Below are 72,089 nucleotides of genomic sequence, written 5' to 3'. Positions count from 1 at the left end.
GCGGTTGGGGTTGCGGCAGGCTCATATTCATCTCATTCCTTCCGGATTGGCGCAGCAACGGAAGCAGGGCGCTGGGGGTTGGATGATGAGGGGGTGAGGCGTATTGGTCGTTGGGAGTCAAAAAGGTTTAAGTCCTATGTCCGCCCCCATATGTTGTAATTTTGTTGTTTATGCTTGCAAATGTTATATGGTGGTGCCTAACTGTGTTTTCCGTTTCAGATTCGCCTCCTTGTCTGGTGTGGTTGATGGGTCATTCGTACGTGCACTGGGGGGCTTTGAGGGCGGACGTCCGCCCGGATGGTCGCCAGTTGCGCATTCCGCGACAGGATGCGGTTGTGCATTGGCTGGGGTTTAGAGGTATGTCGTGGAACAGGGTGTTGGCGGAATTCCAGACATATGTGCGGCTTGATAGGGTTCCGGAGGTTTTAGTGTTGCACGTGGGTGGGAATGACTTAGGAGTCCGCCCTTTTCGTGAGTTGGTGCGGGATATCAAACATGATTTGTTGTGTTTGTGGGTATCTTATCCCAAGTTGGTGGTAGTGTGGTCGGACATAGTCCCAAGGAAGCATTGGCGGTTAGCTAGATCGGTGGAGAGAGTCAATGAGGCTCGGATAAAAGTTAACCGGGCGGTGTCCCGTTTTGTGGCAAAGAACGGGGGCATTTGCGTGAGGCATAGGGATTTGGAGTCAGGATTGGGGAATTTCTGGAGGAGTGACGGGGTTCATCTGACCGAGGTTGGCATTGATATTTGGAGCTTGGCTATAGCAGAAGGCATAGAAAGGGCGGTGGTGGTGTGGAGGAACTCACAGGCTTAAGGTGGTCAAGGCCTGTTTCGCGGTGGCGGGGGGAGTCCTTGAGGCCAGTCAGTACAAAATGGTGGGGGGGTCGCATCGGGGGTATGCGTCCCCCAAAAAAGGTACATGGTTGAAGACTTCATCGGGTGTTATCCCTTTGAAGTGGTCTTCTGGTAGAAGGTATGTCACTTGAAGGCTTCATCGGGTGTTATCCCTTTGAAGTGGACTTCTAGTGGTCGGTATATCACTTGAGGGCTTCAACGGGTGTTATCCCCTTGAAGTGGACTTCTAGTGGTTGGAGCCATCTGCAGAGGTGAACGGTGCTTCCGAGCTGGTTTACGGCTGGAGGTAATTAGTGGTTTGCAGATGGCTAATTCGGTGTGTTCTTGAAAGGAACATCTGAAGGGGCTTCAAGGACTTCCTCTGCTCGGGTTAATGTTAACGTTTAATTGTTATTTATGATTCTGACCCATGTTGGGTCATGTGAATTATTAGGAGGAATTCTCTGGTGGATTCCTAACTAGTTATCCGAATGTTTCGGATTTAAATTGTTTTTATAAAACTGTGAAATTAATAAACGGCTGCTGTGGCCATTTCACATCCAACCTCGGTGTCATGTGTCGTTACTAAATGGGGGTGGGGGATAGTATGGTTTAAGGTTAACACACGACTCTACCTAGGCAGGTCAAGAAGAGGCTGGACGCAGCTGCAGGCTTGAGGGAAGCCGACATGACCGTCCTGGTAGGGAAAGGGTTAATGTTAAGAGGTGAGGGAAAGGTGAAGGAGCTGAAGGAGGGACGGGGAGGAGCTAGGGGGGACGGGGGGGCCGTTACTGCGCTTCCCGCTGTTTCTCGGCATTGAGCCGGAAGCAGCGGGAGGAGTAATACACAAGAAGCAAAGCTCCCACCCTCCCACCCTTGTTTTGTTACTCCTTAGGTCTTCTGTACGTCCGTATATGAGCGTTGTGTTTTATTTTGTGTGTTTATTTAACATGTTTTTCTTTTTTCCGGAGTAGGTTCTGTTGTCATGGCAGCTGGCGGGGGGAGTCCTTGAGGCCAGTCAGTACAAAATGGTGGGGGGGTCGCATCGGGGGTATGCGTCCCCCAAAAAAGGTACATGGTTGAAGACTTCATCGGGTGTTATCCCTTTGAAGTGGTCTTCTGGTAGAAGGTATGTCACTTGAAGGCTTCATCGGGTGTTATCCCTTTGAAGTGGACTTCTAGTGGTCGGTATATCACTTGAGGGCTTCAACGGGTGTTATCCCCTTGAAGTGGACTTCTAGTGGTTGGAGCCATCTGCAGAGGTGAACGGTGCTTCCGAGCTGGTTTACGGCTGGAGGTAATTAGTGGTTTGCAGATGGCTAATTCGGTGTGTTCTTGAAAGGAACATCTGAAGGGGCTTCAAGGACTTCCTCTGCTCGGGTTAATGTTAACGTTTAATTGTTATTTATGATTCTGACCCATGTTGGGTCATGTGAATTATTAGGAGGAATTCTCTGGTGGATTCCTAACTAGTTATCCGAATGTTTCGGATTTAAATTGTTTTTATAAAACTGTGAAATTAATAAACGGCTGCTGTGGCCATTTCACATCCAACCTCGGTGTCATGTGTCGTTACTAAATGGGGGTGGGGGATAGTATGGTTTAAGGTTAACACACGACTCTACCTAGGCAGGTCAAGAAAAAATATATATTTCTGGTTTCACAGAAAATAAGTATAAACCAAAGTGATACCTGTGCTCAATGAGGCAGTGCAGCACTATGCTCAGTTTAAGTAGTGGGAACTGGAGCAAAATAGAGGCGAAAATTCGTCTACTGCACCTCCAAACCTAGTTCCAAAACAGAAAATATTTACAAAAATAGGATGCAGTAATAAAACAAAAAAAGAAGCTTCCTCTTCATACAAATACAAATTTTCTCAGGAAAACTCCTATCTGTCAAACGCTGAAAACGCAGGGCGCCTCCGCCCCAACACGTGGAATGTCCTAAGGGACGCTGACTGGGACTGCCTGAAGGGAGGAAAAGGTTAATGTGCATTAGTGCAAGCTAGAACATTCAATAGCAGGCTGCAAGCAGATTATATAGGGTTAAGAAACACCATTTGTACACTTCAATCTAGGAAGTGCAGCATAACAAACTAAAATAGAAACATTGCAAAGCAAACAAGCAGAGCAAAACATCCGTCCAAGTCTACACAGGACAGAAAAAAAAACACAAGATGGGTGGGGCTAGATGTCCTTCTGAAAGGGACAGAATGTTTAATGTTTAATTTGATTAAATAAAAAATTCCATCTGTTCTACTAGTACACAGGGGCAGAAATACCCCATTATTGTGTTGCTGGTAGGACTTAGGCTACATTCACACAACAGTGAAAAAAAATGTCCATTAAAAACTGATCAACAGTCAGTTTTTCATGGGCGTTTTGCATCAGTGTGTCTCTAAATTTTCACCCATTTCCAGGCAATTTGACATCCGTTTTGCATCCGTTTTTCATGACCATTAAAAAAACTGATGAATTTCATTGGTCAGGCTTTTTTTGTTCCAACCCCCTGAAAACACCCAAAAGAAGGTCACATGTTCACCTAGACACTATTTACAGCCTCCCTGTATATGATGCCACACACCTCCCTGTATATGATGCCATACAGCCCCCCTGTATATGGTGCCACACAGCCTCCCTGTATATGATGACACGCACCTCCCTGTATATGATGCCATACACATCCCTGTATATGATGCCACACAGCCCCCTGTATATGATGCCCCACAGCCCACCCTGTATATGATGCCACACAACCCTCCTGTATATGATGCCACACAACTCCCTGTATATGATGCCACACACCTCCCTGTATATGATGCCACACACCTCCCTGTATATCATGCCACATATCCTATTTTTTGACGGCCATTATTACACGCATAAAACACCATTGTTCTGAAAACGGCCGTGCGGCGGCCGTGTGACTGGGCAATTTTAAACTTTTGACCAAGTGGGCATTGTAAAGAGAAGTATATGACGCTAACCAATCAGCGTCATACACTTCTCTCCATTCATGTCCATTTGTACTCGGCACAGCGTGATCTCGCAAGATCATGCTGTGCTGTCACATACACCCATATTAACTTTACTGAAGTGTCTTGAGAGTGAATAGACATTGCCTCCAGCCAGGACACGATGTCTATTCACACTCCCAACACTTCGGTAAAGTTTGTGTGGGACTTAATCACAGCACAGCGTGATCTTGCGAGATCACTCTGTTCTGTGTGAGTAAGTCCAACAAAAACTTTACTGAAGTGTCGGGAGTGTGAATAGACATCGCGTCCTGGCTGGAGGCAATGTCTATTCACTCTCAAGACACTTCAGTAAACTAATTAGCATAAATCTAAAATTGCTCATAACGTGCTCAAAAATGATCGTTTTTCAAAATAAAAACCACTGCTGTTATCTACATTACAGCGCCGATCAGACTATGTAGGAGACTGGGCACTTATAATGTGGTGACAGAGGCTCTTTAAGGGCTCTGACTAACCATATTCAGCAGACTATGTTCAGTGACATGATCAACTGTTCAGCTGCTAAATCCTGTATTCTAAAGGCGGAACCCTTAAAGGGATTGTCCAGATTTTTTTAATTTTTGTATTTATTTATAGAATAGGAAATCATACAGATTTTCTTTATGCATGTATTAGAAATTTTGCTCACATACCTTTTTTTATAGTGCATAAGGCCCCTGTCACAGTAGAATGGTATAGCTCACAGATTAGTATTTTGTAATGCTTCCACAGGCTAACTGTATGACTAAACATGTTGTCAGTCATGTGACCGCCACACACAAACACATCATGTCACCCCTAACATTTAGTTAGTAATAGGGTTACATGGCATATATATGTTGGGGCAGCATAGAGGAAACATCCATGGGCAAAGTGAATAGGAATAATGGTGGAATAATGATGAACAGCTACTTCACTGCTCATGTGTTTAGGAGACAGGAGACAGGTAGAAGAATGTAAGAGAGACACTGACAGACATGATGCTGAGATGTTGCTGTAGGTAGAAATACTTTATATTGTCTGCACCTCAATAACCTATTATTCAATTATTATATACCTGGACATTGTTACCTTAATGCCAGGTGTCATATGATGTGGGGGCGGTGGGTGATATGATTGAAGTCTATTCAGTCATTATATGGATGCATTACTATAGACAAATCTTCGGGCTATATAATTTTTGTTTTACACAGAGACAACTGCACTGATATAAGAAATGTGAGCATAATTTTTATTACATGTTTGTACATGTATTAGAAATCTGTATGATTTCTATTTTTATAAATAAATTAGTAAATAAAAAATAGTGGACAACCTCTTTAATAAATATTCAAATTAATGGCAGCTGTAGTGTAAGTTACTGAAAGAAAATCAGTCACATAGTACAGAGCATATTTATCAAATAATTCCAAAATGATTGCTCCAAAAACAAAGAAAAACAGCATTTTGGTGACAGAAATTCTATAATATTGTCAATAATTAAGTACCAACTCCAGACTTGATCCAGACACTGAAAGCTTGAAGACTGTACGAGTTCATGGATTGCCCCTGGCACTAGCGGGATTACTTCATGTTTGACACTTTTCAATAAAGCCTTTTAATTTGAAGAGGATAAAAGCATTCCAAGCATGGTCTGTAAAATGTATTTTCAGCTAAAAAGTTTGAATACATTATCATCAAAGTAGTGAGAGGAAGAATTGCAAAAAATGTCAGTTCTGCATACTGTCGAGAGCAAGAAGAGGGGTCTGGTATATAGAGGCATTTGGTGTGGAGTATGAACAACTGTAGGGGTCTGGAGTCTGAGTAAATATAGGGTTCTGGAGTCTGAGTAAATGTAGGGGTCTGGTCTGAGGTGTGAATTTATTTAGAGGTCTCGTCTGGAGTCTGAATGTATTTAGGGGTCTAGTCTGGGTTCTGAATTCATTAAGGGGGTCTGGTCTGGGGTTCAAATAATGTAGGGGTCTGGTCTGGGGTCTGAATAAATTTAGGGGTCTATTCTGCTGTTAGAAATTAGTTAGGGGTTTGGGGTCTGAATTAATCAAGGGTTAGGGTCTGAATTAAATTATGGGGTCTAAATTATTTTAGGGGTCTGATATGGGGTTTGAATTTATTTAGGATTCTGGTTTGGGGTCTGAATGTATCTAGGGCTATGGTCTGTAGTTAGAATTAAGTTAGGAGTTTGGGGTCTAAATTAATTTACAGGGTTTGGTCTGGGGTCAAAATTAATTTAGGGGTGTCATCTAGGGACTGAATTATTTGGTTTAATTCTGGTTTGAGGTATGAATCTATCTAGGGTTCCGGTCTAGGAGTCTAAATTAATTTAGAGGGTCTGGTCTGGAGTTTGAATTAGTGTAGGGGTCTGCTCTGAGGTCTTAATTTATTTAGCAGTCTGCTCTGGGGTCTGATTTAAGTTAGGGGTTTTGGGTATGAATTAATTTAGGCCTGTTGTCTAGAATTTGAATAAAATTTGAAGGGTCTGGCATGGGGTTTAAATTAATTAAGGTGTGTAGTTTGGGGTCTAAATTGATTTAGCGTCTGGTCTGGTTCTTGTCTGGGGTCTGAATTTGTGGTGCTATAGACGGCAGGGATGAAGCAAGGGCCAAAGATGTCTGGGCACAAAATTTTGCAATTGTCAGGAGAAGTCATCATAGCGGTCTGGGCCTGATGGAGAAGAAAAGGAAAATGAACGACTCCAATCAGAGACGACATCACCTGTGAGTCATTGGATTTTTTTGTTCTTTATTCGGCCTGTGTCAGATCCGTACTGTATTCTCTTGAATATAGTCTTCAGCAAAATGATACTCTGCAGACCACCTACTGTAAGTAGTTCTGGTGTTTGACCATTAAATACTGTAGTCAGTGTATGGCGTTTTTGTGGGTTATATTGGTCTTTGCATAGTGCAGGCTAACTGAAAGAGTGAGTTTATGCCTGCCCCTGAGTCTGTGATTAGGTGTTTCTGTGTTGCACATTTACATTCCTTTTTGTATTGACGGTGTGGCTTTCATATTTAAAGATGTAGCGAGAAGCATAAAGAAACAAAGCAAAATGTGTTAAGCATTAATATATAACTATGGTTCCTGCAAATTTTGTTAGGGGTACCCCAAAAGACAGCAGAAGCAGGAGCTTTCACATTTTAACAGTAGTCACACTACCCAGCCAGATTATACTGTAAATGCTTAGCATGGGTATGTTAAGGTGCTGGTGGCGCTCAAGAACGCACCACTAGACAATCGCTATCACATAGGTGAAGCACGCATCAACACTGACAGAAAACAGAAGGCACAAGCAACTCTCCATACGACGAGCGCAACCAAACACCGAAGGTAGTAGAAGATGGAGACGATGCATAAATGGAGTGAAAGGCAGATGAATAGAATGCAAGCAATTAACAGATGAATATCCAGTGGACAAGAATTAACAGCACTCACTGAATACTATCCCATAGCAGGGTAAGACAACAGCTGGGCAGCAGACCAAACGTTCAGGAAAGGCAAATAAAGCAGTGTAACTATTAATCCCAGAATACACATAAAACCACTATACAAAGCCTAGATCTCTCAGAGGACCAACAGGTCCCAAAATACAAAGAAACACAGGACAAAAACAAAGTCACCAACTAGAATCTGGAAAGAGTTTAGCACATGCCGGAAACAGTATAACCAGCACATGAGTAATCCAGGCCTGAAGTATATATAGGTCCTAGAAAAGTACTCCACTCTAATAAACCTGGCAAAGCTAAATGATGACCAAATCCAGACTCAGACCAAAGGCATTGCCTAGCAACGACCAAACACAGAGATAACAGAAATCATCCGGCTGCTAATCGTAACAGGGTAGTTGTAGGTGGGAAGTGTGGATTAGTACACCACCCTACAATCTCCTGTATGCTATGTTTGTCTGTCTATCCCCTGTCTGATATTTTCTGCCCCTCTTTGTGTGTTTATTCAGTGATTACAGTGGGGTGACGTTTCTCTTCTGAATAGGTGAGAAGGGTCATGGTGCCCTAAAAATATTGTTTGGAGTGTCAGGTTTAATACATAGCCCCTACTTCAGAAGTCTTGTGAGTTTGGCTCCTAGGTCCCCCTCCTGCTGATGGGCAGAGGTCAGAAAGTATCAAGGGGTATCCTAATGAGGGCAAGCTGAACCAATACATTTGGATACTGTATTGTTGCTATTAAGCTTACACTATGTTCCTGTTGAGACCCTTGTTGTGATATACTAGGTGGGTCTGATTTAAAGTGACGGTACAAGGTAATAAACTATGTTGCATACTTTGCAAGTGAGACTGTTGTTCAGCAGTAAAAATATTGCACCCATAGTACCATATGCTGTATAGTACCACAGGGTTCCCAGACATTATGTGTACACCCACTGAGGTCACGACTAGAGGTTCATAGGCATATCTCCCACCTCTGGATAGGCTCTGGGTAGTGGTTGGCTACCACCATGACCCATAGAGGAGCCTGTCCGTTAACAATTTTCCGACTGATAGCTAACTTCTGCAACAGTTCGACTCAGCCAGAACATTAAGAATCAAACATTCTAAGAAAAATAAAGCTTTGAGTAAAACACCCACTGAGTTTGCGCTTACTTGCCTACTTACAGTGGGCTGGCATCATCCCAGTTTGAATCAATCATGGCTATGTATTGAGGAAATGTATTCTCAGAATGTTCTTTGGTTGGTGTAATTGCTTTGATTATTGACACTTATTTTATACATTGCTATCCTTTTACATCCATGTGTACTTAGGTCCTCAATCATGCATACTTATCAAATATCCCTAGGGACACTTTACAATCTGGGTTTGTTTCATCTATTCCCTTGTCTGCTGTTTGCACCATGCACTTTATTTAGCATCCATTTTCCCACATTGCGGTTTACTTATATTCCATATGTTCATTGAAGCGATGATGTCCATTGTGTGACATTTTTGATCTGCCCTATATGCAAAAAACAAATAAAGCTTTTGACAATTTGTTATTTATGGCAGTGTTTGGTCTCATGTTGTTTTTATAGGTGTGTGTATATATATATATATATATATATATATATATATATATATATATATATACAGGCAAAGCAGTCAACAAGCCTCAGCCAAAATATAAATGATATAATGCTTTACACTCCTCTACACCAGACTTCCCTGACGTAAGAATGGGAGTAGAGGTTCCCTGGGAGTAAAAGCATTTTTCAGGTGTTTCCACATGGTAATACGGCTGGGAATCACTGTTATTCATTATATGTCTTGTCACAATTTTCTATTTAGTAATTAGCTTTTTTTTGCAATTCCCTCTTCTTGTTCAGTACCTATACCAGACATGTGGTGGCGCTGTTACTACTGCTAAGAAGTTTTCCTTTTCCCATATAAAATAGTAAAAAGTCATTTTATGAACAGTACTGATTTTCCTTGCAAAGATTCAGCTGATAGGGCGTCCTCAAGGCAATGTTCCCAGGGAAAAAGGTATGCAAAATAGCTCTATCTTTAACCCCTTACCAACATCATAGTAAATCATAGTGTGTAGAAGGGATGTATGGCTTGCTCCATATTCAGCGGGTGTCGCATGTATGTTATAGCTGACACTTCCCTGCAACAACCGGGATCAAAAATAACTCAGATCCCACCTGTTTAACCACTTAGATGCTGCGTTTAACAGCAACCCTGGCATCTAAACCATTAGAAAGAGCGGGAGCCCCCTCTGTCACTCAATAGGCACCCATGTGACGCTATCGTGGAAAATATTATGGAATAGAATGTGATCAAAAAGTAAGAAATGGCACCAATTAAAACTGTAGTTTGCCCCGCAAAAAACAAGCCCTCACTCTATTTATGGAAAAATAAAAAAGTTATGGCTCTCAGAATACGGCAGGACATAGTTACATACAGGGGCGTAGCTAAAGGCTCATGGGCCCGGGTGCAAGAATTCAGCTTGGGCCCCCTACCCCTCTCCAACACCACCATCATCATCAGACCCCTGTGCGCGCCTATGCCCAGACGCCTTGCCCAACAGCCCCCATAGTATAATGCCCCCACACAGTATAATGCTCCCATAGCTGCCCCCACACAGTATAATGCCCCATAACGTATAATGCCCCCCCATAACAGCCCCATACCGTATAATGCTCCCCATATCAGCCCCCCATACAGTATAATTTCCCCCCCCCCCCGCAATATCAGCTCCCCATACAGTATAATGCCCCCATATGTGCATAATATAAAAATAGCATAATTACTTACCTATCCCAGTTCCTTCGCCTCCTCCGGTCTGTGCTATGAGTGACTCGATTATGTCGCTACATCCCGCCTGCCTGCGTCGAGCCGCTCAGGGCTCAGTGAATGCTGGATCAAGGAGATGTCAGCTCCTTGCTCCAGCATTGATTAGAACCGGGACCTCGGTGAGTGACTCACGAACCACCAGGGGGACGCGACCCACAGTGTAGGGATGTCACGATACCAAAATTTGGACTTCAATACCGATACTTAGTTTACTTTGCCAACAGTAACAAAACAAAAAAAAAGTTCTTTCGTTTTCTAATGTGAGGCACGAGGTGTGATGATGAATTTTGAATGTGCCTCACATTAATAGTAATTAACCAGATCATGTTTCTCAGTCATAATGGGCTAATATGTAAGGTACATGATGGGGTTAATTACTATTAATGTGAGGCACATGGAGGTTAAATTCATCATCGCACCTCGCGCCTCACAATTAGGCCCCATGCACACGACCGTGAATAACCTCCATTTTTGCGGACCGCAGTTGCGGTGCGCAAAAATTGACCCATTCACTTTCATTGAGCGCGGACACATTTCCGTAGCGCTACGGATGGGTGTCCGTGCCGTAGAAATGTTCTGAAAATGATGGAACATGTCCGTTCTTTTGCATTTTGCGGGCCGTGCTCCCATACTTTGTATGAGAGCACGGCCCGAAAATGCGGGTGGCAATCGCGGGCACGGTTGTGTGAATGGGGCCTAAGTGATAGAAAGCAATTTTTATTTTATTTTTTTACAGAGTACACATCATAAATGATGCCAAAAAATAGTTGTGCAGGTTATTACGGCCGCGCCAATACTGATTATGTGTATGTTTTATGCATTGAGACTTATTTTAATGTTTATTTTAAAAAAGGTGTATGTGTATTTTTTTTAATTTAACATTATTTTGTTTTTACTTTATTTTTAAACTTCAATGTACTGGCCTATATCTATATGCCAGTACACTAGCCTGTGTACTGATAGTATACAGGCAGTTGTTGGGACATACCTCAGTATGCCCTAACAACAGGAAATATGGTAGGACAGCCCTGGGGTCCTTCAATGGACCCTGGGCTGTCTGCCCGTATATAGTATGTCCCTCAATCGTGTCACAGGGAATTCCCTGTGATGCGATCCAGGGGCATCCCCCTTCTCATTTTCCCCTGAATGCTGCAGTCCGCTGTGATCGCAGCATTCAGGAGAATAGCGGCGGAGATAAGAGGTTTCTCTGATCTCCGCCATTATAGAGCGGGGCTGCGGCTGTGTAATACAGCCATTGCCCCGCTCCTGACAGGAAGTGCGGGCGCGGTCAGCATGAGGTGATGCAGCCGGCGCTGCAGTAATGAGCGGCGGTTCAGCACTGAGGACAGAACATGGGGGTGTTTTGTAGCGTGCCCGCCATGTTCTGTCTTCAGTGCCGCAGATCATTAGTGCAGCGCCGGCCACATCGGATCATCCTGATGGCGCGCACATGTCAGGACTCAGGAGCGGGGCAGTGACTGTATTACACAGCCGCAGCCCCGCTCTCATAGTCATGTGTACTACAGTATACTGTATTGTGTTGTATTGTGCAGTTTGCGGTGGAGGAGGGGGGGCTGTGATTTAACGCCCCCCCTCTCCACCGCAAACAACACAATACAACACAATACATTACAAGGCATCACAACACAATACATTACATTACAACACAATAAATTACATTACACTGCAGCTTACCTGGAGTCCTCTGCACCGACTCTTCTGCTCTGTCTGGAAGACGTGCCACATGACAACACGGTCACATGGTACACTAAGTGTACCATGTGACCGTAACCAGGAACAGAAGATTTAGTTAGGAAACATGCTGTATGGCAACGGGGGCCCGTGGGCCCCCCAGGCTTAGGGGCCCGGTCGCAACTGCGACCGCTGCGACCCCTATAGCTACGCCACTGGTTACATAGTTACATAGTTAGTATGGTTGATAAAAGACACATGTCCATCAAGTTCAACCAAGGGATGGGAAAGGGAAGGGAAACATTTCTACACATAGGAGCTGTAATGTCCGTGGCTGCGGGCTGTCAGCTCCAGCCTCCCACTGATAGCCGTAGCCACGAGTCGGCGAGCAATTGGCCCCAGTCTCCTCCTCAGGAGACTCCAGCGCTCGCGTCCACTCACCTCTACCGGATCCTGTAGGGTGCGCGCGCACGCTCGTGCCCGCTCTTAAAGGGGCAGCATGCGTACCGGACCTCATGGATGAACTTTGACCCGTGAGTACCCTGGACTATAAGGGGGGTCCAGCCCCCTAGTTCTATGCCTGAGCGTTGTTGTGTTCCCTATAGTTTGTCTATGTGATGGCCTCCTAGTGTGTTTCCTGTTCCAGTCCCTGTACCTATATTTGTTTCCAGTTCCTGTTCCTAGCAATCCATACCTTCCTGGTCTAGCACGGAGTCGTGCCATGCTGCATCCACGTCTGGCCTGCTTCACGTCGCCTGACGTCCGCCTGCTACCAAAGTCCCAGCCGAGCCTGCCCTGCTGCTGTCTGAGTTGCCACAGGTATCTATAGAACTATAGACATTCACCTACTCCCTATTGGCCAGCTGCCTTACCGCCAAAGCGGTATGGCCCAGTGGGTCCATAGACCATTCGTGACAGTACGCTCAGGCGATGGATCCCGCTGGTCGATCCAAGATTATGACGACGTCACAGGAGATGCAAGCGGATATGCTGGACCTCCGGTCTCGACAGGACCAACTCCTCCAGGCGTTGAACATTGTTGCACGTCGGCAGGAGGCACAAGCTGCCGTTCCTCCTACTACACCTCCTGGCAATGTGGATCCTCAGTCTACACCTCTTAGCAGTATTGACCCACGTGATTCTTTGCCACTTCCTGACCGCTATGATGGAGAAGCAAGTACCTGTCGTGGTTTTCTTAATCAATGCCAGATCCATTTCAGCCTGTATGCTAGGACTTTTTTATCTGATGGTGCCAGGGTCGCTTTCATCATTTCTCTCCTCACCGGCAAGGCTCTTGCATGGGAGAACCCTATCTGGGAGAAACAAAGACCAGAGACCTGTGACTTCCCTGCCTTCCTCTGGACTTTTTGCATGGTGTTTGAGGAGCCTGGACGGGTCTCATCTGTAGCTTTGATTAACCTGCGCCAAGGAGACACCTCCGTGAGTACGCCATCCACTTCCGCACCCTGGCGGGAGAGCTCTTATGGAACAATGAGGCTCTGGTGGCTGCATTCTGGCATGGACTATCTTCCAGAATTAAAGACGAACTTGCCGCCCGGGATCTACCGTCTACCCTAGATGACCTCATGCTTCTGTCTGCCCGGATTGATATAGGGATCCGTGAACGCCTCCAAGAGGTTCAACGGGAGAGAGCCCTTCCTAGTCTGGTTCCTACTTTGCAGCAACCCCTGTTGTCCCCCGATGTCGATCCTCATAAGAAGTCGGTAATAACGGACCAGTGTAAATTATCTACTCAAGAGAGATAACGCAGACGCACATCTGGACTCTGTCTTTATTGCAGTCTCAATGGCCATCTTGTGCGCCTGTGCCCCCAAAGATCCCAAAACCTAGGGTTGCTTGGAGTGACCACCTTGGGTAAAGATGGACTTCCGTCTAAATTGTCCATACCTGTGACCATAGTGTCCGGCGAGAGGACGCATCAGGTCTCTCTGCGTATCTGGACTCTGGATCAGCTGCTAATTTCATCTGCAGAGATCTGGTGGATCTTCTGCAATTGCCTGCCACCCCTCTGGAGAGCCCGTTGACAGTTGCTTCAGTAAATGGACTACATCTGCCAGACCCAGTTATAGCCGTGACCAAGTCGCTGAGGCTCCAAGTGGGAGCCCTTCACTCCGAACTTCTGTCGTTCTATGTCCTGCTCAAAGCTGTTAACCCTGTGTTGCTGGGCCTGCCTTGGCTCTGACTGCATGCCCCAGTTCTGGACCGGAGTTGTGGAGAGGTTCTCCAGTGGGGCTCTGAGCGTCAAGGTCGATGCCTGGTGCGGATTCGTTCGGTGCAGCCTTCTCTGCCTCGGACATTGGCAGGATTGCCGGGTCATTATGCTGCCTTTTCGGACGTCTTCAGCAAGAGGGAGGTGGAGACATTGCCCCCACATCGGGCGTATGACTGCCCTATTGAACTGATCCCTGGTGCATCCCTTCCCCGTGGGAGGGTGTATCCTCTCTCATTGCCAGAGACTCTATCCATGTCCTCCTATGTGAAAGAGAATTTAGAAAGGGGCTTCATATGAAAGTCTTCCTCCACAGCAGGAGCCGGGTTCTTCTTCATCAAAAAGAAGGATGGCTCTCTTCGTCCTTGCATCGACTACCGTGGTCTCAACCAGATCACGGTGAAGAATAAGTATCCATTGCCACAGATCTCCGAACTGTTTGATCGCATACGTGGTGCAATTTTTTTTTCTAAATTAGACCTGCGTGGGGCTTACAACCTAGTCCGGATTCACCAGGGTGATGAATAGAAGACTGCATTTAACACCTGTGATGGACACTATGAGTATCTAGTAATGCCCTTCGGCCTGTGTAATGCCCCCGCGGTCTTCCAGGAGTTTGTGAATGACATTTTCCGTGACCTCCTCTATGTTTGTGTTGTACCTTTATGTTTATGCTCTACCCTTCCTGGGCTATATCGTCTTGAATCGTGGTCTCGAGATGGACCCTGAGAAGGTAAAGTCTGTCCTGGAGTGGCCACGGCCTCAAGGCTTGAGGGCCATACAGCGCTTTTTGGGATTTGCTAATTTTTACAAGCAGTTTATTCCGAACTTCTCCTCACTGACTTCTCCCATCTCTAACCTTACTAAGAAGGGTATGAACGCCAAGGTTTGGACTCCTGAGTCTGCATTCAATAGCCTGAAGAGTGCCTTCACGTCAGCCTCTATCCAGCATCATCCGGATGTCTCTCTGCAGTTCTCGTTACAGGTGGACGCATCCTCTGTCGGTGCTGGTGCACTCCTGTTCCAGAGTGGTCCCGAGGGCAAGTCAAGGGTATGTGGATGCTTTTCCAAGCTCTTCTCTTCCGCAGAGCGCAACTACTCGATTGGGGATCGGGAGTTACTGGCAATCAAATTGGCTCTGGAGGAGTGGAGACATCTACTAGAGGGCGCAGCTCATCCGATCTTGATTTTTACGGACCACAAGAATCTGACCAACCTCCAGACGGCCCAACGGCTGAACCCTCGTCAGGCCAGGTGGTCACTGTTCTTTGCAAGGTTCCAGTTTGAGCTTCATTATCGCTCGGCCGACAAGAATGTGAGGGCCAATGCCTTGTCCAGGTCTTTCGAGACAGAAGACACCATTGAGAGTCCACAGAACATTATCGATCCATCTTGCATTGTCTTGGTCAATCATCTGCAAATTGGGGACATTCCTCCAGGGAGGACTTTTGTGCGCCTGGCTGATCGTGGAAGAATCCTCTGCTGGGGTAACTCCTCTAGACTGGCAGGTCACGCGGGGTTACGTAAGACCCGGGATTTGATTGCTCGTCATTTCTGGTGGCCCACTCTGCCCAAGGATATTGTGGACTTAGTTTCTTCCTGTGCTGTACGTGCAGCCAACAAGGCCTCCCACTCCAGACCTGCTGGTCTGCTCCAGCCATTGTCTGTGCCCAATGCTCCCTGGCAGCATATAGCGATGGACTTTATCACGGACCTACCTCTCTCTGCTGGATGCAGTGCTGTCTGGGTGGTGGTGGAATGATTTTCAAAGATGGCCCCTTCGTTCCTCTGACCGGTCTTCCTTCTGCTCCTCAGTTGGCCAAGTTATTTATGCAACACATCTTCCGCCTGCACGGCTTGCTGCAGCATATTGTGTCTGACCGGGGGGTTCAGTTCACCTCGATGTTCTGGAGAGCCCTCTGCGGACTTCTTGGCGTTAAGTTGGACTTTTCTTCTGCCTACCATCTTCAATCTAATGATCAGGTCGAGAGGATCAACCACATTTTGGAGAACTACCTACGCCACTTCATCTCCAAGCAGCATGATGACTGGGTGCAGCTGCTCTTACAATAATCACACCAGCGAGTCTACTAGGAATACACCGTTCTGCATTGTCTATGGCCAGCACCCACAAATTCCTCTCCTGGTGCCTGATACTTCCCAGGTACCTGCAGCTGACTTCACGTTTAGAGACTTTTTGAAGATCTGGCAGCAGACTCGATCCTCCATCCTAATGGCAGTGGACTGCATGAAACGGAAGGCTGACACAAGGAAGAGAGCTTCCTCGGTTTCTTCCTGGCACTAAGGTCTGACTGTCGTCCAGGAATATCCGACTGAGGGTGCCGTCATGTAAATTTGCCCCAGGTTCCTCGGACCATTCGAGGTTCTGCAGCAGATCAATCCTGTCGCCTACAAGCTTCAGCTGCCTCCTGCCCTCAGGATTCCCAACTCCTTCCATGTCTTCCTCCTGAAACCTGTAATCCTGAACCGCTATTCCAAGACTCCAAGCCTTGCGGTTGCCTCCAGCAGCCCCTCGGACATCTTCGAGGTCAAGGAGATCTTGGACACCAAGAGAGTGAGAGGAAAGAATTTTTATTTGGTGGATTGGAGGGGGTTTGGTCCTGAAGAGAGGTCCTGGGAGCAAGAGGAGAGCCTCAATGCCCCTACTCTTTCTCTGGTCCCAAGAAGAGGGGGTGTAAGGGGGGGGGATACTGTAATGTCTGTGGCTGCAGGCTGTCAGCTCCAACCTCCCACTGACAGCCGCAGCCACGAGTCGGCAAGCGCTGGCCCCAGCCTCCTCCTCAGGAGACGCCAGCGCCCGCGTCCACTACCTCTGCAGGATCCCGTAGGGTTTGCGCGCATGCTCGTGCCCGCTCTTAAAGGGGCAGCGCGCGTACATGACCTCATGGACAAACTTTGACCCATGAGTACCCTGGACTATAATAGGGGTCCAGCCTCCTAGTTCTATGCCTGAGCATTGTTGTGTTCCCTATAGTTTGTCTATGTGATGGCCTCCTAGTGTGTTTCCTGTTTCAGTCCCTGTTCCAGTCCCTGTCCCTGTACCTATACTTGTTTCCAGTTCCTGTTCCTAGCAATACATACCTTCCTGGTCTAGCACGGAGCTGTGCCAAAGTCGTGCCATGCTGCATCCACGTCTGACCTGCTTCACCTCGCCTGACGTCCGCCTGCTACCTAAGTCCCAGCCGAGCCTGCCCTGCTGCTTTCTGAACTGCCACAGTTACCTATAGAACTATAGAAATTCACCTGCTCCCTGTTGGCCAGCTACCTTACCGCCACAGATCCTTCGTGACAGGAGCTAATATTTTTTTTGTTCTAGGAAATTATCTAAGCCTTTTTTAAAGCCATCTACTGTAGCTACTGTGACCAGCTCCTGCCTCTTTTAATACACGACAAAACCTTGCTGGCCTTTGAAGCAGCTGATTGACATTGCATGCTGTTATTTAGTTTGTGATCTACAAGTACACCCAGATCCTTCTCAACAAGTGACTCCCCCAGTATAGCTCCCCCTAGGACATATGATGCATGCAGGTTGTTGGTACCCAGTTGTATAACTTTAGATTTATCTATATTAAACCTCATTTGCCAAGTGGACGCCCAAACACTTAGTGTGTTCAAATCAGCTTACTATTTACGAACATCTTCCATAGACTGAACAACACTACATAGCTTGGTGTCATCTGTAATTACGGACAAGAATTGGACGTGTTTCATATTTTGAGGATCATTTCTACGGCCCTGACGCACATCCGTAAATATACGGAAGCTTGTCCGTGGCCAATAGAAATGAATGGGGCCGCAATTTCATCCTTAATTACCTGATCGTGTGCATGAGGTCTAAGATTGTATATTTTAATAATAAAATAATAGAAGCTCTCTATCAAGTAGCCGTGTTTAAACGTTCACTAACTTTTACTTTAGGTCTTCAAAGAGGATAAGGTTTCCTCGAGACAGATTTCTAGGGGTTTTCGAGTATTTTCTCCAATACAAAATCTTTCTGCTGAACTTCCTGATCTGCCAAATTCCAGCTCACACGTCTGTCAATCCAAAAGGCTTTCGCTTTGTCATACATCACCTGTTTCGTAAACTTGCCACCCTTCTACATTTTAAAATGATTCAGTCACTATCAATTTAATAAAAAATGTTTTTAAAAAAAGTGGTATTTTTTTTATATTTATTAAGGGCAAAATTGTGGCCTATTTTGAACCTTATCTCTGTTACTCACCTCGCCCTGTTCCAGTTTCGCATTCCGGAAAGCGGCTTCGGCCACGCCTGGTTGCCATGCCTCCTTTACTGCTGCTCTAGCACCTGTCTTATGCCACGGCTGTTCTGCTCTGGATGCTCAGTGCATTCAGCAATTATTATTTTTTGTTGTTTTTGCATGAGGGTATGTTCACACGTAGTCAACAAAAACGTCTGAAAATCCAGAGCTGTTTTCAAGGGAAACAGACCCTGCTTTTCAGACGTTTTTTTACCAACTCGCATTTTTCGCGGCGTTTTCCCGCCGTTTTCGCTGCGTTTTTTACGTCCGTTTTTGGAGCTGTTTTCATTGGAGTCTATGAGAAAACAGCTCCAAAAACGTCCAAAGAAGTGTCCTGCACTTCTTTTGACGAGGCTGTATTTTTACGCGTCGTCTTTTGACAGCTGTCAAACGACGACGCGTAAATAACAGGTCGTCTGCACAGTACGTCGGCAAACCCATTCAAATGAATGGGCAGATGTTTGCCGACGTATTGGAGCCGTATTTTCAGACGTAAAACGAGGCATAATACGCCTCGTATACGTCTGAAATTTGGCCGTGTGAACATACCCAAAGGCCCCATGCACACGACCGTGTTCGGTCCGTGATATACGGTCCGCATGTCGGCTGCATGTCCCGGACCGAACACAGTGCAGGGAGTCGGGCTCCTAGCATCACACTTATCTATGACGATAGGGGTCACTGCCTGTCCGCGGAACTACTGTCCCGTACTGTAATCATGTTTTAGTGTGTGACAGTAGTTACGTGGATAGGCAGTGACACCTAGCGTCATAGATAAGTATGATGCTAGGAGCCCGGCTCCCTGTACTTTGTACGGTCCGGGACAAGCGGCCGACATGCGGACCGTATATCACGGACCGAACACGGTCGTGTGCATCAGGCCTAACTGTAATTCAAAAGCCATAACTTTGTCTATTTTTCTGTATAGAAAGTCTATGTATAAAGACTTGTTTTTTGTGACTAGCTTTATTTTTGGGGTACATTTATTGATTAGCTTTTAAATCTTTTGAAATCTTTTTTAAAATCTATTTTAAATCTTTAAATTATTTATCCAAATAAATAATTTGGTGGGAAAAGGTTTTGTTGTTTTTTGTTTTTTTCTTACTTTGCTCACTTCTTTTTCTTTTTTTTTTTTTAAAAAACAGAACTTTATTTCACAAGCTGCAATCTCTGTTTAGCATTCCAAAGAACTATTGCCTATTGTATTATACAAACAGGCAATCTATTAAGCCATGCTAAATAAGCATATACTAACTGCTGGCCTAGGGGCCTTTTGTTAGGCTTCTGGGCCCGCACCATCACATTGCCGTACATATACTGCACTGTGTGGATACCCATGGCCGGCCTTAGCTATGTGCGACACGTGCGGTCGCACAGGGCGCCGGCTGCCATGCTGCAAGGGGGGCGTCAGTGAGTACGAGCAGAAGAGAGGAGAAATGTTCCTCCCTCTGCACTGCTGGTGAAGTGAGCGCTGATTGGAGGAGCAGCAGGTGCTTCTGTCTGCTCCACCAATCGGCACAGCCTGTACTGCAGTGTCACACACACTCAGCACCTCACGCAGCTCCTTCCTGGTGTGCTTCTGCCCCAGTGAAGACTCCTCCACAGAGCTCCAGAGTCAGGTAAGAAGAGCAGCAGCTTTATCTATGTCTATTTATAGTGTGAGGGAGGGGGAGAGAGGGGGCTTTTAGTGATGTGTAACAGGCTGTTTTTTTTTTTTTTAAAAGATCGATTTTGTGGGGGAGGGGAGACTAGGTTATAGGTACTTTGAGTGTGTATTTTTTACAGATCGATTTTGTGGGGGAGGGGACATTGCCCTAAATGCTATAGGAGTGTGGGGGGATTCTTTATAAATGTATTTTGTGAGGAGGGGGACTTCTGTATAGTTTATTTTGTGGTGTAGGAGCTTATTATGAATCATGAGGGAGGGGAACTTAGCGTTATGTATGGGGAGAAAGGATTCTTTAGGGTACGGCCACACGGAGCGGCCCTATGTAGGAGCAGCTGTCCAATACCTTGTTAAGGGGTACTCCAGTTACATTCGCACGCGCACTGCCACTCCATTCATTCTCTATGGGAGCGCCGGAGATAGCCGAGTGCAGTGTTCTACTTTTTCCTGCACTCCCATAGAGAATGAATAGGAGGTAAGTTGTTGTAATTTGCAAAATCATGCGGCCATAAAGGGTGTATTAATTCATGGCCGCACGTTAACGCGGGTAAACCGTCCCTTTATCTGCAAAATCATGCGGCCATGAATTAATATACCCTTTATGGACGCACGATTTTGCAAATTACAACAACTTACCTCCTATCCATTCTCTATGGGAGCGCCGGAAAAAGCAGAACACTGCACTCGGCTATCTCCGGCGCTCCCATAGAGAATGAATGGAGCGGCAGTGCGCATGTAACCGGAATACGTGCGGCCACTAAGAGGCTGTTTGACAGCCGCACTGAACATGGTGACGGCGTGGTTGTTAGCTGCGTTGCAACCGTGTCAGGGCCGCTCCGTGTGGCCTTACGCTTAGGCTGGATTCACACGAGCGTGTGCCTTTTGCGCACGCAAAAAACACGGCGTTTTGTCTGCGCAAAATGCATTTGACAGCTCCGTGCGGCAGCAGCATATGATGCGCGGCTGCGTGATTTTCGTGCAGCCGCCATGATTATGACACTCCATTTGGATGTTTGTAAACAAAAAAGTACGTGGTGCTTTTCTGTTTTCATTCATCCTTTTGACAGCTGTTGCGCGAATCACGCTGGTCGCACGGAAGTGCTTCCGTGTGGCATGCGTGGTTTTCACGCACCCATTGACTTCAATGGGTGCGTGATGCGCAAAAAACGCTCAAAGAATGGACATTTCATGACTTTTACGCAGCGGACTCACGCTGCATTAAAATCACGCACACGTCTGCACGGCCCCATAGACTAATATAGGTCCGTGCAACGCGTATGAAAATCACGCGCGTTGCACGGACATATATCCAGTTCGTCTGAATAAGCCATTAGAGATAATATTTGTGGGGGAGAGCAACTTGATTATAAGGGTAGGAACACACAGGGCGGATACGTAAAACTACACAGTGTATACGTCCTGAGAACCGCAGGGAATTTCACCTGAAAAACAGCACCAAATTTTGGTGCAGTTTTTTTGGGCGGAAAGACTGCAGAAATAAATTTTAAAAAAAGCTAATACTCCCAGCCGTAGTCCCTCTCTCTCTCTCTGAGTGTAGCCCGGCCTCCTGCGATGACGCTGTCGTCCATGTGACCGCTGCAGCCTTTGATTGGCTGCAGCTGTCACATGGGATGAATCGTCATCCCTGGAGGCCGGGCTACGCTCAGAACAGAATACGCATCGCTATGACTACGGCCGGGTGTATTACCTTTTTTTTTTCTCATTAGAGATTAACGATAAGCAACGTTTTTATCATTGATCTTCCTCTTTGTTAACACTGACCAAATATCATTATAATTGGTCAGAAACTGGCGAATCATGATGATAATTGGCTAAACTAAATAGGCCTTTAATGGGGTATATTCAGGCTTAGTGCCTATTGCAGCGTGAGTTGTAAATACGGCTCTGCTAAAGACGCAGATACTATTCAACACTATAGCAGAGCGGGGAGGTATCTCCCTGCTCTGTGATCTACTAAGACTGGTGGTTCCCAACATGAGGTTCCCATGAGAATCCTCCAGGGGTGCCGCGACACTCCTCTGGACAACTGCCACGGACGTGCTTTCTCTCGTCCTCCTCCTCCTCATAGCGCGAAGTGGATGTGAGGAGGAGGAGGAGATTTTTTTGCAGAACCGCTGTAGATGGCACCCCCGACTAAATGGACAGAGACGTCAGGGGCTTCTCCTGGAGTGGAATCCCCGGTCACAGCGTCTGCAACGCTGAGGACAGGGATTCCGCTTCAGGAGTTAGTTGCCCGATGTCACTGTTCATATATGGACAAAGACATCAAGCACTCCGTCAAGGAGCGGAATCCCCAGCCACAGGGAGATACAGTGGCGCTATCTACAGGAAGGGAGTGCTACCTACAAGGGTGTGTGTGGCACTACCTACAAGGGGGCTGTGCGGCAAGGGGGGGATTTGTGGCACTACTTACTAGGGATGCACAATGCATCGAAACTTCGATACTGTGCATCCCCAAATGGTTCGAGCCACACCGGTAAGTATAGTAATACATGATGAATGAGAGCGGGGCTGCGGCTGTGTAATACAGTCACTGCCCTGCTCCTGAGTCCTGACAAGTGCAAGCTGTCAGGATGATGCGATGCGGCCAGTGCTGCACTAATGAGCGGCGGCACTGAAAACAGAACATGGCGGCAGCACTGCAAAACACCCCAATGTTCTGTCTTCGGTGTCTGCGCCGCCGCTCATTAGTGCAGCTCCGGCCGCATTACCTCATGCTGACCGCGCACACACTTCTGTCAGGAGCGGGGCAATGACTATATTACACAGCCGCAGCCCCGCTCTATAACGGCGGAGATCAGAGAAACCGCTCATCTCCGCCGCTATTCTCCTGAATGCTGCGATCAAAACTGACTGCAGCATTCAGGGGAAAGTGAGGAGGGGGATGCCCCTTGGATGCGTCACAGGGAATTCCTGTGACGTGATTGAGGGCCATACCATATATGGGCAGACAGCCCAGGGTCTATTGAAGGACCCCAGGGCTGTCTTACCATATTTCCTGTTGTTAGGGCATAATTAGGTATGTCCTAACAACTGCCTGTGTACTATACATACACCGGCTAATGTACTGACATATATCTGATATGCCAGTACATTAAAGTTTAAAAATAAAGTAAAAACATAAAGTAATGTTAAATTTTTAAAAAATACACATACGCCTTTTTTTTACAATAAACCTTAAAATAAGTCTCAATACATAAAACATACACACATTCAGTATTGGCGCGGCCGTAATAACCTGCACAACAATTTTTTTGCGTCATTTATGATGTGTACGCTGTAAAAAAAAACTAAAAAAAAACTTCTTTCACTTATTAATGTGAGGCGCGAGGTGTGATGCTGAATTTAACCTCCATGTGCCTCACATTAATAGTAATTAACCCCATCATGTAATTTACATATTAACCCATTATGACTGAGAAACATGATGGGGTTAATTCCTATTAATGTGAGGCACGTGGAGGTTAAATTCAGCATCACACCTCGCGCCTCACATCACAAAATGGAAGAACTTTTTTTTATTACTGTTGGCAAAGTATCGTTTTGGTATCGAAATTGCAATACTACACGAAGTATCGGTATTGAAGTCCAAATTCAGGTGTCGTGACATCCCTACTACCTACAAAGGGGCTGTGTGGCATGACCTACAGGGGGCTGTATGGCACGAACTACAAGGGGGCTGTGTGGCACGAACTACAAGGGGGCTGTGTGGCACTACCTACAAGGGGGCTGTGTGGCACTACCTACAAGGGGGCTGTGTGGCACTACCTACAAGGGGGCTGTGTGGCACTACCTACAAGAGGGTTGTGTGGCACGAACTACAAGAGGGCTGTGTGGCACTACCTACAAGGGGGCTGTGTGGTACTATCTACAGGGGGCATCTGTGAGTGGCAGGCTGATGGTCATTTTACTGTGAGTGGACGGGCTGATGGTCATTTTACTGTGAGTGGGGGGCTGATGGTAGTTTTACTGTGAGTGGGGGGCTGATGGTCATTTTACTGTGAGTGGGGGCTGATGGTAGTTTTACTGTGAGTGGACGGGCTGATGGTCATTTTACTGTGAGTGGACGGGCTGATGGTAGTTTTACTGTGAGTGGACGGGCTGATGGTAGTTTTACTGTGAGTGGACGGGCTGATGGTCATTTTACTGTGAGTGGACGAGCTGATGGTAGTTTTACTGTGAGTGGACGGGCTGATGGTAATTTTAGGGTATGTTCACACGGCAGCGTCCATTACGGCTGAAATTACGGAGCTGTTTTCAGGAGAAAACGGCTCTGGAATTTCAGACGTAATGGCATGTGCAGGCGCTATTCGCTGCGTCCATTACGGATGTAATTGGAGCTGTTTTTCTATGGAGTCAAGGGAAAACGGCTCCAATTACGTCTCAAGAAGTGACAGGCTTTTCTTTGACGCGGGTGTCTCTTTTACGCGCCGTCTTTTGACAGCGGCGCGTAAAAAAATGACCGTCGGCACAAAATATCGTAAGACCCATTCAAATGAATGGGCAGATCTTTGCAGACGCTTTTGAGCCGCATTTTCGGACGTAATTCGGGGCTAAAACGCCCGAATTACGTCCGTAAATAGTGTGTGTGAACCCAGCCTTACTGTGAGTGGGGGGCTGATGGTCATTTTACTGTGAGTGGGGGAGGGGGCTGATGGTCTTCAAGTGGTTTCCACCTCTGACCTCCAATTGAAATTAATAGTAGGAAGAAAATAGCTTTGGTGCTCTTTTGGAGCTTTTTTTGCTGCGTCTTTTGCATTCGCTTCAACGGCTTAAAAAAAATTGCTAAAAAAACCCCATCAAATAACGCTGTCAATTCAAAAGCAGATTTTTTCTGCCTTACAAAAAACGCTGTGTGAACATACCCTAAGAATGTAGTGCTTATTTTTAGCTATTTTCTGTCTTTCTCTAAACAATTTTTGTAATGGGGCTGTATGGCACTACAAGGGGCAGATGGGGGCTGTATGGCACTACAAGGGGCAGATGGGGGCTGTATGACACTACAAGGGGCAGATGGGGGCTGTATGGCACTGTCTACAAGGAGGAGGTGGGGGATTATGGCACTGTCTACAGGGACGCTGTACGGCACAATCTACAGGGGGCACTTTCTACTAGGGGGGCTGTGGGGGCATTATACTCTGTGTAGGGGCACTACAGGGGGCAATATAATGTGTGTGCCACTTAGGGGGCATAACACTTTGTGGGCACAATTAGAGGACAAAATACTGTGTCCTTGAAGGCGTTATAATATATTACATTATTAAATATTATTATTATACTGTGTGTGGGGCACTAAAGGGGTATTATACTGTGGGGAGGAATTATGCTTTTTTATGGGGCATTTTTTATAATGGCGTGGGGCGCCGAAAGATTTCGCACGGGGCGCCATCTACCCTAAGGCCGGCCCTGTGGATACCCCTTTTCATTTGTGCTGTAAATGTACTGTGCAGTGCGGGTAGTGGTTAAAAAAACCTTATCAATGCAACTTATTATTTTAGATTTAAAATGTTTAAAATAGTAGTTACTATTCTGCTCTGCCTGTCTAAATGTAAGGCTGTGTTGACATTTGCGTTGGAGGCTCTGTGCGACCGATCAAGCACTGCATCGTGGCTTCTGCTAACAGAAGCCACAATGCAGATGTGAACAGCGATTCACAAAAAACTGTTTAGCACATTTTTCGGCCACCCTACACTTCAAATTATTATTAACCCACAACCACCCATGACCACCAGTAGTATTATAATTACCCCCAGAGCCACCACAGATATTAGGTAATAACTCATAAAATCAATCTAGACTTTAGGGAAGTTAGATATAAACCTAACTGCCCTGGACCACCAGTGATATAAGGTATAAACCCCTAAATCATCCTAGACCACCAGGAATACTTACGTAGTTATTAACGACTAAACCACCGAAGACCACCATGAATATTACATTAGACAACTAATAATATAATAATTTACCTCTAAGCTACCTTAGACCTTGAGGTATATTAGTCACAAACATAATTTTATGACTAGGTCGTGGACCCTGTTTTATTTTGAGAGCTATTCTGTCTCCTTCCTTTTCAAACAAGTTAAGCAGGTCTCCATGAACTTTGATTCAGCCCTGACCTTACCTTATCCCCGTTACTCTCCTTGTCTGGTTCTAGTACACCTTTCTGGCTGCATCCAGTTCCTAGGCAACTGGACAACTACTTCACTGCTGCTCTGACCCTCAACTTCCGCTGCAGCTCTTCTGGTTCGGGTCGTGACTTTCCTGCTCTGAATGCTCAGCAGCATCAGTTTGTTAAGGCAACCGGCTCTGACCCTTGACTGCCATGACCTGGGGATATTCCTGCAGCAAAGTCCATAGCTCCTTGTATGGGTTAAAGGGGTTGTTTAAGATTGCCGAAAAATGGACCAAGGGGGGAAATGCCATCAAATATTTAAAAAAAGCGTAACTTACCTGTTATGTTCTCCGTCGCTCAAGCGCTGCTGTTTTGACTCTCCACACCGGTGACCTCTGCAGTCAATGCTGTCGCCAGTGATTGATTTCAGCTATCACGTGTGCAGCTCAGTACACAAAGACCACCGAATAGTAAGCATAGGGTAGTACAAGGCAAAATAACACATTTTCTTAACCCCATGCCGCCGCAGCCATTTTTCTGTTTACCATTTTCGTATTTTCCTCCATCTATATAGCTGTATTAGGGCTTGTTTTTACGGGATGCATTGTAGTTTTTTTATGCCATCATTTATTGTACCATATAATGAACTGGGGAACTGGAAAAACATTGTGGGTTTTGTTTTTACAGCATTCACTGTGCAGTTAAAAACAGCATGTTAACTTTATTCTGTCGTCCAATACAATTACAGTGATGCCAAATTGATAAAGTTTTTTTTATGTTTTAATACTTTTACAAAGAAAAAAAATTTAAACAAAATTGGTTTTGTGTCTTCATTCTAACTTTCTTGTTTCCCGTCTACTGAATGGTGAGAAAGATTGTTTTGTGCAGGGCGAGCTGTAGTTTTTACTGGTACCATTTTGTTGCATATAAGACTTTTTGATCAAATTTTATTTCATTTTTTTTTTGGGAGATGAGGTCACCACATAATGTACTGGAAAGCTGGAAAAACATTCTTTGTGGGGTGGAATGGGAAAAAAACTGTGATTCCTCCATTGTTTTTTGGGGGTTTTGTTTTTACAGCATTCACTGTGCAGTTAAAAATGGCATGTTAACTTTATTCTGTGGGTAAATAAAATTACGGTAATACCAAATGTATATATTTTTTATGTTTTACGACTTTTACAAAGAAAAACTGTAAAAAAAAAACGAATTTTGTGTCGCCATATTTTAAGATCCATAACTTTTTTTTTGTCGACTGAATGGTGGCAAAGATCTTTTTTTGTAGGTCAAGCTGTAGTTTTTACTGGTATTATTTTTGGGTACAAAAGACTTTTTGATTACTTTTTATCCATTTTTGTTGTGGGAGTAGAGGTGACCAAAAATTAGCAATTTCAAATTATTATTTTTTCTCATGGTTAATGTGGACTTTTATGGACGCGGTAATACCTATTATGTTTTTTTTTAAAAAATACATTGTTTTTAGGGGAAATTGGGCAACTTTTTTTTTTCTTTTTTCACTTTTTTAACCCCTTAACCCCTTAAGGACTCAGCCTAGTTTTGGCCTTAAAGGGAACCTGTCAAGAGCATTTCACCTATTGAACTTTACTTATCCCTCACTGGCCGCTGCAATAAAAAGTTAATTGCCGTTATCCCCTCTCCTAAACTCCTCCTCCGACTGTAAATAACGGTCTGCAAACATTTTGCGCCTTTTATCATAGTAATCCGGTGTCCTTTTGTGCGCACACCCCAGAAGAGGACGTCAATGCACAAGCGTGGGATTTTGTGTGCTGGGGGAAGGCGAGGAGCTGTCAATCAAAAGTAAGAAGGTGGGGTAAACTCGGAAAGACTTGAGGAATTTAGATTTGATTCTTTTCAAATGAAGATATGACTCTTTTCTGCTCATTAGCATACGGTGTGGGAACACTAAAAAGCTGAATACTAAAGCTACAGAGCCGACTAAGAAGACAATTATAGGTTATATAGAAATGATTTTTCACCCACTACCACCAGGTATTGCTGGTTTAATAGGTGAAATGCTGGTGACAGGTTCCCTTTAAGGCTCAGAGCCCATTTTTCAAATCTGACATATTTCACTTTATGTGGTAATAACGTCGGAATGCTTAAACCTACCCAAGCGATTCTGAGATTGTTTTCTCGTGACACATTGGGCTTCATGTTTGTGGTCAAATTTGGTCGATATATTCAGTGTTTATTGGTGAAAAATTGCAAAATTTAGAGAAAATTAAAAAAAAATAGAATTTTTCAGAATTTAAATGCATCTGCTTGTAAAACAGACAGTTATACCACCCAAAATAGTTACTAGTTCACATTTCCCATATGTCTACTTTAGATTGGCATCGTTTTTTGAACATTCTTTTATTTTTCTTGGACGTTACAAGGCTTAGAACATAAACAGCAATTTCTCATATTTGTAAGAAAATTTCAAAAGCCTTTTTTTTAAGGTACCTCTTGAGTTCTGAAGTGGCTTTGAGGGGCCTATGTATTAGAAGCCCTGATAAAACACCCCATTTTAAAAACTGGACCCCTCAAAGTATTCAAAACAGCATTTAGAAAGTTTTTTAACCCTTCAGGCATTTCACAGGAATTAAAGCAAAGTGGAGGTGAAATTTGCAAATTTCATTTTTCTTGCTGAATTTCAATTTTATTAATTTTTTTTTTCTGTAAAACTGAAGTTTTTACCTGAGAAACACTACTAAATATGTATTTTCCAGATTCTGCAGTTTTTAGAAATGTCCCACATGTGGCTTTACTGCGCTCGTGGAATAAAACACAAGCCCTAGAAGCAAAAAAGCACCTAGTGCATTTTGAGGCCTCTTTTTTATTAGAATATATTTTAGGCAGCATGCCAGGTTTGAAAAGGTGTTGAGGTGCCAAAACAGTATTAATCCCCCAATAGTGACCCCATTTTGGAAACTACACCCCTCAAGGAATTTATTTATGGTTGTTGTTACCATTTTGTCCGCACAGTTTTTTCACAGCACGTATTTGAATTGGGCTGTGAAATGAAAAAAATTTAATTTTTTCCAATAAAATGTCATTTGTGATCAAAATTTCTTATTTTCACAGGGAACAAAATACCCCATTTTGTTGCCCAATTTGTCCTTAGTGCGGCAATACCCCATTTGTGGTGATAAACTGCCATTTGGGCCCATGGGAGGGCTCAGAAGGAAAGGAGCGCTATGTGTTTGTTGGAGTCCAGATTTTGCTGGATTGGTTTTCGGGTGCCATGTCGCATTTGCAGAGCCTCAGAGGTATCAAAGCAATGGAAACCCACCAGAAGTGACCCCATTTTGGAAACTACACCCCTCAAGGAATTCAAATATGGTTGTTGTTACAATTTTGACCGCACAGTTTTTTCACAGAACCTATTTGAATTGGGTTGTGAAATGAAAAAAATGTCATTTTTTCCAATAAGATGTCATTTTTTATCAAAATTTCTTATTTTCACAGGGAAAAAAATACCCTATTTTGTTGCCCAATTTCTCCTGAGTGCAGCAATACCCCATTTGTGGCAATAAACTGCCGTTTGGGCCCATGGGAGGCCTCAGAAGGGAAGGAGCGCTGTGTGTTCTTTGTAGTGCAGATTTTGCTGGTTTGGTTTTCGGGGTGCCGTGTCGCATTTGCAGAGCCGCAGAGGTATCAAAGCAATGGAAACCTACCACAAGTGACCCCATTTTGGAAACTACACCCCTCAAGGAATTTATTTATGGATAATGTGACCATTTAGACCCCATAGTTTATTCACAGAACTTATTTGAATTGGGCTGGGAATTAAAAAAAAAAAATGTTTTCCAATAATATGTCGTTTTAGCTCAAAAATTCTTATTTTCACAAGAAATGATATACTCCATTTTGTTGCCCAATTTGTCCTGAGTGCGGCAATACCCCATTTGTGGTGATAAACTGCCGTTTGGGCCCATGGAAGGGCTCAGAAGGAAAGGAGCGCTATTCGTTCTTTGGAGTCCAGATTTTGCTGGATTGGTTTTCGGGTGCCATGTCGCATTTGCAGAGCCCCAGAGGTATCAAAGCAATGGAAACCAACCACAAATTTTTGGAAACTACACCCCTCATGGAAATCATTTATGGGTGTTGTGACCATTTTGACCCCATAGTTTTTTTCACAGAACTTATTTGAATTGGGCTGGGAATTAAAACAAAATTATTTTTTTCAAATAATATGTAGTTTTGGCTGAAAAATTCTTATTTTCACAAGAAACAAAATACCCCATTCTGTTGCGCAATTTGTTCTGAGTGCCGACATACCCCATTTGTGGTGATAAACTGCCGTTTCGGCCCATGGGAGGGCTCAGAAGGAAAGGACCACCATTTGGCCTACTGGGGATTTTCTAGTGCGAAGTCATCTATGCAGAAGCCCCTGAGGTACCAGTACAGTTGAAATCCGCAAGAAGTGACCCCGTTTTAAAAACTACACCCTTAAGGCATTCATCTAGAGGTGTAGTGAGCATTTTGACCGGAGACCTACACCCCATAAACTGTAATGTGGGTTCTCCCGGGTATGGCAATACCCTACATGTGGCTGTTATCAGCTGCCTGGGCACACAGCAGGGCCCAGAGGGGAAAGACGAGGGGGGATAAGCTGTGCGGAGTGCATCAGGGTAAGTAAAATGGGGGTAAATTATAAACCAAGGGATGTATGATACATTTTAAAACACTCTTTCATACAGAGCTCTGGTTATTCGGGACACGTGTCACATTGATATATTGTGTCATCACTTATCGCCATCTTATAGCAGACTTTGCACCTCTTTTGACTTTTTCCCTTCTTGCCAGTTTGGGGAACTTCTCCTGGAAAGTGTTGCCACCCTGGTACGATGCGTGTGGCCCCGCTTCCAGAAGTACTGGGTGCCCCCCCCCCCCTTCTTGGTCCCTAATGATTAGGTTCTTGATAATCACCTCTTGAAATTCCAGGAAAGTTCCCCTCTGGCCTGCACATCGATGTAGCACGTACGCTTTGTACAATGCCATCTGTATGATGTGCACGGCCAGCTTCTTATACCACACCGCATGGCGCTGTAGGGCTTCAGGACTCGATCTGACAAGTGCATCCCTCCCATGTACCTATTGTAGTCCAGGATGCAGTCTGGTTTGGGGGTGGCCTTTCCTTCATATATGCTAAATCTGTAGGTATACCCTGATGCACTCTCGCACAGCTTATACATCTTCACGCCATACCTTGCCCTCTTACCCGGCAGGTACTCGCGGAATTGAACCCTCCCTTTAAAATGTACCAGGGACTCATCAATAGAAATACACTTCTCGGGGGTGTATGCTTGGGAAAACCGGGCACTGAAACGGTCTAATAGGGGTCTCCGTTTATACAAACGGTCAAAACTGGGGTCATCTCAGGGTGGGCACGGCTCATTATCAGTATAATGTAAGAAGCGAAGTATTGCCTCATTTATTTATTTTTTTAGGTTACAGTTCAGTTCTGAAGTTGCTTTGAGGGGCCCATTTATTAGAAACCCCTATCAAACACCCCATTTTAGAAACTAGACCCCTCAAAGTATTCAGAACAGCATTTAGAAAGTTTATGGTCAATGATTCCTACTCTGAATGGTCCCCAGTTATAAGTGGTGTACCCCAGGGTTCAGTGCTGGGACCACTATTATTCAACTTATTTATTAATGATATAGAGGATGGGATTAATAGCACTATTTCTATTTTTGCAGATGACACCAAGCTATGCAATATAGTTCAGACTATGGAAGATGTTTGTGAATTGCAGGCAGATTTAAACAAACTAAGTGTTTAGGCGTCCACTTGGCAAATGAAGTTTAATGTAGATAAATGTAAAGTTATGCACCTGGGTACGAACAACCTGCAAGCATCATATGTCCTACGGGGAGCTACACTGGCGGATTCACTTGTTGGGAAGGATCTGGGTGTACTTGTAAATCATAAACTAAATAACAGCATGCAGTGTCAATCAGCTGCTTCAAAGGCCAGCAGGATATTGTCGTGTATCAAAAGAGGCATTGACTCGCGAGACATGGATGTAATATTACCACTTTACAAAGCATTAGTGAGGCCTCATCTAGAATATGCAGTCCAGTTCTGGGTTCCAGTTCATAGAAAGGATGCCCTGGAGTTGGAAAAAATACAAAGAAGAGCAACGAAGCTAATAAGGGGCATGGAGAATCTAAGTTATGAGGAAAGATTAAAAGAACTAAACCTATTTAGCCTTGAGAAAAGACGACTAAGGGGGGACATGATTAACTAATATAAATATATGAATGGCACATACAAAAAATATGGTGAAATCCTGTTCCATGTAAAACCCCCTCAAAAAACAAGGGGGCACTCCCTCCGTCTGGAAAAAGAAAGGTTCAACCTGCAGAGGCGACAAGCCTTCTTTACTGTGAGAACGGTGAATTTATGGAATAGTCTACCGCAGGAGCTGGTCACAGCAGGTACAGTAGATGGCTTTAAAAAAGGGTTAGATAATTTCCTAGAACTAAAAAATATTAACTGCTATGTGTAGAAATTTTTTACTTCCCCTTTCCCATCCCACTTTCCCTTTCCCATCCCTTGGTTGAACTTGATGGACATATGTCTTCTTTCAACCGTACAAACTATGTAACCCTTTAGGTGTTTCACAGAAATTTAGAGCAATGTAATTAACTTTTTTTTTTTGTCATAAAATCCTCTTTATACCATTTTTTTTATAACACAAAAGGATTTATCAGAGAAACGCAACTAAATACGTATTGCCCAGATTCTGCAGTTTTGACAAGTATCTCACATGTGGCCCTAGTGCGGTAATGGACTGAACCACTGGCCTCCGAAGCAAAGGAGCACGTAGTGGATTTTGAGGCCTCTTTTTTATTAGGCACCATGTCCGGTTTGAAGAGGTCTTGCGGTGCCAAAACATTGGAAACCCCCCAACAGTGACCCCATTTTGGACACTAAACCCCTTGAGGAATCCATTGTAGTTTTCTTGGGGTGCATGCGACTTTTTGATCCGTTTTTATTCTATTTTTAGGTGGCGTGGTGACTAAAAAACAGCAATTCTACTATTGTTTTTTTATTCTATTTTTTTTACAGCGTTCACCGTGCGCTATAAATGACATATTCACTTTATTCTGCGGGGCGATACGATTATGGTGATACCGGATGTTTATAGTTTTTTTATGTCTTATGGCGTTTGCACAATAAAATACGTTTTGTAAAAAATCATTCACTTTTTGTGTTACCTTATTCTAAGAGCCAGAACTTTTTTTTATTTTTTGCGTAACGAACTGTAGTTTCGTTCAGTACCATTTTTAGGTACATGCGACTTTTTGATCTCTTTTTATTCCATTTTTTGGTAGGTGAAGTGACCAAACAATTGTGATTCTGGTACGGTTTATTATTATTTTCTTTTACGGCGTTCACCGTGCGGGATAAATAATGAAATAATTTTGTAGTTCAGGCCGTTACGGACGTGGCGATATCAATTATGTATAGTTTATTTGTTTGTTTATACATTTTTATTAATAATAAAGGACTGATAAGGTAAAAACGGGGATTTTTACTTTTAATACTTTTAAAACTTTTATTTTCTTATTTTTACACATCTTTTTTTTACTTTTTTTTTACTTTATTACTTTGTCCCACTAGAGGACTTGAGGACAGGAGGCCCTGATCGCAATTCTAATACACTGCACTACATGCGTAGTGCAGTGTATTAGAACTGTCAGCTACTCACTGACAGCAAGCATAGTGGGTCCTGACTTTGTCAGGACCCACTAGGCTTCCGTCTATGGCATAGCCGGACGCCATTGTTTGGTGTCTGGTTGCCATAGTCACCATCGCCGGCCGCTATCGTGTAGCAGGCCGGCGATGGCAGCTTAACCCCTAAAAAGCCGCGATCTCTATAGAACGCGGCTTTTAAGGGTTTAATCAACGGGGACACAGCGATCGGTCCCCGCTGTAGGAGCTGTGACAGCTGCTGTACGAGACAGCAGCTGTCACATCTCCTGTATGTGTCGGGAGGACGGCCGAAATGGCCGTTACTCCCGAGACGTACTATTAGGTCATGGAGCGCGAACGATACAGCTGCCATGACCTAATAGTACGTCCAGGAGCGGGAATGGGTTAAAGACCAGGCCAATTTGAGTTTTTCATTTTCGTTTTTTCCTCCCTGCCTTATAAAAGCCATAACGTTTCTATCTCTTTGTCGACATAGCCGTATGAGGGCTTGTTTTGTGAGGGACAAGTTTTAGTTTTTTATGGCACCATTTATTGTACTGCATAATGTACTTGGAATCTGAAAAAAAAAACTATTTGTGGGATGAAATGGGTAAAAATCAGTGATTGCACCATTTTTTGGGGGATTTTGTTTTCACGGCATCCATCAGGAGTTAAAAACTACATACTTACCTTATTCTACATGTTGATATGATTACGGTGATACCAAATTTATATGTTTTGCTTTATGTTATACAACTTTTAAAAAAAATTAAATATTTGCTAAAAAAAAAATGTTTTGTGTTGCCATATTCTGAGAGAGCCCTAACTTTTTTATTTTTCCATCAATTTAGAGGTGTGAGGGTTACATTTTGTGGGGCGAGCTGTAGTTTTCACCGATACCATTTTGGGCTACATGCGACTTTTTGATCACATTTTATTCATTTTTTTTGGATCGCTAAAGTGACCAAAGAAACAGCAATTTGCATGTTTTATATATTTTTTTTATGTCGTTCACCGAGTGGGTTAAATAATGCTATATTGTGATAGTTCGGACTTTTACGGACGCGGCGATACCAGTTATGTTAACTTTTCTTTTTTTTAACATTGCTTTAGGAAAAAATGGGAAAAGGTCGGTTTTTGAACTTTTAATATTAATTTTTTTTTGGAACATTATAAAAATCTTTATTTAACTATTTCTTACTTTTTTTTATTAGTCCCACTATGGACTAAATCGCTTGCATGATTTACTGCAATACTAATGTATTGCAGTATATCGTGATTCTGACAGTCACATTTGAAGCCCTGCCAGAGGCAGAGCTTCAAAAGTGTACAAAGATGACAGACGTGGGGGCCTTCAATAGGCCCCCAGTCTGCCATAACAACCACTGTAAACGGACAATCGTGCAGCCGGGGGGCGCAATGGTGTGTTTGATGGGGCGCACCCCTGATTCTAACAATTTAAATGCCGCGGTCGCAATTGACCGCGGCATTTAAGGTGTTAAACGGGCGGAATCAAAGTGATCTTTGATTCCGCCCGTTGCAGTGAGGTGTCGGCTGTGTAACACAGCCGTCAGCCGCTGTGTACGAAGCGAGCTCAGCCCGTGAGCCCGCACCATACTTCCCTTTAATGGCTGCCGCGTACCAATACGTGACATGTCGTTAAGGGGTTAATATTTTTTTGTACATAAAAATTTTTTTAACAGTTTTTATACATTTTTTTTGTTAGTCCACCTAGGGGACTTTAACCAGCGATTGTTGGATCGCTTGCACGATATACTACAGAGGCACTGCTTAATAGGAGCAGAAAGATGGCAGGCCTGGGGGATTTCATGAGGCTCCTAGGTTGCCATGAAACCTTCTTTCTAATGGTTTAAATGCCGCAATCACTATCGTCTGAGGCATCTAAGGGATAAAACGAGCGGAATCAGAGTTCGATTACTTTAAAGTGTCGACTGTAACATACAGTTGACACCCCCTTAGTATTTAGTGGATTCAGCCTGTGAGCCCGCCCCATACATTCCTTTGCCGGCTATAACTAAACTGTATGTTATATGTTGAAAAGGGGTTAAAGCAACTTAAGGAAATGTGGCATATGCATTGAGTATGCCTTAAAAAAAAAACTTTTGGTAGTGGTCAGCTGCTTCCATATCTTTTGTGAAGACTGACCACACACGCATGGCCCTTTCTTTGACAATAACATAGACTGGGCTTTCCCCTTCTCCGAGCTTTGAGCCCCCGTTAATGTATTTTGTGATATATCCAGGGGATATTCTTAAAAAGTAATTCCTCTGAAATCCCTTTAATATCTATGTATGATAAATTTCTGTAAAGCAAACCTCTATAGCTTTATAATAAATCTTGTCTATTTGTATGGCAGATGAGCAGTGTTATAAAATAAATGATGTGTTTCCAGAAAGTAATGCTGTCTAAATGCAATGTTAATCTAACTAAATTTCCAGTTAATGCTAATCCTGGATTTACTAAAATCATTATAGTAATAGCAAATTAGATTAACAGTATAATAAGCAAGAAACTTCTTATTCTAATACATGAATTTCTTCACCCAACGCGAAATGCAGTTTCTACGCGGAGCAAATTGACCAAATGTATTTGGAAAGTTTCATTGTACTGTCACAATAGACCCCCTTCTTGGAAATTCCAACACGCAAAAAGCCTTTTCTTGCTTTGATGTCACCATTTTACATCACACAATGTAAGCACATTTCAAATTTGGCTTTAGTTGCTATGGGCAACTAAGCCAGCTTTGCTATGATTTTCAGTCACTGCCCATTTACCACTGATGTTACCTTAACTACAGGCCTTTACCTTTGCACCATCCTATTTGAATCACCCTGTATATATATACAGATGTGTCCTTCCTCACCTTTCCTCATATCTCAACATATCCTGAGATGTGTGGCATGAGATAACCAGCTTTGAAAAAAAACATGATATTGCAATACTCTGTGTTGAGATGTCTGTGTGTGACCACCCGGTGGTTGTAATATTGCAGCCTGATTGGCAAGTCACCACGTAATGGTAAGAGCAGAGTTCACAGCAGCACAGAGTATTTCAGGAGATGAGCGTGTGGATCTTGTGCGGGGTGGTGACTTGCCAATCACGTGAAGGTGTTATTGAGGACAGGAGTGGAGGAGAGGTAACAGACTGAGAGCTACGTAATGGTAAGAGCAGAGTTCATAGCAGCACAGAATCTGCACGCTCCTCTCCTGAAATACTCTGTGCTGCTGTGAACTCTGCTCTTACCATTACGTAGCTCAGTCTGTTACCTCTCCTCCACTCCTGTCCTCAATAACACCTTCACATGATTGGCAAGTCACCACCCCGCACAAGATCCGCACGCTCATCTCCTGAAATACTCTGTGCTGCTGTGAACTCTGCTCTTACCATTACGTGGTGACTTGCCAATCATGTGAAGGTGTTATTGAGGACAGGAGTGGAGGAGAGGTAACAGACTGAGCTACGTAATGGTAAGAGCAGAGTTCACAGCAGCACTGAATCTGCACGCTCATCTCCTGAAATACTCTGTGCTGCCTTAAGCTCTGTGGACAGGTCAGGATCCTGTTTCTTTTAAATGCTGCACTGTAGCGCAGCCTTATATAGTGGATCAAGCGGGTTCCCCAGCAGCATTTAAAATAAACAGGATCCTGACCTGTCCACAGAGTTTAAGGCAGCACAGAGTATTTCAGGAGATGAGCACGGCCGGCCACGGGCAGCCGGTCGTTTTTCCGAGCCGTGCTCCCATTATAAAGTATAGGAGCACAGCCCGTAAAATAAAAAAATAGAACATGTTCTATCTTTTTAACGGCACGGGCACCTTCCCATGAGAAAACGGGAAGGTACCCGTGGCTAACAGAAGTCTATGGTCCCGCTATTTCGGGTCGTAATTACGACCCGTAATAACGGGTGTTTTTACGGTCGTGTGCATGAGGCCCCGTAATGACGGGTGACTACATGTGTGCACCCGTCATTACGGCAGCGTTGCTAGGTGACGTCCGTAAATAGTCACTGTCCAGGGTGCTGAAAGAGTTAACTGATCGGCAGTAACTGTTTCAGCACCCTGGACAGTGAATTCCGATCAGAATATAGAGTAACCTGTCAAAAAAAAAGACGTTCATACTTACCGAGAACTTTCTGCTTCCTCCAGTCCGGTCTCCTGGCCGTTGCCTTGGTGACGCGTTCCTCTCGACATCCGGCCCGACATTCCTGGGTGACGTTACAGCCCATGTGACCGCTGCAGCCAATCACAGGCTGCAGAGGCCTCTGCAGCCAATCACAGGCCGCAGAGGCCTCTGCAGCCAATCACAGGCTGCCGCGTCAGAAAAGAAGGTCGGACTGGAGGAAGAAGAGGGACTCGTCACCAAGACAACGACCGGGTATGTATGAAATGCTTTTTATTTTATTTTTAATCAGCAGCCTCTTTTCTCTATCAGTTATTGATAGAGACAAGTGGCTGCCGATTTGTATAATATTTTTGACCGGGTTCGGTCAAAACGGGTTCAACCGAACCCGGTGAAGTTCGGATTCGCTGCGAACCGAACTTTTCCCGAAGTTCGGACCGAAACCGGGTTTGGTTGTCCCGGTTCGCTCATCTCTAATCTTGAAACTACAGTCTGCTTTGAAATCTTTGCCTGGGAGAGACCTTCCTGATGCAGTATACTTACCTTGTGTCTTGTTGCTGTTCTTAGTTTTGCCATGGTGGACTTGTGATATGAAACTATCTTCCACAACCTCACCTTTGTAGCAGAGTTTGGCTGTTCCTCACCTAGTATTAAACCTCCTACACTGTTGTTTCTGTTACAGTTTTTGACTGTGTTTCAACCTACATATGAAAATGATGATCATTATCACCTGTTTGGTATAATTGGTTAATCATATACCTGACTATAATGCTACAAAATCCATGACTTTGGGCAAGTGTACGTAGGGGAATTGATGCTCTTTTGAAGGAAAAGGGTGGTCACACCAAATATTGATTTGATTTAGATTTCTAATAGACAGAAGGATTATGCATGGTTGTGTTCAGACAGCACCCGTTTCTTCGGGTGCTCGAGATAGGGTCCCAACCCAGTTATAGGTCAAGAATTGTATTCTGCACACCTTTATGGTATTCAACATAGATTTTATTTCTTTAGGTAAATGCCAGTAGCTACAAGTGCAACGTTTCGGTCGTGAGACCTTCGTCGGGCACTGAGGAAACATATATATGTAGTTATAGCATATAATATGGGTTTAGAAAAAATACAGGAATACGATATTACAGGACATGTCATACATAAACTGTATAGAACATTGTATATACAAGATACTGAGATATTTATTGATACACCGCTTGTAATTTGAATACCCTACCTTAAAACTATAACGTAGTCCCATTGTTTCCACTATGAACCTCTACTCTTGCACTTTGAGTCCAGTATAAACTTTGTGTTTATTCCTTAACTGCTTCATAGACCACTGTTTACCAGGAACACCCCTATCCACCCACATGGAACATACAATACTGGTGTCCTGCAGCCCCTGTGACCTCCGGACACAATTTATGCATGTTTATAACAACACAAATTGGGAGTTGCACTTACACAACCCCTGGTGTGTATACACATATATAATGACTACCATTCCCTGTTATGCGTTTTCTGTACCAAGATGACTGAAACTGTACCTTCCTTTTTTATTTTTTATTTTTCAAATATTGACCTATCTTGTATATACAATGTTCTATACAGTCTATGTATGACATGTCCTGTAATATTGTATTCCTGTATTTTTTCTAAACCCATATTATATGCTATAACTACATACATATGTTTCCTCATTGCCCGACGAAGGTCTCACGACCGAAACGTTGCACTTGTAGCCACTGGCATTTACCTAAAGAAATAAAATCTATGTTGAATACCATAAAGGTGTGCAGAATACAATTCTTGACCTATAACTGGGTTGGGACCCTATCTTGAGCACCCGAAGAAACTGGTGCTGTCTGAACACAACCATACATGCACCTCCCCTTCAGACCAGCACGGTAAGGATGTCAAATCCGACCTTCTCCTTTAATAAGGAAGAAACAGACAGCATCTTGTCTACAGTCACCACATCCAGGGATTTCCTTCAGATCCCCCCGACGGAAATTAGTAATAGAGACCATGAGAAAACCACGAGGAGACTCATCAATCGAGAACTACACAGTGCCACATTGGCAGAGTACATCAAGGTGCAACGCATCCCAAGAGGACTATGTGTACCCATCAAGCCTACCATTTTCAAGGACGACCCGGAATACTGCACACAATTCGAGCACATACTGAATAAATGCTCCTTTGACCTTATAACACTGACAGTGTCATATCTACAACGGAATATTACAGAGCTCCACAACAAAATTGCAGCCTCCGAACAGCAATTGAGAGCCACCCTATCCACCTCGGATTTCACAGAGTTTGATAATAAATTAAAATCCAACCTCAGCACTCATCGGAGTGAGGTTGAGGCGCTTAAAAGAAGAAAATTCCAAAGAGACCAAGACGACTACTTGAGAAATAGAGTCTACAGATGGCAGGAAGGATTCATATAATCATGACAGAGGACTATACCAGTCATCGGGCTCGTCACAGTCCGGATCAGGCGGAGAAGGGTCAGACTACCACTATCCTGGCTATCAAAATCAAGGCAGACATCATTTTTTAGTCCAGCGCAGAGGCAGACACCCAAGAAGAGGACGAGGAGAGGTGGGACCAGAAGACACAAGTCGATCGATGGCAACGAGGTCACAGGTATGACTCGCACCCCACAATCACTGGTAGTGAACATTTCCTCGAAATCCCTAGGCCCAGCAGAACTCCTTCTGCTGCGGAAAGGTCTTTCCTTCTGCCCCACCTACAGATATGATCTATTCCAGTTGAATATGGATCTGAACCGCTTCTTCAGAACCCTACGCCTACATTTTTTTTTCTCAGACAAGGGGGAAACCCGAAGACTAGAGGACCCCATGACGACAAGTGTGACCTCTATGGTCACCTCCAAAGAACTTGGACGGAGGAACAAGAGTTTGTTCGCTCGCCCTAAGAATTCACCCCCACTGGAAACATTCATTGGACTGGTCCACAGAGACATGGAGGCTTTCCGCCATGACTTTGGCCTAGGCCTTTTTAAATGCCCGACCAACCTTAACAATATTGATAGGCAATCCCTACTCTCACTTACAGGTGATAGAGATTTAATCATTAAACCAGCAGATAAAGGCGGGGCCATTGTCATCATAGATAGGGCCACCTACATGGAGGAAGTAAATAGACAGCTTCTAGACAGGACAGTCTATAAACCCATTAACCATGACCCAACAAGTAAAATAATGACGAAAGTCATTGATATACTAGACAGATACATGGCCCAAGGAACTATAGATCAGGAGACAGTATCATTCCTGATTAATAGACACCCAATAACACCAGTATTCTATATCCTTCCAAAGATCCATAAAAGACTTGACAAGCCCCCAGGCCGTGCAATAGTAGCATCTACCGACTCCATCTTTTCACCTATCTCCAAATTTCTTGACAAATTATTAACACCTCTGGTCAAAACAACTAAATCATTTCTTCTTGACACCTCAGCATTTTTAACATCTATTAGAACACAAGACCAACTACCAACGGAAACCATACTAGTCACATTTGATGTCTGCAGCCTTTATACATCGATCCAACACACCAAGGGCATGAGAGCAGTACACGATATGCTTATGAACGCTGACACACATCCAGACATCATGAATCTCTGTGATGATCTACTCAATCTAATACTAACTGAAAACTATTTTCTCTTTGAGGATAGCTTTTTCATACAGCTACAGTGAACGGTTATGGGCTCCAGTGTTGCCCCTCCATACGCCAACTGCTACATGGCCTTCTTTGAGGAACATCACATTTATCCAAACATCCTTTTAAAAAAACATGCCCGTCTGTGGAAAAGATATATTGACGATATCTTCTGCCTCTGGGAGGGTCCACCTGTTAGCCTCCAGAATTTTACAGCTTAACTTAATAGCATCTGGCCAGAGTTACAATTCACCTTGAGCCATGTCAGATGCAAAATACATTTTCTAGACACAACAGTTGAGAAAGATGTACATGGCAAACTTAGTACTGATCTCTACACCAAAGAAACAGAAAAAAACGTCCATCTACACTATTCTAGCTGCCATCCACTAGCAACTAGAAACTCCCTACCAAGATCACAATATACACGTGTTAACCGTATTGTGGACAATCCATCACTACGCAAAGAAAGGAAAGATAACATGACGACAAAATTCCTGGAAAGGGGATACCCCAAAAGAGTCTTAGAGTCAGCACAATTACCGAGCTTCCCCCGTACCCAGGAAAAACCTAAACATATCCCCTTCATTCACGTCTACCACCCATTTGCATATAAGATTAATCATATTATTAGGAAGCACTGGCCCTTATTGAGGGAGGCCTACCCGCAAGTCACATAATTTAAATCCCCCTTCCTACCATGTTCAAAAAAAAACAAGAACCTCAGAGATAAAATTGTCAGAGCAGACATTGGATCGTCCAAAAAACCATCTAGACAGACGTTCCTGAACACACCCAAGATGGGCACCTTTCCATGTAGATGTCTACAATGCTCGCACATTATCAAGGGAGATAAAATGCATCATCCCCTATCCGGTCAGAGCATCCCGATACGAGACCATTTCGATTGCAACACCAATTACGTAATCTACATGATCAAATCTCCCTGTGGGTTGGCATATGTAGGCGAAATCACCCAGCGGATCAAAGAAAGAATTGGCCAGCACAAATCCAATATACGTTGCAGCAAAACACTACTTCCCATTCCCGCACATTTTGCCCAACACAAACACAACATATCCCAGTTAATGTTCCAAGTAATCGAACATGTTCCAGCACCAAGAAGAGGGGGTAATAGAATAAAACAACTTAAGCGTAGAGAAGCATACTGGATACACAAACTCCAGACCCTGGAACCTAGGGGTCTAAATAGGGAGTATGAAATCAGCAGTTTTCTATAAATACGAGCAATAGTTTTGGCGTTTGGTCATTTGTGACCTTGAGTACTGTGTTGATTCATCACTTGACTGTATCTTAATGTTGATGTTTAAGATGTTTAACAGTTTAACGAGATAGATAATATTACAATCTGCATTTTCTTTTCATCTCAGACCCGATGAATCTCTCTGAGCCTATATGTACCACAAGGGGGACTGCTTTCACGACCAGCGAACCACCCCAATTGACACGGTATCCTTTATATAATAGGGCATACTAGAGCCAACAAGCTTTTATACTGTTACTGTCTATACTGTCCACAACATTCCATTATGTCCACTAACTGATACATACACTAGATGGCGGTAGCATATAGCCGATTTCTATAATTTCCTTATAATCCTTTCACATCTGTCTAAACTTGGACTACATATGTCTCCTGATACTTACAAATAGAGATGAGCGAATTTATGAAAAGTTCGGTTCGGCTAGTTCGCCGAATTTCACGAAAAAGTTAGATTCGGACCGAACTAGTTCTGACCGAACCTGTAATTTCCGTGCGCCGAGCATGGTACTGTCCAGGGTGCTGATAGAGTTAATGGGCTGCACTAACGCTTTCAGCAACCTTGACAGTATATGCTCGGCGCGCGTAAAATACAATTTTAATGTAATAAAAAAAAAAAAATAATACGTTCATACTTACATTCCTCCTGTCCGGCCTCCAGCGATGACGTTTCATCCATGTCGCCGCTGCAGCCAATCACAGGCTGTAGTGGCGGTCACGCATGTCAGGATAACGTCAGAAGGCTGGCCTCCAGGGATGACGCTTCATCCCACGTGACCGCCTCTGCAGCCAATCACAGGCTGCAGCGGCCTCTGCAGCCAATCACAGGATGCAGCGGCCTCTGCAGCCAATCACACGCTCCTCTCCTGAAATACTCTGTGCTGCCTTAAACTCTGTGGACAGGTCAGGATCCTGTTTCTTTTAAATGCTGCTGGGGAACACGCTCGATCCACTATATAAGGCTGCGCTACAGTGAAGCATTTAAAAGAAACAGGATCCTGACCTGTCCACAGAGTTTAAGGCAGCACAGAGTATTTCAGGTGATGAGCGTGCAGATTCAGTGCTGCTGTGAACTCTGCTCTTACCATTACATAGCTCTCAGTCTGTTACCTCTCCTCCACTCCTGTCCTCAATAACACCTTCACATGATTGGCAAGTCACCACGTAATGGTAAGAGCAGAGTTCACAGCAGCACAGAGTATTTCAGGAGATGAGCGTGCGGATCTTGTGCGGGGTGGTGACTTGCCAATCATGTGAAGGTGTTATTGAGGACAGGGGTGGAGGAGAGGTAACAGACTGAGCTACGTAATGGTAAGAGCAGAGTTCACAGCAGCACAGAGTATTTCAGGAGAGGAGCGTGCAGATTCAGTGCTGCTGTGAACTCTGCTCTTACCATTACGTAGCTCAGTCTGTTACCTCTCCTCCACTCCTGTCCTCAATAACACCTTCACATGATTGGCAAGTCACCACCCCGCACAAGATCCGCACGCTCATCTCCTGAAATACTCTGTGCTGCTGTGAACTCTGCTCTTACCATTACGTGGTGACTTGCCAATCATGTGAAGGTGTTATTGAGGACAGGAGTGGAGGAGAGGTAACAGACTGAGAGCTACGTAATGGTATGAGCAGAGTTCACAGCAGCACTGAATCTGTACGCTCATCTCCTGAAATACTCTGTGCTGCCTTAAACTCTGTGGACAGGTCAGGATCCTGTTTCTTTTAAATGCTGCACTGTAGCGCAGCCTTATATAGTGGATCAAGCGGGTTCCCCAGCAGCATTTAAAAGAAACAGGATCCTGACCTGTCCACAGAGTTTAAGGCAGCACAGAGTATTTCAGGAGATGAGCACGGCCGGCCACGGGCAGCCGGTCGTTTTTCCGAGCCGTGCTCCCATTATAAAATATAGGAGCACGGCCCGTAAAATAAAAAAATAGAACATGTTCTATCTTTTTAAAGGCACGGGCACCTTCCCGTGAGAAAACAGGAAGGTACCCGTGGCTAACAGAATTCTATGGGCCCGCTATTTCGGGTCGTAATTACGACCCGTAATAACGGGTGTTTTTACGGTCGTGTGCATGAGGCCCCGTAATGACGGGTGGCTACATGTGTGCACCCGTCATTACGGCAGCGTTGCTAGGCGACGTCAGTAAATAGTCACTGTCCAGGGTGCTGAAAGAGTTAACTGATCGGCAGTAACTGTTTCAGCACCCTGGACAGTGAATTCCGATCAGAATATAGAGTAACCTGTAAAAAAAAAAGACGTTCATACTTACCGAGAACTTTCTGCTTCCTCCAGTCCGGTCTCCTGGCCGTTGCCTTGGTGACGCGTCCCTCTCGACATCCGGACCGACATTCCTGGATGACGATACAGCCCATGTGACCGCTGCAGCCAATCACAGGCTGCCGCGGCCTCTGCAGCCAATCAGAAAAGAAGAGGCCTGGAGGAAGAGGAGGGACTCGTCACCAAGACAATGACCAGGTACGTATGAAATGCTTTTTATTTTATTTTTAATCAGCAGCCTCTTTTCTCTATCAGTGATTGATAGAGACAAGTGGCTGCCGATTTGTATAATATTTTTGACCGGGTTCGGTCAAAACGGGTTCGGCCGAACCCGGTGAAGTTCGGATTAGCTGTGAACCGAACTTTTCCCGATGTTCGGACCGAAACAGGGTTCGGTTGTCCCGGTTCGCTCATCTCTACTTACAAATAACAGTTTTTTTCTTTATCACGAGTCTGCAATGACACAGTGTCTTCCTGCTTTGCAACAGCGATTACCTGGACAACGTCGGCCTCTTGATTGTTCTGCGCATGCACATGCGTTCCACGCCTCACATTCACTCCATGGTGGAACGCACAACCATCTTGGCCGATGCGTCCCATAACGTTAGCACAGCCGCCTCTGATGACGTCCTCCCACACAGGCGCCCCCTCATAGCAGCATATATAAGGCAGGAAGTTACTAGGGATTTCTAGCACCCCATAGAGCGGTAAGCTGCCATATTCAATTGTAGCTGCGCCAACACAATCGCAAAATAATCGCTGAATCAGTCCCCAGCACGGCTCAGGTATGTTTAAACCGTATCTTATACGGTGGACCTTATTTCTCAATGCATCTTTTGCTCAGTCATGACTCTCCTCCCTGTGCATTTCATTTGTTTCATTTGCCCAGGGGCGTAGCTAGGGTGGGGCAAGCGGGGCACGTGCCCCGGGCGCAGTTCAGAGGGGGGCGCCAGCGCCCCCTCCTCCTGCACTATAATTGTACCTGGTGTCGCAAGAACACAGGTACAATTAGAAGCAATGAATGACGGGGCACGTTCCATGCCCGGCCATTCAGCGCCTCTCCACGAATGAAGCGACTGGTACCTTTTGTACCAGTGACGCTTCCGTCGATGAAAGGCGCTGACTGACTGGCAGAGAAAGTCATCCTGCCCAGCCAATCAGCGCCTTTCATAGACGCTGTGTTCAACCCCCTGGAGACCTGCGCAGAAGAGAGCAGGTCCCCATGGCTGCCGGACGGCGTGGGAGCGGGAATAAGGTGAGTTTGAATATTTTTCTTTTTTTTTTTAATTGTAAAAGTGTGTTGCTGTATCTGTGGGGGGACTATATCTACAGGGGGGCTATATCTACAGGGGGGCTATATCTACAGGGGGACTATATCTACAGGGGGCTATATCTACAGGGGGACTATATCTACAGGGGGTCTATATCTACAGGGGTGGGCTATCTACAGGGGGGCTATATCTACAGGGGTGGGCTATATACAGGGGGACTATATCTACAGGGGGGCTATATCTACAGGGGGTGGGCTATATACAAGGGGGCTATATCTACAGGGGTGGGCTATATACAGGGGGGCTATATCTACAGGGGGGCTATATCTACAGGGGTGGGCTATATACAGGGGGACTATATCTACAGGGGGACTATATCTACAGGGTGTGGGCTATATACAGGGGGACTATATCTACAGGGGGTGGGCTATATACAGGTGGACTATATCTACAGGGGGTGGGCTATATACAGGTGGACTATATCTACAGGGGGTGGGCTATATACAGGGGGACTATATCTACAGGGGGGCTATATACTGGGGTGGGCTATCTATGGAGCACCATATACAGGGGTGGGCTATAGCTACAGGGGGGGCTATATAGTATATAGCCCACCCCTGTAGATATAGCCCACCCCTGTAGATATAGCCCACCCCTGTAGATATAGCCCACCCCTGTAGATATGGTCCCCCTGTAGATATGGTCCCCCTGTAGATAGCCCACCCCTGTATATAGTCCCCCTGTATATATAGTCCCCCTGTAGATATAGCCCACCCCTGTATATAGTCCCCCTGTAGATATAGCCCACCCCTGTATATAGTATCCCACAAATAGCTCCCCCTATAGTGCTCCACAGAAAGCCCACCCCTGTATATAGCCCCCCTTGTACATATAGTCCACCCCTGTATATAGTGCTCCACAGATAGCCCACCCTAGTATATAGTATATACAGGGGTGGGCTATCTGTGGAGCACTATATACAGGGGTGGACTATCTAGTGGAGCACTATATACAGGGGTGGACTATATGTACAAGGGGGGCTATATACAGGGGTGGGCTATCTGTGAAACACTATATACAGGGGTGGACTATATGTGGAGCACTATATACAGGGGTGGGCTATATCTACAGGGGGGCTACATACATGGTTGGGTCTATCTGTAGAGTACTATATACAGGGGTGGGCTATATCTACAGGGGGCTATATACAGGGGTGGGCTATCTGTAGAGCACTATAGGGGAAGTTATTTGTGGGACACTATACAGGGGTGGTCTGTATGGGGGCACTATCTACAGGGGCTCTATGGCAGGCACTATCTACAGGGGGCTCTATGGCAGGCACTATCTACAGGGGGCACAGTGTGTGTGTATGTATGTAGAACACGGTGTATGGTGCTATTATAATTAGAGGTGCAGTGTATTTCGCTATTATATTTAGGGGCGTAGTGTGTGGTATAATGATAACTTTATATTTATTTATAGGTGCAGAAATGTTGGAAAAGTGAGAAGCTGAGTGGCAACTGCAGAAATGGTCTGTGACCGGGAGAAGCCACCATAGAGGTCTGGACCGGATGGAGAAAAAGAACTAGAATCTGAGACGTCACCGGTGAGTCACTTAATGTAAATGTTTATTCTGCCTCTAATCAGCACTGTAGTCACTGTATGATCTGCAGCGAGATGATTATGATAGGATTTATTTTTTGTGAAACGGCATCTCCCAGCATATCCTTACCATTGTTCGGCCCATGCTGGTAGCTGTAGTTTTACGCCGTACACACCTATACGGCAGGGGTTGCACTAAATTGAGCTGTATTTGTGCTGGTGTTGTATATATGTAGTGAGCTTGCTTCTGGGGCTGTATATATGTGCTGAGCTTGGTTCTGGTGTTGTGTATAGAACCATATTGCTTGTAATATGTACAAATGTTTTTATGCTCGCGTTACATAAAAATAAATGACACGTCGATTGGTAGAGAAAACAAAGGGAAGGAGGGGGAAGGAGATGTCGGGAAAGAGGTTGGGGGGGGGCGCCAAACTGAATCTTTGCCCCGGGTGCTGGAGAACCTAGCTACGCCTCTGATTTGCCTATCGCCCTGTTGAGATATTTATTGATACACCGCTTGTAATTTGAATACCCTACCTTAAAGCTATAACGTAGTCCCATTGTTTCCACTATGAACCTCTACTCTTGCACTTTGAGTCCAGTATAAACTTTGTGTTTATTCCTTAACTGCTTCATAGACCACTGTTTACCAGGAACACCCCTATCCACCCACATGGAACATACAATACTGGTGTCCTGCAGCCCCTGTGACCTCCGGACACAATTTATGCACGTTTATAACAACACAAATTGGGAGTTGCACTTACACAACCCCTGGTGTGTATACACATATATAATGACTACCATTCCCTCTTATGCGTTTTCTGTACCAAGATGACTAAAACTGTACCTTCCTTTTTTATTTTTCAAATATTGACCTATCTTGTATATACAATGTTCTATACAGTCTATGTATGACATGTCCTGTAATATTGTATTCCTGTATTTTTTCTAAACCCATATTATATGCTATAACTACATATATATGTTTCCTCAGTGTCCGACGAAGGTCTCATGACCGAAACGTTGCACTTGTAGCCACTGGCATTTACCTAAAGAAATAAAATCTATGTTGAATACCATAAAGGTGTGCAGAATACAATTCTAGACAGAAGGATTATGTTAGCTGCTTTTGAGGAAGCAAAGGGACCGCTTACTTTCTAGGCCCTTGTGTAGATGCAGAGGTCGCACATCAGGGGCGTAGCTAAAGGCTCATGGGCCCCGATGCAAAAGTTCTTATTGGGCCCCCCCCGCAAACTTCTCATGGCCGACGGTCCGCTTCTTTCAGCTGCATCGCTGGGTCTCCTAAGTGACCCAACAATGCAGCACTAGCAGCCGGGGGCGTCACTAAGGCTGGGTTCACACACACTATTTACAGACGTAATTCGGGCGTTTTAGCCCCGAATTACGTCCGAAAATGCGGCTCAAAAGCGTCAGCAAACATCTGCCCATTCATTAGAATGGGTCTTACGATGTTCTGTGCCGACGGTCATTTTTTTTACACGCCGCTGTCAAAAGGCGGCGCGTAAAAAAGACGCCCGTGTCAAAGAAGTGCCTGTCACTTCTTCAGACGTAAATGGAGCCGTTTTCCATGGACTCCATGAAAAAACAGCTCCACTTACGTCCGTAATGGACGCAGCGAAAGACGCCTGTACATGCCTTTACGACTGAAATTACGGTGCTGTTTTCTCCTGAAAACAGCACCGTAATTTCAGCCGTAACGGACGCTGCCGTGTGAACAGACCCTCAGGGCTTAAAATGTCAGGGGAAATAGCCCCAATACATATGTGTCTGTCCAAAAAAAATGTGTGTATAGGAGACAGCATAGCATATCTATAGCACTACGACCCTATAAACTATGGATAGGATTAGATACAGTGGCTCAGCAGACAGTATCACACATGATAGGATTAGATACAGTGGTTCAGTAGACAGTATCACACATGATAGGAATAGAGATAGGGGCTAAGCAGACAGTATCACACATGCTAGGATTAGATACAGTGGCTCAGAAGGCAGTATCACTCATGATAGGATTAGATACAGTGGCTCAGCAGACAGTATCACACATGATTGGATTAGATATAGGGCCCAGCAGACAGTATCACACATGATCGGATTAGATACAGGACTCAGCTCCAGCGCTGGACCCAGGAAAGGTAAGAATAATTTTGCTTCTTTATGTGTCAGGCTGGGTTCACACGACCTATTTTCAGACGTAAACGAGGCGTATTATGCCTCGTTTTACGTCTGAAAATAGGGCTACAATACGTCGGCAAACATCTGCCCATTCATTTGAATGGGTTTGCCGACGTACTGTGCAGACGACCTGTCATTTACGCGTCGTCGTTTGACAGCTGTCAAACGACGACGCGTAAAAATACAGCCTCGTCAAAAGAAGTGCAGGACACTTCTTTCAGACGTAATTTGAGCCGTTCTTCATTGAACTCAATGAAGCACAGCTCAAAATTTACGGCTGTCAGAGAAGCCTCGCAAAATGTGAGGAGGAGCATTTACGTCTGAAACGAGGCAGCTGTTTTCTCCTGAAAACAGTCTGTCTTTTCAGACGTAAATGCCTGCTATCGTGTGCACATACCCTCACTGATTATTTTTGTGTTTGTGTTTTTTTACAGGTTCGGTTGTTGGACTTCGGATACGAGGACGACTTCAATGACGGCGTTTTTTTATTCTCAATAAAATGGTTAATGAGGGTTGTGTTTTTTTATTTCAATAAAATATTTTTCTATGTGCTTGTATCCTTTTAAACTTTATTATCACCACCTTAGTAATGGCCGCTGGCTGATTGACAACCTCCATTACTAAGGCGGGGCTTAATGTTAGCTGGTGCAAAGGCCAACACTAACCCCCATTATTACCCCGGTACCCACCGCCACCAGGGGTACTGGGAAGAGCTGGGTACGAACCAGTACCCGACCATCTGTAGTGATGGGTAGGCACCGGGGCGGCCGCAGGCTGGTAGTATTAGGCTGGGGAAGGCCAAAAACAGTGGCCCTTCCCACCCTGGTAATGCTGCCTGCTGCTGCTGTGTTGTATCAGGCTAGTTATGAAAATTGGGGGGGGACCCGACATCGTTCTTTCCAATTATTTTTTTTAAATGACGTGGGGTCCCCCCCATTTTTCATAACCAGCCAGATACAATAAAGCAGCAGCAGCTTAGCATTACCAGGGTGGGAAGGGACACTGTTTTTGGCCTTTCCCCTCCTGATAATACCAGCCTGCGGCCACCCCAGTGGCCGACCATCACTGCAGATGGATGGTGGTGGTGGGTACCGGGGTAATAAAGGGGGGTTAGTGTTAGCCTCTGTACCGGCTAACACTAAGCCCCGCCTTATCAATGGACGCTGTCAATCAGCCGGCGGCCATTACTAAGGCGGTAGTAATATAGTTTAAAAAAAAACACAGACATAGAAAAAATATTTTATTGAAATAAAAAAAAAACACACAACCCTCATTAACCATTTTATTGATAATTAAAAAAAGCAGTCATCGAAGTAGTCCTGGAATCCAACGTAGTCCAACGACCGAACCTGTAAGAAAACACACAAAAAAACTGATTTGTAAGACGTGTTAGGCTTAGATACAGTGCCCATGTGTGATACTGTCTGTGGGACCCTGTATCTAAGCCTACCACAAGGTAGGCTTAGATACAGGGTCTAGCAGACAGTAATCTTTTACAGTATAAGATTACTGTGTTCTGGGGCCCTGTATCTAAGCCTACAGTGTGGTACGCTTATATACAGGGCCCATCAGACAGGATCACACATGGGCCATGTATCTAAGCCTACCATGTGATTGGCTTAGATACAGGGCCCAGCAGACAGCATCACACAATCTGTGATCCCGTCTCAAGGGCCCTCTAAGCCTGCTACATCGTAGGCTTAAAGGGGTTGTGCAGTCCCTAAACATTGATGGCCTATCCTTAGGATAGGCCATCAATAGCTGATGTGTCGGGGACCCGCCAATCAGCTGTTTGGAAGGGGCCGCAGCATCTGTACGAGAGCTGCTTCCCCTTCATTTCACTACTCGCTCACACTGTGAATCGCCGACACGGATTCACAGTGTGATCGGAATGAAGTGACCGGAATGAAGGGCAAGCAGCTTTCGTACGAGTGCTGCGGCCCCTTCAAAATAGCTGATTGGCGGGTCCCGGGAGTCGGACCCCGCCAGTCAGGGCTACTAATCTTACCTTCCTCTTCAGCCGCGGCGGAAGTTCTGTCCTCCCTTTAATATCTATGTATGATAAATTTCTGTAAAGCAAACCTCTATAGCTTTATAATAAATCTTGTCTATTTGTATGGCAGATGAGCAGTGTTATAAAATAAATGATGTGTTTCCAGAAAGTAATGCTGTCTAAATGCAATGTTAATCTAACTAAATTTCCAGTTAATGCTAATCCTGGATTTACTAAAATCATTATAGTAATAGCAAATTAGATTAACAGTATAATAAGCAAGAAACTTCTTATTCTAATACATGAATTTCTTCACCCAACGCGAAATGCAGTTTCTACGCGGAGCAAATTTACCAAATGTATTTGGAAAGTTTCATTGTACTGTCACAATAGACCCCCTTCTTGGAAATTCCAACACGCAAAAAGCCTTTTCTTGCTTTGATGTCACCATTTTACATCACACAATGTAAGCACATTTCAAATTTGGCTTTAGTTGCTATGGGCAACTAAGCCAGCTTTGCTATGATTTTCAGTCACTGCCCATTTACCACTGATGTTACCTTAACTACAGGCCTTTACCTTTGCACCATCCTATTTGAATCACCCTGTATATATATACAGATGTGTCCTTCCTCACCTTTCCTCATATCTCAACATATCCTGAGATGTGTGGCATGAGATAACCAGCTTTGAAAAAAAACATGATATTGCAATACTCTGTGTTGAGATGTCTGTGTGTGACCACCCGGTGGTTGTAATATTGCAGCCTGATTGGCAAGTCACCACGTAATGGTAAGAGCAGAGTTCACAGCAGCACAGAGTATTTCAGGAGATGAGCGTGTGGATCTTGTGCGGGGTGGTGACTTGCCAATCACGTGAAGGTGTTATTGAGGACAGGAGTGGAGGAGAGGTAACAGACTGAGAGCTACGTAATGGTAAGAGCAGAGTTCATAGCAGCACAGAATCTGCACGCTCCTCTCCTGAAATACTCTGTGCTGCTGTGAACTCTGCTCTTACCATTACGTAGCTCAGTCTGTTACCTCTCCTCCACTCCTGTCCTCAATAACACCTTCACATGATTGGCAAGTCACCACCCCGCACAAGATCCGCACGCTCATCTCCTGAAATACTCTGTGCTGCTGTGAACTCTGCTCTTACCATTACGTGGTGACTTGCCAATCATGTGAAGGTGTTATTGAGGACAGGAGTGGAGGAGAGGTAACAGACTGAGCTACGTAATGGTAAGAGCAGAGTTCACAGCAGCACTGAATCTGCACGCTCATCTCCTGAAATACTCTGTGCTGCCTTAAGCTCTGTGGACAGGTCAGGATCCTGTTTCTTTTAAATGCTGCACTGTAGCGCAGCCTTATATAGTGGATCAAGCGGGTTCCCCAGCAGCATTTAAAAGAAACAGGATCCTGACCTGTCCACAGAGTTTAAGGCAGCACAGAGTATTTCAGGAGATGAGCACGGCCGGCCACGGGCAGCCGGTCGTTTTTCCGAGCCGTGCTCCCATTATAAAGTATAGGAGCACAGCCCGTAAAATAAAAAAATAGAACATGTTCTATCTTTTTAACGGCACGGGCACCTTCCCATGAGAAAACGGGAAGGTACCCGTGGCTAACAGAAGTCTATGGTCCCGCTATTTCGGGTCGTAATTACGACCCGTAATAACGGGTGTTTTTACGGTCGTGTGCATGAGGCCCCGTAATGACGGGTGACTACATGTGTGCACCCGTCATTACGGCAGCGTTGCTAGGTGACGTCCGTAAATAGTCACTGTCCAGGGTGCTGAAAGAGTTAACTGATCGGCAGTAACTGTTTCAGCACCCTGGACAGTGAATTCCGATCAGAATATAGAGTAACCTGTCAAAAAAAAAGACGTTCATACTTACCGAGAACTTTCTGCTTCCTCCAGTCCGGTCTCCTGGCCGTTGCCTTGGTGACGCGTTCCTCTCGACATCCGGCCCGACATTCCTGGGTGACGTTACAGCCCATGTGACCGCTGCAGCCAATCACAGGCTGCAGAGGCCTCTGCAGCCAATCACAGGCCGCAGAGGCCTCTGCAGCCAATCACAGGCTGCCGCGTCAGAAAAGAAGGTCGGACTGGAGGAAGAAGAGGGACTCGTCACCAAGACAACGACCGGGTATGTATGAAATGCTTTTTATTTTATTTTTAATCAGCAGCCTCTTTTCTCTATCAGTTATTGATAGAGACAAGTGGCTGCCGATTTGTATAATATTTTTGACCGGGTTCGGTCAAAACGGGTTCAACCGAACCCGGTGAAGTTCGGATTCGCTGCGAACCGAACTTTTCCCGATGTTCGGACCGAAACCGGGTTTGGTTGTCCCGGTTCGCTCATCTCTAATCTTGAAACTACAGTCTGCTTTGAAATCTTTGCCTGGGAGAGACCTTCCTGATGCAGTATACTTACCTTGTGTCTTGTTGCTGTTCTTAGTTTTGCCATGGTGGACTTGTGATATGAAACTATCTTCCACAACCTCACCTTTGTAGCAGAGTTTGGCTGTTCCTCACCTAGTATTAAACCTCCTACACTGTTGTTTCTGTTACAGTTTTTGACTGTGTTTCAACCTACATATGAAAATGATGATCATTATCACCTGTTTGGTATAATTGGTTAATCATATACCTGACTATAATGCTACAAAATCCATGACTTTGGGCAAGTGTACGTAGGGGAATTGATGCTCTTTTGAAGGAAAAGGGTGGTCACACCAAATATTGATTTGATTTAGATTTCTAATAGACAGAAGGATTATGCATGGTTGTGTTCAGACAGCACCCGTTTCTTCGGGTGCTCGAGATAGGGTCCCAACCCAGTTATAGGTCAAGAATTGTATTCTGCACACCTTTATGGTATTCAACATAGATTTTATTTCTTTAGGTAAATGCCAGTAGCTACAAGTGCAACGTTTCGGTCGTGAGACCTTCGTCGGGCACTGAGGAAACATATATATGTAGTTATAGCATATAATATGGGTTTAGAAAAAATACAGGAATACGATATTACAGGACATGTCATACATAAACTGTATAGAACATTGTATATACAAGATACTGAGATATTTATTGATACACCGCTTGTAATTTGAATACCCTACCTTAAAACTATAACGTAGTCCCATTGTTTCCACTATGAACCTCTACTCTTGCACTTTGAGTCCAGTATAAACTTTGTGTTTATTCCTTAACTGCTTCATAGACCACTGTTTACCAGGAACACCCCTATCCACCCACATGGAACATACAATACTGGTGTCCTGCAGCCCCTGTGACCTCCGGACACAATTTATGCATGTTTATAACAACACAAATTGGGAGTTGCACTTACACAACCCCTGGTGTGTATACACATATATAATGACTACCATTCCCTGTTATGCGTTTTCTGTACCAAGATGACTGAAACTGTACCTTCCTTTTTTATTTTTTATTTTTCAAATATTGACCTATCTTGTATATACAATGTTCTATACAGTCTATGTATGACATGTCCTGTAATATTGTATTCCTGTATTTTTTCTAAACCCATATTATATGCTATAACTACATACATATGTTTCCTCAGTGCCCGACGAAGGTCTCACGACCGAAACGTTGCACTTGTAGCCACTGGCATTTACCTAAAGAAATAAAATCTATGTTGAATACCATAAAGGTGTGCAGAATACAATTCTTGACCTATAACTGGGTTGGGACCCTATCTTGAGCACCCGAAGAAACTGGTGCTGTCTGAACACAACCATACATGCACCTCCCCTTCAGACCAGCACGGTAAGGATGTCAAATCCGACCTTCTCCTTTAATAAGGAAGAAACAGACAGCATCTTGTCTACAGTCACCACATCCAGGGATTTCCTTCAGATCCCCCCGACGGAAATTAGTAATAGAGACCATGAGAAAACCACGAGGAGACTCATCAATCGAGAACTACACAGTGCCACATTGGCAGAGTACATCAAGGTGCAACGCATCCCAAGAGGACTATGTGTACCCATCAAGCCTACCATTTTCAAGGACGACCCGGAATACTGCACACAATTCGAGCACATACTGAATAAATGCTCCTTTGACCTTATAACACTGACAGTGTCATATCTACAACGGAATATTACAGAGCTCCACAACAAAATTGCAGCCTCCGAACAGCAATTGAGAGCCACCCTATCCACCTCGGATTTCACAGAGTTTGATAATAAATTAAAATCCAACCTCAGCACTCATCGGAGTGAGGTTGAGGCGCTTAAAAGAAGAAAATTCCAAAGAGACCAAGACGACTACTTGAGAAATAGAGTCTACAGATGGCAGGAAGGATTCATATAATCATGACAGAGGACTATACCAGTCATCGGGCTCGTCACAGTCCGGATCAGGCGGAGAAGGGTCAGACTACCACTATCCTGGCTATCAAAATCAAGGCAGACATCATTTTTTAGTCCAGCGCAGAGGCAGACACCCAAGAAGAGGACGAGGAGAGGTGGGACCAGAAGACACAAGTCGATCGATGGCAACGAGGTCACAGGTATGACTCGCACCCCACAATCACTGGTAGTGAACATTTCCTCGAAATCCCTAGGCCCAGCAGAACTCCTTCTGCTGCGGAAAGGTCTTTCCTTCTGCCCCACCTACAGATATGATCTATTCCAGTTGGATATGGATCTGAACCGCTTCTTCAGAACCCTACGCCTACATTTTTTTTTCTCAGACAAGGGGGAAACCCGAAGACTAGAGGACCCCATGACGACAAGTGTGACCTCTATGGTCACCTCCAAAGAACTTGGACGGAGGAACAAGAGTTTGTTCGCTCGCCCTAAGAATTCACCCCCACTGGAAACATTCATTGGACTGGTCCACAGAGACATGGAGGCTTTCCGCCATGACTTTGGCCTAGGCCTTTTTAAATGCCCGACCAACCTTAACAATATTGATAGGCAATCCCTACTCTCACTTACAGGTGATAGAGATTTAATCATTAAACCAGCAGATAAAGGCGGGGCCATTGTCATCATAGATAGGGCCACCTACATGGAGGAAGTAAATAGACAGCTTCTAGACAGGACAGTCTATAAACCCATTAACCATGACCCAACAAGTAAAATAATGACGAAAGTCATTGATATACTAGACAGATACATGGCCCAAGGAACTATAGATCAGGAGACAGTATCATTCCTGATTAATAGACACCCAATAACACCAGTATTCTATATCCTTCCAAAGATCCATAAAAGACTTGACAAGCCCCCAGGCCGTGCAATAGTAGCATCTACCGACTCCATCTTTTCACCTATCTCCAAATTTCTTGACAAATTATTAACACCTCTGGTCAAAACAACTAAATCATTTCTTCTTGACACCTCAGCATTTTTAACATCTATTAGAACACAAGACCAACTACCAACGGAAACCATACTAGTCACATTTGATGTCTGCAGCCTTTATACATCGATCCAACACACCAAGGGCATGAGAGCAGTACACGATATGCTTATGAACGCTGACACACATCCAGACATCATGAATCTCTGTGATGATCTACTCAATCTAATACTAACTGAAAACTATTTTCTCTTTGAGGATAGCTTTTTCATACAGCTACAGTGAACGGTTATGGGCTCCAGTGTTGCCCCTCCATACGCCAACTGCTACATGGCCTTCTTTGAGGAACATCACATTTATCCAAACATCCTTTTAAAAAAACATGCCCGTCTGTGGAAAAGATATATTGACGATATCTTCTGCCTCTGGGAGGGTCCACCTGTTAGCCTCCAGAATTTTACAGCTTAACTTAATAGCATCTGGCCAGAGTTACAATTCACCTTGAGCCATGTCAGATGCAAAATACATTTTCTAGACACAACAGTTGAGAAAGATGTACATGGCAAACTTAGTACTGATCTCTACACCAAAGAAACAGAAAAAAACGTCCATCTACACTATTCTAGCTGCCATCCACTAGCAACTAGAAACTCCCTACCAAGATCACAATATACACGTGTTAACCGTATTGTGGACAATCCATCACTACGCAAAGAAAGGAAAGATAACATGACGACAAAATTCCTGGAAAGGGGATACCCCAAAAGAGTCTTAGAGTCAGCACAATTACCGAGCTTCCCCCGTACCCAGGAAAAACCTAAACATATCCCCTTCATTCACGTCTACCACCCATTTGCATATAAGATTAATCATATTATTAGGAAGCACTGGCCCTTATTGAGGGAGGCCTACCCGCAAGTCACATAATTTAAATCCCCCTTCCTACCATGTTCAAAAAAAAACAAGAACCTCAGAGATAAAATTGTCAGAGCAGACATTGGATCGTCCAAAAAACCATCTAGACAGACGTTCCTGAACACACCCAAGATGGGCACCTTTCCATGTAGATGTCTACAATGCTCGCACATTATCAAGGGAGATAAAATGCATCATCCCCTATCCGGTCAGAGCATCCCGATACGAGACCATTTCGATTGCAACACCAATTACGTAATCTACATGATCAAATCTCCCTGTGGGTTGGCATATGTAGGCGAAACCACCCAGCGGATCAAAGAAAGAATTGGCCAGCACAAATCCAATATACGTTGCAGCAAAACACTACTTCCCATTCCCGCACATTTTGCCCAACACAAACACAACATATCCCAGTTAATGTTCCAAGTAATCGAACATGTTCCAGCACCAAGAAGAGGGGGTAATAGAATAAAACAACTTAAGCGTAGAGAAGCATACTGGATACACAAACTCCAGACCCTGGAACCTAGGGGTCTAAATAGGGAGTATGAAATCAGCAGTTTTCTATAAATACGAGCAATAGTTTTGGCGTTTGGTCATTTGTGACCTTGAGTACTGTGTTGATTCATCACTTGACTGTATCTTAATGTTGATGTTTAAGATGTTTAACAGTTTAACGAGATAGATAATATTACAATCTGCATTTTCTTTTCATCTCAGACCCGATGAATCTCTCTGAGCCTATATGTACCACAAGGGGGACTGCTTTCACGACCAGCGAACCACCCCAATTGACACGGTATCCTTTATATAATAGGGCATACTAGAGCCAACAAGCTTTTATACTGTTACTGTCTATACTGTCCACAACCTTCCATTATGTCCACTAACTGATACATACACTAGATGGCGGTAGCATATAGCCGATTTCTATAATTTCCTTATAATCCTTTCACATCTGTCTAAACTTGGACTACATATGTCTCCTGATACTTACAAATAGAGATGAGCGAATTTATGAAAAGTTCGGTTCGGCTAGTTCGCCGAATTTCACGAAAAAGTTAGATTCGGACCGAACTAGTTCTGACCGAACCTGTAATTTCCGTGCGCCGAGCATGGTACTGTCCAGGGTGCTGATAGAGTTAATGGGCTGCACTAACGCTTTCAGCAACCTTGACAGTATATGCTCGGCGCGCGTAAAATACAATTTTAATGTAATAAAAAAAAAAAAATAATACGTTCATACTTACATTCCTCCTGTCCGGCCTCCAGCGATGACGTTTCATCCATGTCGCCGCTGCAGCCAATCACAGGCTGTAGTGGCGGTCACGCATGTCAGGATGACGTCAGAAGGCTGGCCTCCAGGGATGACGCTTCATCCCACGTGACCGCCTCTGCAGCCAATCACAGGCTGCAGCGGCCTCTGCAGCCAATCACAGGATGCAGCGGCCTCTGCAGCCAATCACACGCTCCTCTCCTGAAATACTCTGTGCTGCCTTAAACTCTGTGGACAGGTCAGGATCCTGTTTCTTTTAAATGCTGCTGGGGAACACGCTCGATCCACTATATAAGGCTGCGCTACAGTGAAGCATTTAAAAGAAACAGGATCCTGACCTGTCCACAGAGTTTAAGGCAGCACAGAGTATTTCAGGTGATGAGCGTGCAGATTCAGTGCTGCTGTGAACTCTGCTCTTACCATTACATAGCTCTCAGTCTGTTACCTCTCCTCCACTCCTGTCCTCAATAACACCTTCACATGATTGGCAAGTCACCACGTAATGGTAAGAGCAGAGTTCACAGCAGCACAGAGTATTTCAGGAGATGAGCGTGCGGATCTTGTGCGGGGTGGTGACTTGCCAATCATGTGAAGGTGTTATTGAGGACAGGGGTGGAGGAGAGGTAACAGACTGAGCTACGTAATGGTAAGAGCAGAGTTCACAGCAGCACAGAGTATTTCAGGAGAGGAGCGTGCAGATTCAGTGCTGCTGTGAACTCTGCTCTTACCATTACGTAGCTCAGTCTGTTACCTCTCCTCCACTCCTGTCCTCAATAACACCTTCACATGATTGGCAAGTCACCACCCCGCACAAGATCCGCACGCTCATCTCCTGAAATACTCTGTGCTGCTGTGAACTCTGCTCTTACCATTACGTGGTGACTTGCCAATCATGTGAAGGTGTTATTGAGGACAGGAGTGGAGGAGAGGTAACAGACTGAGAGCTACGTAATGGTATGAGCAGAGTTCACAGCAGCACTGAATCTGTACGCTCATCTCCTGAAATACTCTGTGCTGCCTTAAACTCTGTGGACAGGTCAGGATCCTGTTTCTTTTAAATGCTGCACTGTAGCGCAGCCTTATATAGTGGATCAAGCGGGTTCCCCAGCAGCATTTAAAAGAAACAGGATCCTGACCTGTCCACAGAGTTTAAGGCAGCACAGAGTATTTCAGGAGATGAGCACGGCCGGCCACGGGCAGCCGGTCGTTTTTCCGAGCCGTGCTCCCATTATAAAATATAGGAGCACGGCCCGTAAAATAAAAAAATAGAACATGTTCTATCTTTTTAAAGGCACGGGCACCTTCCCGTGAGAAAACAGGAAGGTACCCGTGGCTAACAGAATTCTATGGGCCCGCTATTTCGGGTCGTAATTACGACCCGTAATAACGGGTGTTTTTACGGTCGTGTGCATGAGGCCCCGTAATGACGGGTGGCTACATGTGTGCACCCGTCATTACGGCAGCGTTGCTAGGCGACGTCAGTAAATAGTCACTGTCCAGGGTGCTGAAAGAGTTAACTGATCGGCAGTAACTGTTTCAGCACCCTGGACAGTGAATTCCGATCAGAATATAGAGTAACCTGTAAAAAAAAAAGACGTTCATACTTACCGAGAACTTTCTGCTTCCTCCAGTCCGGTCTCCTGGCCGTTGCCTTGGTGACGCGTCCCTCTCGACATCCGGACCGACATTCCTGGATGACGATACAGCCCATGTGACCGCTGCAGCCAATCACAGGCTGCCGCGGCCTCTGCAGCCAATCAGAAAAGAAGAGGCCTGGAGGAAGAGGAGGGACTCGTCACCAAGACAATGACCAGGTACATATGAAATGCTTTTTATTTTATTTTTAATCAGCAGCCTCTTTTCTCTATCAGTGATTGATAGAGACAAGTGGCTGCCGATTTGTATAATATTTTTGACCGGGTTCGGTCAAAACGGGTTCGGCCGAACCCGGTGAAGTTCGGATTAGCTGTGAACCGAACTTTTCCCGATGTTCGGACCGAAACAGGGTTCGGTTGTCCCGGTTCGCTCATCTCTACTTACAAATAACAGTTTTTTTCTTTATCACGAGTCTGCAATGACACAGTGTCTTCCTGCTTTGCAACAGCGATTACCTGGACAACGTCGGCCTCTTGATTGTTCTGCGCATGCACATGCGTTCCACGCCTCACATTCACTCCATGGTGGAACGCACAACCATCTTGGCCGATGCGTCCCATAACGTTAGCACAGCCGCCTCTGATGACGTCCTCCCACACAGGCGCCCCCTCATAGCAGCATATATAAGGCAGGAAGTTACTAGGGATTTCTAGCACCCCATAGAGCGGTAAGCTGCCATATTCAATTGTAGCTGCGCCAACACAATCGCAAAATAATCGCTGAATCAGTCCCCAGCACGGCTCAGGTATGTTTAAACCGTATCTTATACGGTGGACCTTATTTCTCAATGCATCTTTTGCTCAGTCATGACTCTCCTCCCTGTGCATTTCATTTGTTTCATTTGCCCAGGGGCGTAGCTAGGGTGGGGCAAGCGGGGCACGTGCCCCGGGCGCAGTTCAGAGGGGGGCGCCAGCGCCCCCTCCTCCTGCACTATAATTGTACCTGGTGTCGCAAGAACACAGGTACAATTAGAAGCAATGAATGACGGGGCACGTTCCATGCCCGGCCATTCAGCGCCTCTCCACGAATGAAGCGACTGGTACCTTTTGTACCAGTGACGCTTCCGTCGATGAAAGGCGCTGACTGACTGGCAGAGAAAGTCATCCTGCCCAGCCAATCAGCGCCTTTCATAGACGCTGTGTTCAACCCCCTGGAGACCTGCGCAGAAGAGAGCAGGTCCCCATGGCTGCCGGACGGCGTGGGAGCGGGAATAAGGTGAGTTTGAATATTTTTCTTTTTTTTTTTAATTGTAAAAGTGTGTTGCTGTATCTGTGGGGGGACTATATCTACAGGGGGGCTATATCTACAGGGGGGCTATATCTACAGGGGGACTATATCTACAGGGGGCTATATCTACAGGGGGACTATATCTACAGGGGGTCTATATCTACAGGGGTGGGCTATCTACAGGGGGGCTATATCTACAGGGGTGGGCTATATACAGGGGGACTATATCTACAGGGGGGCTATATCTACAGGGGGTGGGCTATATACAAGGGGGCTATATCTACAGGGGTGGGCTATATACAGGGGGGCTATATCTACAGGGGGGCTATATCTACAGGGGTGGGCTATATACAGGGGGACTATATCTACAGGGGGACTATATCTACAGGGTGTGGGCTATATACAGGGGGACTATATCTACAGGGGGTGGGCTATATACAGGTGGACTATATCTACAGGGGGTGGGCTATATACAGGTGGACTATATCTACAGGGGGTGGGCTATATACAGGGGGACTATATCTACAGGGGGGCTATATACTGGGGTGGGCTATCTATGGAGCACCATATACAGGGGTGGGCTATAGCTACAGGGGGGGCTATATAGTATATAGCCCACCCCTGTAGATATAGCCCACCCCTGTAGATATAGCCCACCCCTGTAGATATAGCCCACCCCTGTAGATATGGTCCCCCTGTAGATATGGTCCCCCTGTAGATAGCCCACCCCTGTATATAGTCCCCCTGTATATATAGTCCCCCTGTAGATATAGCCCACCCCTGTATATAGTCCCCCTGTAGATATAGCCCACCCCTGTATATAGTATCCCACAAATAGCTCCCCCTATAGTGCTCCACAGAAAGCCCACCCCTGTATATAGCCCCCCTTGTACATATAGTCCACCCCTGTATATAGTGCTCCACAGATAGCCCACCCTAGTATATAGTATATACAGGGGTGGGCTATCTGTGGAGCACTATATACAGGGGTGGACTATCTAGTGGAGCACTATATACAGGGGTGGACTATATGTACAAGGGGGGCTATATACAGGGGTGGGCTATCTGTGAAACACTATATACAGGGGTGGACTATATGTGGAGCACTATATACAGGGGTGGGCTATATCTACAGGGGGGCTACATACATGGTTGGGTTTATCTGTAGAGTACTATATACAGGGGTGGGCTATATCTACAGGGGGCTATATACAGGGGTGGGCTATCTGTAGAGCACTATAGGGGAAGTTATTTGTGGGACACTATACAGGGGTGGTCTGTATGGGGGCACTATCTACAGGGGCTCTATGGCAGGCACTATCTACAGGGGGCTCTATGGCAGGCACTATCTACAGGGGGCACAGTGTGTGTGTATGTATGTAGGACACGGTGTATGGTGCTATTATAATTAGAGGTGCAGTGTATTTCGCTATTATATTTAGGGGCGTAGTGTGTGGTATAATGATAACTTTATATTTATTTATAGGTGCAGAAATGTTGGAAAAGTGAGAAGCTGAGTGGCAACTGCAGAAATGGTCTGTGACCGGGAGAAGCCACCATAGAGGTCTGGACCGGATGGAGAAAAAGAACTAGAATCTGAGACGTCACCGGTGAGTCACTTAATGTAAATGTTTATTCTGCCTCTAATCAGCACTGTAGTCACTGTATGATCTGCAGCGAGATGATTATGATAGGATTTATTTTTTGTGAAACGGCATCTCCCAGCATATCCTTACCATTGTTCGGCCCATGCTGGTAGCTGTAGTTTTACGCCGTACACACCTATACGGCAGGGGTTGCACTAAATTGAGCTGTATTTGTGCTGGTGTTGTATATATGTAGTGAGCTTGCTTCTGGGGCTGTATATATGTGCTGAGCTTGGTTCTGGTGTTGTGTATAGAACCATATTGCTTGTAATATGTACAAATGTTTTTATGCTCGCGTTACATAAAAATAAATGACACGTCGATTGGTAGAGAAAACAAAGGGAAGGAGGGGGAAGGAGATGTCGGGAAAGAGGTTGGGGGGGGCGCCAAACTGAATCTTTGCCCCGGGTGCTGGAGAACCTAGCTACGCCTCTGATTTGCCTATCGCCCTGTTGAGATATTTATTGATACACCGCTTGTAATTTGAATACCCTACCTTAAAGCTATAACGTAGTCCCATTGTTTCCACTATGAACCTCTACTCTTGCACTTTGAGTCCAGTATAAACTTTGTGTTTATTCCTTAACTGCTTCATAGACCACTGTTTACCAGGAACACCCCTATCCACCCACATGGAACATACAATACTGGTGTCCTGCAGCCCCTGTGACCTCCGGACACAATTTATGCACGTTTATAACAACACAAATTGGGAGTTGCACTTACACAACCCCTGGTGTGTATACACATATATAATGACTACCATTCCCTCTTATGCGTTTTCTGTACCAAGATGACTAAAACTGTACCTTCCTTTTTTATTTTTCAAATATTGACCTATCTTGTATATACAATGTTCTATACAGTCTATGTATGACATGTCCTGTAATATTGTATTCCTGTATTTTTTCTAAACCCATATTATATGCTATAACTACATATATATGTTTCCTCAGTGTCCGACGAAGGTCTCATGACCGAAACGTTGCACTTGTAGCCACTGGCATTTACCTAAAGAAATAAAATCTATGTTGAATACCATAAAGGTGTGCAGAATACAATTCTAGACAGAAGGATTATGTTAGCTGCTTTTGAGGAAGCAAAGGGACCGCTTACTTTCTAGGCCCTTGTGTAGATGCAGAGGTCGCACATCAGGGGCGTAGCTAAAGGCTCATGGGCCCCGATGCAAAAGTTCTTATTGGGCCCCCCCCGCAAACTTCTCATGGCCGACGGTCCGCTTCTTTCAGCTGCATCGCTGGGTCTCCTAAGTGACCCAACAATGCAGCACTAGCAGCCGGGGGCGTCACTAAGGCTGGGTTCACACACACTATTTACAGACGTAATTCGGGCGTTTTAGCCCCGAATTACGTCCGAAAATGCGGCTCAAAAGCGTCAGCAAACATCTGCCCATTCATTAGAATGGGTCTTACGATGTTCTGTGCCGACGGTCATTTTTTTTACACGCCGCTGTCAAAAGGCGGCGCGTAAAAAAGACGCCCGTGTCAAAGAAGTGCCTGTCACTTCTTCAGACGTAAATGGAGCCGTTTTCCATGGACTCCATGAAAAAACAGCTCCACTTACGTCCGTAATGGACGCAGCGAAAGACGCCTGTACATGCCTTTACGACTGAAATTACGGTGCTGTTTTCTCCTGAAAACAGCACCGTAATTTCAGCCGTAACGGACGCTGCCGTGTGAACAGACCCTCAGGGCTTAAAATGTCAGGGGAAATAGCCCCAATACATATGTGTCTGTCCAAAAAAAATGTGTGTATAGGAGACAGCATAGCATATCTATAGCACTACGACCCTATAAACTATGGATAGGATTAGATACAGTGGCTCAGCAGACAGTATCACACATGATAGGATTAGATACAGTGGTTCAGTAGACAGTATCACACATGATAGGAATAGAGATAGGGGCTAAGCAGACAGTATCACACATGCTAGGATTAGATACAGTGGCTCAGAAGGCAGTATCACTCATGATAGGATTAGATACAGTGGCTCAGCAGACAGTATCACACATGATTGGATTAGATATAGGGCCCAGCAGACAGTATCACACATGATCGGATTAGATACAGGACTCAGCTCCAGCGCTGGACCCAGGAAAGGTAAGAATAATTTTGCTTCTTTATGTGTCAGGCTGGGTTCACACGACCTATTTTCAGACGTAAACGAGGCGTATTATGCCTCGTTTTACGTCTGAAAATAGGGCTACAATACGTCGGCAAACATCTGCCCATTCATTTGAATGGGTTTGCCGACGTACTGTGCAGACGACCTGTCATTTACGCGTCGTCGTTTGACAGCTGTCAAACGACGACGCGTAAAAATACAGCCTCGTCAAAAGAAGTGCAGGACACTTCTTTCAGACGTAATTTGAGCCGTTCTTCATTGAACTCAATGAAGCACAGCTCAAAATTTACGGCTGTCAGAGAAGCCTCGCAAAATGTGAGGAGGAGCATTTACGTCTGAAACGAGGCAGCTGTTTTCTCCTGAAAACAGTCTGTCTTTTCAGACGTAAATGCCTGCTATCGTGTGCACATACCCTCACTGATTATTTTTGTGTTTGTGTTTTTTTACAGGTTCGGTTGTTGGACTTCGGATACGAGGACGACTTCAATGACGGCGTTTTTTTATTCTCAATAAAATGGTTAATGAGGGTTGTGTTTTTTTATTTCAATAAAATATTTTTCTATGTGCTTGTATCCTTTTAAACTTTATTATCACCACCTTAGTAATGGCCGCTGGCTGATTGACAACCTCCATTACTAAGGCGGGGCTTAATGTTAGCTGGTGCAAAGGCCAACACTAACCCCCATTATTACCCCGGTACCCACCGCCACCAGGGGTACTGGGAAGAGCTGGGTACGAACCAGTACCCGACCATCTGTAGTGATGGGTAGGCACCGGGGCGGCCGCAGGCTGGTAGTATTAGGCTGGGGAAGGCCAAAAACAGTGGCCCTTCCCACCCTGGTAATGCTGCCTGCTGCTGCTGTGTTGTATCAGGCTAGTTATGAAAATTGGGGGGGGACCCGACATCGTTCTTTCCAATTATTTTTTTTAAATGACGTGGGGTCCCCCCCATTTTTCATAACCAGCCAGATACAATAAAGCAGCAGCAGCTTAGCATTACCAGGGTGGGAAGGGACACTGTTTTTGGCCTTTCCCCTCCTGATAATACCAGCCTGCGGCCACCCCAGTGGCCGACCATCACTGCAGATGGATGGTGGTGGTGGGTACCGGGGTAATAAAGGGGGGTTAGTGTTAGCCTCTGTACCGGCTAACACTAAGCCCCGCCTTATCAATGGACGCTGTCAATCAGCCGGCGGCCATTACTAAGGCGGTAGTAATATAGTTTAAAAAAAAACACAGACATAGAAAAAATATTTTATTGAAATAAAAAAAAAACACACAACCCTCATTAACCATTTTATTGATAATTAAAAAAAGCAGTCATCGAAGTAGTCCTGGAATCCAACGTAGTCCAACGACCGAACCTGTAAGAAAACACACAAAAAAACTGATTTGTAAGACGTGTTAGGCTTAGATACAGTGCCCATGTGTGATACTGTCTGTGGGACCCTGTATCTAAGCCTACCACAAGGTAGGCTTAGATACAGGGTCTAGCAGACAGTAATCTTTTACAGTATAAGATTACTGTGTTCTGGGGCCCTGTATCTAAGCCTACAGTGTGGTACGCTTATATACAGGGCCCATCAGACAGGATCACACATGGGCCATGTATCTAAGCCTACCATGTGATTGGCTTAGATACAGGGCCCAGCAGACAGCATCACACAATCTGTGATCCCGTCTCAAGGGCCCTCTAAGCCTGCTACATCGTAGGCTTAAAGGGGTTGTGCAGTCCCTAAACATTGATGGCCTATCCTTAGGATAGGCCATCAATAGCTGATGTGTCGGGGACCCGCCAATCAGCTGTTTGGAAGGGGCCGCAGCATCTGTACGAGAGCTGCTTCCCCTTCATTTCACTACTCGCTCACACTGTGAATCGCCGACACGGATTCACAGTGTGATCGGAATGAAGTGACCGGAATGAAGGGCAAGCAGCTTTCGTACGAGTGCTGCGGCCCCTTCAAAATAGCTGATTGGCGGGTTCCGGGAGTCGGACCCCGCCAGTCAGGGCTACTAATCTTACCTTCCTCTTCAGCCGCGGCGGAAGTTCTGTCCTCTCGATGTTGTGCACGGCGCATATCGCTGTGACGTAATGCGCTGCGCACAGCCCTTGACGTCAGGACCTCCGCTGCAATCCGGAACCAGGAAGGTAAGTACAGTCTGTTACTATAGTAACAGGGGCCCGCGGCCCGAGTGGCTATAGTAACTTTTTATTGATGTGGTGCGGGGGGCTGTGGGCCCCCCTGGCTTTGGGGCCCGGTCGAAATTGCGACCGCTGCGACCGCTATAGCTACGCCAGTGTCGCACATATGGTATGCCCATCCTTGCACCGATCAGACATAACATTAAAACCACTGACAGACTTCCGGTTCCGGCGCTGGGATGTGAGGACGGAGCTGCATGAGCTCCTGAAGCCCTGATCCCCTAACCCATCTACGCCACACACCCGCAGGATATAAACACCCAGGCATTAGGAGGAGAGGTGGGGGACAAGAACCGGGAGGTTTATGGAGAGATATCTCCTCCGGAGCGGCAGCAGAGAGATCTCCTGTCCGGCCGAGCACAGCACACGAGGTGAGGGGCCATCCAAGATGGCGGCGCCGCTGCAGCCACCACTTTCACAGAGCCGGTCTCAGAGCCCAGAAATTCAGAGGGAAATGCTATCGCCGTCGGTAATGACTGACTCACAGATTGATTATCGGAAGCTGGCAATTGAGGTAGCTACCCAACTGGCCCCCGACATCAGAGAATCCTTAATAGCCACAGTCACAACAACGCTCCAAAAACTCCAAAATGAGGTGACATCTCATGGCAATCGACTAGATGAATTGGAGCAGCGGGTTGGCCTCATGGAGGATGAATCAGCAGGGGCACATACCTGCATTAGAGACCTAATGCGAGATAACACAAAACTCAGAGACCGCTTAGAAGATCTTGAGAATCGGTCCAGAAGAAACAATTTAAGGATAGTGGGACTGCCTGAGCATATTAGACCGCAGCTCCTCCAGGGCATCTGCGAGACGGAGTTACCAGAAGCGCTAGGTCTGACCAGATCTTGCAGAGTGGAAAGGGCACACAGAGTGGGCCCCCCTGGTCCGAGCGCCAACGCCAAAGGAGAGCCGCAAAGCAGACCGCGCCAGGTGATCATGCGGTACTTGGATTACAATGACAAAGAGGAACTTTTGCGCACTTTCAGGAACCGCAATACCCCTTTGCATATAAGGGGGGCAAAAGTCATCCTGTTTGCAGATTATTCGGCAGAAGTCACAAGGCGGCGGAGAGCATTTGGAGGGGTTTGCACCTCCCTCTACAAACGCAAAATTAAATTTCAGCTACAGTATCCGGCCACTTTGAGGATCATGCAGACGGATGGCGCCACCAAGGTATTCCACAATCCTGAGGAGGCGGCATTATATGTAGACAAGATCCCTGGACTTCGGGGCCCTAGACAATCGGGAGAGGAGACGGCGAGTCAAGATACAGGAGGTGAAGGTCCCCGTACACCAGTTTCTTCATCGAGGGACTGTACATGGTCAGATATCGCCCGCAATTCCACTTCCTCACCCAAGCAACAACGGGCAGAATCGTCGAAGATGCCACATCGACAACGCTCAGAAAACCGGCTTGCAACCATCCCGGACTGATAAGTATTGCATAGAGGCTCCATGAGCGCATTTGATTGTGCCTTATATATTAATGTGGCAATTGGTTCTGGTGGGATATTATGCCGACAAAATTCCTGCTATAATAGGCATAAGCACTTGTACCCGTGTTGTATAGGAAGCACAACTTATTTTTTGATACTTTAAAAATTAAAATGTTAAGTTCCAATATATCACGAAAAGATGGCGGGAAGGGGAGGGGGGGAGGGGTCACAGACCAGAAAAAAGTGAAGTTATGTATGCCAATTTAAAGTTTGTCTCACAGGAAATGCTGGTGACATTCCTGGATGGGCATTTTGTTGTTAAAGGTTGTGCCAACTTTCTGGCACCGAATGTAAATGTTGTTATTGTAATGTTGGGAGCAATCTGGAGCAGACGCCGCCGGGCGGCTACCAAGGCAGCAAAGCACGCTTGCCTAGAATTAGATATTTATGACCAGTCAATTGTGAACCTTTTCGGAACGCCCACTTTATGCAGCTGACCTCGTGGAATGTAAAGGGGCTTAGGTCCCCTAACAAGAGAATGATGGTACTCCGTCACTTAAAAAAACTCCATACGGACATCGCTCTTCTTCAGGAGACACATTTGGAGGAGAGCGACTTCCACCGCATGAAAAAGTTGTGGGTGGGCCAAGTATACGGCTCTTCAGCTTGTGGCCGTAAAGCGGGGGTACTTATTTTAATAAATAGAAACCTGGTACACGAGGTAATTCATACTGATGCAGATAAGGAAGGGCGACTGCTCCATATTACTCTAAGCACACCATGTGGGGTATTAAGCATTTATAATGTGTATGGACCTAATAGTGATAATATTGAGTTTTTCAATGGTTTGGAAAGGGCCCTTATGTCAGATAATGTCCAGCACAAAATAGTGGGAGGTGACTTTAATTCAGTTTCTGATCACAAGGAGGATAGACGCACACACAGTTCACAAAGCACGGGATCCATTCCAACAGGGGCTCCCAGAAAACAGGACCGAGTGTTGGGACCTCTGATGGAAAGAATACACTTAATAGATGCCTGGAGAAGGGGTAACCCGGATGCCCGGGAATTTACACATTACTCCCACGCTCAACAGTCCTGGTCCAGGATTGACTACCTCTTAATATCCCCAACACTACAACCGAGGCTGAGAGCCGCTGAGATAGGGGACCTAGTGATCTCAGATCACGCCCCGGTACGAGTAGATTTTCAGGAAATATATCCCAGAGGATCAGACTTCATATGGAGATTCCCGGCTCATTTAGCAACTGATGACACCTTTGTGAGACAGCTAAGAGGGTGGTGGTTAGAATACACGTCGACGAATTCAGAACACAGAGATGACCCCTCACTGTACTGGGATACGGCCAAGGCAGTGCTGAGGGGAAGGATAATGGCGTATACTGCCAGAAAAAAACGGGAAATAACACAAAAATTTAATGCTTCTAGTGCTGCACTGAGGGCAACCTATACAGCATATTTGGCACACCCTACATTAGATGCCAGACAGGCCTGGATTCAGGCAAAACACTCTTTTGACGAGTGGGCAGCTCAGAAAGAAACAATATATACTCGAGACTTTGAAGCTACTTTACATAAGTTCGGAAGTAAGGCGGGTAAACTTTTGGCCAATATGGCTCGAGGAAAGCGCTCAGTGCAGCACATAGCGAAATTAAGGGATCATAATGGGCGAGAAACATGCGATCCAACTAGTATTAATTCCATCTTGGCTAAATTTTATGAGGAGCTGTACTCTGATACATCTTCCCTTCCGCTGACAGACACACTGTTAGACAAGGTCACTTTACCGGTCATCTCCGCGGAACAGTTGCAACTTCTAAATGCCAGGGTCACAAGGGGGGAGGTGGATGAGGCAATAAGAAACCTTAAAAATAGTAAGGCGCCTGGTCCAGATGGACTGACCGGCGAA

General features: G+C 45.1%; 1 protein-coding gene and 2 long non-coding RNA genes across 4 annotated transcripts in view; all 3 read left to right on the top strand.

Annotated features, from left to right (window-relative positions):
• The window catches only part of LOC142741868 (uncharacterized), a 7,000-nt gene extending 4,177 nt beyond the window's left edge, over positions 1 to 2,823 (top strand). The window contains exons 2-3 of the mRNA XM_075851194.1: positions 220 to 665; positions 2,716 to 2,823. Coding sequence (XP_075707309.1) covers positions 220 to 665; positions 2,716 to 2,823 — 554 coding nt within the window. The remainder of the gene's footprint in view (positions 1 to 219; positions 666 to 2,715) is intronic.
• Positions 2,824 to 19,865: 17,042 nt separating this feature from the next.
• Positions 19,866 to 49,118, top strand: LOC142741314 (uncharacterized). Of its 2 annotated transcripts, none has more exons than XR_012881091.1 (3): positions 19,866 to 19,950; positions 43,070 to 43,148; positions 48,753 to 49,118. It is a non-coding gene; the product is annotated as an uncharacterized LOC142741314 (long non-coding RNA). The 2 variants fall into 2 exon arrangements; XR_012881092.1 differs by lacking the exon at positions 19,866 to 19,950 and adding an exon at positions 39,367 to 39,453.
• A 6,464-nt stretch (positions 49,119 to 55,582) lies between these two features.
• LOC142741313 (uncharacterized) lies at positions 55,583 to 65,369 on the top strand. The gene is made up of 3 exons (XR_012881090.1): positions 55,583 to 55,669; positions 59,286 to 59,364; positions 64,968 to 65,369. It is a non-coding gene; the product is annotated as an uncharacterized LOC142741313 (long non-coding RNA).
• The last annotated feature ends 6,720 nt before the right edge of the window (positions 65,370 to 72,089 follow it).

This window comes from Rhinoderma darwinii, chromosome 2 (genome assembly GCF_050947455.1).
Source record: "Rhinoderma darwinii isolate aRhiDar2 chromosome 2, aRhiDar2.hap1, whole genome shotgun sequence".
Classification (NCBI taxonomy): domain Eukaryota; kingdom Metazoa; phylum Chordata; class Amphibia; order Anura; family Rhinodermatidae; genus Rhinoderma; species Rhinoderma darwinii.
The sequence above is the reverse complement of the archived record's forward strand: the minus strand, read 5'-3'. Positions and strand labels throughout refer to the sequence as shown.